General features: G+C 34.9%; 2 protein-coding genes, 2 long non-coding RNA genes and 1 other non-coding gene across 9 annotated transcripts; 4 read left to right on the top strand and 1 right to left on the bottom strand.

Annotated features, from left to right (window-relative positions):
* Positions 1–21090: 21090 nt before the first annotated feature.
* On the top strand, positions 21091–21197 carry LOC125496145 (small nucleolar RNA R71). Its single transcript, XR_007272847.2, has one exon. It is a non-coding gene; the product is annotated as a small nucleolar RNA R71 (small nucleolar RNA).
* A 13483-nt stretch (positions 21198–34680) lies between these two features.
* Positions 34681–44029, top strand: LOC104884213 (uncharacterized). 5 transcript variants are annotated; one of them, XM_019247542.3, is made up of 6 exons: positions 34681–34993; positions 35723–35951; positions 36444–36596; positions 39349–40297; positions 40422–41767; positions 43703–44029. In XM_019247542.3, the coding sequence occupies exons 1-4, from the start codon at positions 34778–34780 to the stop codon at positions 40050–40052; spliced, it is 1302 nt and encodes a 433-aa protein (XP_019103087.2). In that variant the 5' UTR covers positions 34681–34777; the 3' UTR covers positions 40053–40297; positions 40422–41767; positions 43703–44029. The 5 variants fall into 5 exon arrangements, with proteins under 5 accessions (XP_019103087.2, XP_057249697.1, XP_057249696.1 ...); XM_057393714.1 differs by adding an exon at positions 43316–43368 and having other exon boundaries at positions 39349–41741; XM_057393713.1 differs by adding an exon at positions 43316–43368 and having other exon boundaries at positions 39349–41767.
* Positions 44030–47596: 3567 nt separating this feature from the next.
* Positions 47597–49662, bottom strand: LOC125496063 (uncharacterized). The gene is made up of 2 exons (XR_007272747.2): positions 49615–49662; positions 47597–48209 (listed from the first exon to the last, which is right to left on the bottom strand). It is a non-coding gene; the product is annotated as an uncharacterized LOC125496063 (long non-coding RNA).
* A 369-nt stretch (positions 49663–50031) lies between these two features.
* LOC125496062 (uncharacterized) lies at positions 50032–54687 on the top strand. Its single transcript, XR_008968822.1, has 4 exons — positions 50032–50295; positions 51299–51555; positions 53434–53497; positions 54481–54687. It is a non-coding gene; the product is annotated as an uncharacterized LOC125496062 (long non-coding RNA).
* Positions 54688–65905: 11218 nt separating this feature from the next.
* On the top strand, positions 65906–67246 carry LOC125495666 (protein FAR1-RELATED SEQUENCE 5-like). Its single transcript, XM_048640449.1, has one exon. The coding sequence runs from the start codon at positions 65906–65908 to the stop codon at positions 67244–67246; it is 1341 nt and encodes a 446-aa protein (XP_048496406.1).
* Positions 67247–72089: the final 4843 nt, after the last annotated feature.

Here is a 72089-nt window from a genome sequence, read left to right as displayed (position 1 = left end):
GAAAAAAGTCAAAATTGTACAAAAAATCCCCAGAAGATAGAAATAGGAGAATTATTATTAACTGGAAAAGAAAAAACTAGTAAATTGAAGAAGATCTTTAGAGCTAACGTAATAGATAAATTGATAGTCTGAAACTTTAAGTTATGCATTAAAAAACGTAAAAATTAAGATGTTACAAGTGATAAAAAAAAATTGATTCTAATAATTGAAACTTTGGTTGATTCTCTAACTTTAATTTCACCTTTTAATTATTTTAAAATAATCCGAATCTCGGGAGATAGCTTCTCAATAAAATTTGTACTTTATATTTTTTTTGTCACCAATCCGTTTTGAGTCTACTGTATGCAACAAAAATAAGAGTACACATTATTTTGAAAAAGATACCGTTTAAAGTTGGGATTATTCTAAAATAATTAAAAAATAGGATTAAATTTACTAAACAATTAAATTAATTTTTCTAGAAATACTGGAAAAAAAAATATAATTTATCCCATTGTAGGAATTCGGAAGGTTTCAATAAAGAAACTATACTTCCTCCGTTTCAAATTACTCGCTACACTTTGACTTTCAGGTTTGTCGATGCACTACTTTGACTATTAATATCTTTAATTATATATTAGAGTAAAGTATAAAATTTTGATTTTCTGAAAACATACATTGAGACAAATCCAACAACATATTACGGGCCTGTTCTCTTCAGCATAAAACTGTTTAACTGAACTGAACTAATTGGAGCTGAATCGAACTGAGCTGAACTGAACTAACTGAACTGAACTGAATTAAATTGAATTAAATTGAATGCAATAAATATATAAATAATATTTAAACAATAATAATATGAATATTAAATAATAATTATAATGATAAGTAATAATAATGAATAATAATAATAAATAGTATTTTGGATTTTTTTAAATGATAGTTATAAATAAATAATATTCATAATCATAAATGAATAATAATAATTAATGATAATAATGATAATTAATAATAACTACTACCTTCGTTTCCTAAAGATCTTCCTTGTTACTGTTCCTACAGATACTAAGGAGGATCTATTTGTGTGAGGTATGGGGTCGGTAAAGTAGGTGAGAGAAAGGTTAAGATAAATAAACAAATAAAAAGGGGTTAAAGTAGTAGAGACAAAGGGAGTAAAAATGAATTAATAATGTAATGGTGGACTATATGATAGGGACATGAGAGGGTAAAAAAGGAAAAAAAATTCCAAATAAGGAATAAAGTAAAAGAGGGAAGATCTTTTGGAAATGCACTTAAATGGAGAGGGGGAAGATCTTTAGGAAACGAAGGGAGTATTTTATATTATTTCTATTAATATATTAATAGTTGATGATGATATATAATAACAATAATATCTAAGAAGTAAATTAATATTACTATTTTATAATTAGATTTAATAATATAATAATAATATTTAGTAATAAAAATAATGATTGGATTGGACTGCGAAAATTACATCATAAACCGTCTTGACGCGATTTGATTGGTTTATGGGCTAAAAAACGTGGGTTTATTTGTGCTTTGACCTAAACCATGTTCCTCCTAATAATAATAGTAATAATAATGAGTAAGGCTATAATAAACAAAATAATATATAATAATAATAATAATAATAATAATAATAATAATAATAATAATAATACTTAATAGTAATAATATAAAAATAAATAATAATAATAATAATAATAATAATAATAATAATAATAATAATAATAATAATAAGTAAAATAAGTTATACCAACATAATAATAATATTTAACAAAATGGTTATAAAAAAATGGAGCTGAACTAAACTGAACTGATTGGAGCTGAATTGTACTGAACTGAACTAAACTGAACTGATTGGAGATGAACTGAACTGAACTGATTGGAGTTGAACTAAACTGAACTGAAAATAAGCTGGGGAGAACAGGCCATACATTATGACATTTGATTTTATCTAATAGTAAATAATGCATGGTCAAACCTCGTTGATCAATAGTGGAATTTTCAAAATGTAGCGAGTAACTCGAAATGGAGAAAGTACATTAAGACAAAATATCTAATAGCTGACATAATACTTTAAAATTATAGTATTCGAGTATTTGCCCAATTGCAAAATTTGATAGTTGGATTTCCACAAGTCAAGTTGGTGGAACAACGGACAAAAGTGGTGACCCAAGAAATAGAAATGAAAAGAAATAGAGAAACAAGATTGCGGTAAGATGCATGAATGGGAATGATCAATCTTATAGTGGAGCTTTCATTAATAGCCACTAGTCCACTATTTATTAAACCTCGTCATGTATTAGTACTCAATCATTGGAATTCTATTCTTTTTCTACTCGTTTCCTCCGTTACCTCCGTATCTTAATTTGTTTTTCTTTGTCAAAAAAATCCAAGAGATCAATTAGTACCGCACAGTCGTTGAACATTAGATTCTCATATTAGGTTTATTTAGTAATTTTGCAGTACTATAGTTGTTAACTTGTTTATGACAAAAAAAAAGTAGTACTAGTTGAATATTGTATTAACTGTTTCCTGTCCCACTAATTCTGTTGGGAGAAAATACAATAAATCAATAAATAAAAGAAAAAAAATTATGTAGCTTCAACAAAAAAAAGTTGTACGGTTTATATAAAGTTGTGTTATGTATTGACATAAGTGATATTAACATTATGTAGGACACTCTAAATGACGTCTTTATTATTCATATTTTTGGAACATTTAATGTTGTCTTTTCATGATTAGACATCATGCAAAACTTTTTTTTTGAAATAAAATAATTACATAAGTGACAAGATAGTAAATTCATGAACACTTTTATGTTTATTAAAACTAGTATTTTGGCTCGGACGATGTCCCAGGTCAATTATAATTATCAAATATATTATTATTCGTAATATTTCTTAATTAGTTTTATTAGAGTTTCAGAATTTTCTATGTAGTGCAAAATTGGAAATGGACGTTAATTAGGCATGATACGTTATTTTGTGAAAAAAACTTCTAAGGAATTGGGGATAAAAATAACAATTTCAATAGAATTATAAGACTTTATTATGGTTTATTTTGAAACATCAAACATTGAAACTGTAGTAGATTGATGGTTAAACTTTCACATTTCCTTTCAAAAGTGATGGGTTCGATTCTTAGCTACTAACTATTAATATTTTTAATGAGATCATAAACATGTGGCACATACGTTAGATAATGCCATGTGGCACCGTTCCTTTGATATGAACGCCATTTAATATATTTGTATATATTTATTTTTACAGTAATAGGGGATTTTGAATAGAAGAAAACTAAATACTTCTCCCTTCCTTATTGATGTTTCTAGTTTAACTTACACATTTATTAATACACATCATTAACTATAAATATATGTAATTACATATGAGTATAAATTATTAATATTTTTAATGAGATCATAAACATGTGGCACATACGTTGGATAGTGCCATGTGGCACCGTTCCTTTGATATGAACGCCTTTTAATATATTTGTATATATTTATTTTTACAATAGGGGGATTTTGAATCGAAGAAAACTAAATACTTCTCCCTTCCTTGTTGATGTTTCTAGTTTAACTTACACGTTTGTTAATACACATCATTGACTATAAATATATGTAATTACATATGAGTATAAATTATTTCCTCCATTTTCTTTGTTCTTCTTAATTGAAATCTTGACACGATATACATAGAAAAAATCATCTAAATTTTTCTCAATATAGAAGAAAATATAATCAACTTATTTCATACGTCACAATGTGTACTTTAATTTATTAATATTTAACCATTAGAATTTTTACTAATGCAATGAAAGATATTTATAATCAAATAAGTGCATTGACAAACACGCACGTCAAAAACAGGAAGAACAAAATAGAACGGATGGAATAGAAAAAAATTTAATATTATTAAAGTACTTATCGAGATGAATCAAATAAGACCCTAAATGATTATGTTCTTTTCTATATATTGGGAAATAAGTAAAAGATTTTATTTAATTCTAAATGGTGCCAATATTCTAAATAAAAACATCAATAAAAAACGGATTGATAACTTTTTTTTAGGGAGGAACAAAAAAGTAGTAGTACTGCAAATATGTTTTATTTCTAGTTTTTGAATAAAAATTAAATCTCTTTTTTTATTAAATACAAATCTTGAGTTCATGTCCTTTACATACGGGATGGTGTTTCTCTTCATCTGTCTTCATTTATATATTTACTGAGATATGTCTCCACCAAGACCATTTCATAATTGTAATATTGTATCAGGAACTGCACTTTCACAGTTGAAATCCTTCTATGAGGCTCAAGTACTATCATTTATAAGTCACAAATGTTTATATAAGATTGGCCACACCTTGAACAAATGTTGTGGCCAACTAATAAAAAGTCCCAAGCTAGCCGTTATAACGAAGATCAAGCGTTAATCCGTTTTCAACGCGTGTAGGCGTGTTTTTATTTCGGCTAAGTGGGATGAACACGTATTTGATTTGACTACCCCATTATAAAGGTTTTATTGAAAATTGTTTTTTAAGTAGCCAACAAGTCTTAAAAGCAAGACTGATAAACGTAATTGGATAATGAGAAATCGTAAGGACAAATTAGGAACTTATCCAATGTAGATTTTCCAAACCTGACTCCATAGATGGCCAAGGAACCATAGATTGAGTTCGAGGGTGAGGGTACGAACACAATCAGGAACTATGTCGCCAAGTGCACGTTCTCCCCAGCTTAATTTCAGTTCAGTTCAGCTTAGTTCAGTTCAATTAAGTTCAATTCAGTTCAGTTCAGTTTAGTTCAGCTCCATTCTTTTATAACCACTTTGTTAAATATTATTATTATGTTGGTCTAATTTATTTTACTAATTACTCTTATTATTATTATTATTATTTATTTTTATATCATTATTATTAAGTATTATCATTATTATTTCTATATATTATTTTGTTTATTATAGCTTTACTCATTATTATTACTATTATTATTAGAAGGAACATGGTTTAGATCAAAAGCACAAATAAACTCAAGTTTTTTAGCCCATAAACCAATCAAATCACGTTAAAATGGTTTATGATGCAATTTTGTGCGGTCCGACCCAATAATTATTTTTATTACTAAATATTATTATATTATTAAATCTAATTATTAAAATAGTAATATTAATTTACTTCTTATATATTATTGTTATTATATAATCATCATCAAGTATTAATATATTAATATAAATAATATAAAATAATAATTACTAATTGATATTATTATCATTAATTATTATTATTATTAATTTATGATTATTTATTATTTACTCATAACTATCATCTAAAACTATCCAAAATACTATTATTCTTATTCATTATTATAACTTATCATTATAATTATTATTTAATATTCATATTATTATTTTTTAAATATCTTTTATATATTTATTACATTTAATTAAATTCAATTTAGTTTAATTCAATTCAATTCAGTTAAGGTTAATTGAGTTCAGTTCAATTCAATTCAACTCAACTCAGTTCAGTTCAGTTCAGCTGTTTTATGTTGAGAGAACAGGCCCCAAATATCGATTCATGTCATTTCCTATGCAATAGAACGACCAAATAGTTTTTCCATGCACCCTAAAAATATTTAGTCTACTTTGGTTTAGAAAACACATAAAAGACTATATTTTGTGATATGTTATTATGCTATCAATTTACAAGGTACCTAGCAGGTAATTGTCCAAATTAATATGATTAATATTATAACAATTTTTTAGCTCTTGATTAGCAAAACTAACATGTGGGTGATGCATGGAACAATCAGACAAGCATATAATAATATATGAAAATAAATAAAAGAAAAGAAGGATTAGAATGTAAAAAAAGAGCGATTTTTATATTAAAGATTTACTTCATGAAAAAAATAATTAGTAACTTCAATATTAAAAATAATATATTATTCAAGGACCCTCAGGATTATACCGTGGCTTGGGTTTGCGAGATTGATAGCCTTCGGGACGATCAATTATGAAGCCTGAAATTATGAATGTCTGAAAGTATGTAGATAAGAATGTATTTGTGTTTGAATGTATGAGTTTTGAAGGTAGATGTTGTAGAAAAGTTTGTAATATGTACTCCCTCCGTTTCCTAAAGATCTTCCCTCTTTTCATTTAAGTGCGTTTCCAAAAGATCTTCCCTCTTTTACTTTATTCCTTACTTGGAAATTTTTTTCCCTTTTTTCCCTCTCATGTCCTTATCATATGGTACACCATTACATTATTAATTCAATTTTACTGTCTTTCTCTCTCCTACTTTAACCCCTTTTTATTTGTTTATTTATCTTAACCCCTTTCTCTCTCCTACTTTACCCACCCCATACCCCACACAAATGGATTTTCCTTGGTATCTGTAGGAACAGTAACAAGGAAGATCTTTAGGAAACGGAGGTAGTACATTCGTAATGTGAAAGTCGAGTGTTAAATTTGTGGATATAATTATTTGAATACCCTAAGGAAATCAAGAGGCATTTATAGAAAAAAGGAGTGCGCGCTTCACGCCCATTGGTCGACCTGACGCGGCATGACCAATCATCAGTGTCCACATGGCACACGCTTTAAAAAGATAAAATTGGCAGTCTGTGCATGGCATAGAAAAGTGCACTCAGGGCACGAATCTATGTAACACACAGGTCTACGTGGCAGTCATGTGCGCTTGGTGTACCGCCTTGCTTTTGACACGTTTTGACAGCTTTTTTAGAAAACGGGTTTTAATTATTTTCCTTTTATCTTTTTAGTCCTAAAATCTAATTTTACAGGACAAACTCCGATTTTAACTATAAAAATATCTTTAAAAATATTTCATTTATTTGAATAAAATAGTTAATTATTATTAAACAATTAATTTGGTTTTTCAAATGATTGGCCTCAAAATTAATTATCATGAATAATTAATTGGTCTTTAAAATAGGGCTTTATCACTTTTCAAAACAAGTTTTAGGATGGCTTTTCATACTGCTTTCCCCTTGGGTCGGACCAATTAAGATTGTGTTATGTTTCATCATCGGATCCTTAAATTGGGAGACACGATTATGTGTCTACAACGAGTTACTTTTTGTAACAGGAGTTACTTTTATTGAATCGAGGCGTCTTTTTTTAAATGCTAAGGTGTTACTTTTGGTGGAACTAGGGGTTATTTTTTCGAATGGTAAGGGGTTACTTTTACTGAAATTAGGGATTAAATTTTGTAATGTTAAGGAGTTGATTTTATTGCAATTAGGTTCCACATTTGGTAATTATAAGGAGTTACTTTTACTGAAACTATGGATTAATTTTTGTAATGCTAAGGGGTTAATTTTATTGCAATTAAGTGTCACATTTTGTAATTATATAAGGGGTTATGTTTTCTCAAATTTTGAGTTACTTTCAATAGTTACCATATAGATTTAGGATTGAGTTACCTTAGATTTATGTTAAGATAACTTTTTTTCTTCTTTCCCTTTTAATCTTCCATTTTCAACCCCTTTCTCTTCTTCCTTTTCTCTCTCTTTCTCTCCTATTCACTTTATAAATAAATTGAGGAACCGTTGAAATTGAGCTTTGAGAGTAATTTCTTGAAGTCAAAGAAGGAATTAACAAGTATAAAGATTGCAGAGAAGAAGAAGTTGAAAATAGGCTCAAGTACCATCATTTATAAATGACAAACATTTATATAAGGCTGGCCACACCTTGAACAAATGGTGTGGCCAGCTAATAAAAAGTCCAAAGCTAGCCGTCATAACAAAGATCAAGCGTTAATCCGTTTTCAACGTGTGTAGGCATGTTTTTATTTCGGGTAAGTGGGACGAACACGTATTTGATTTGACAACCCCATTATAAAGGTTTTATTGAAAATTGTTTTTTAAGTCGCCAACAAGTCTTTAAAGCAATACTCATAAACGTAATTGGATATTGTGAAATCGTAGTGACAAATTAGGGACTTATCCAAAGTAGATTTTCCGTCCTGACCCCGTAGACGGCCAATGAACAACAAGATGGGGTGAATTGCAGTTGAGGGAAAATTTTCGAATTTATAACGCGAAATAGAAATAACTTTAACACTTAAGAGAAAAGACAAATGAAATTTTACAAGGAAAACTTCCTAGGCCTAATAGGAAGAAAAACCTTGACCCCAAGAGATTTTGATCTCAACTTTCTTTAATAAATAGGCCAAAAGAATCTCTCTATACAACCTAACAAGGACCTTCTCTGTTCCTCTAGTAACTTGTTCCCAGACACTCAGTTCCCTCTGAACTGATGACACTCACTTTGACTACTCTAGAAGTCTTCTCTTTTCTCTCGTTCTTTTTCTCTTTTTATCTCAAGAATACTCTCAGAATTTTCTCTTACCCAAATACTTGGAATATTACAAGTAATAGTGGACGAAGAAAAATACAAAAAAAAAACTTTCTAAATAATAGTTGTCTTTTAGAACTAGAAAGTTATATATTTTCTTCTACAAATCTTCTACTTTTATAGTTGTTGAAGTCGACCGTTCACTTCTGCAATCTTACTTCTCCATGATCTCATAAATGGATGCTTGTAAGATCCTGTGAGTCATGGCCCTAAATTAGTTGTGCATGTCCCACGAGTATATATAGCAATGGTAATGCCAACTCCCACTACCCGTTAGTGGAGCGAAAATCTAGACGGTAGTTGCTTTATGCTTGACCGGTTTGTTATGAAGGTTGGAGAACTTAAAGGAAGTGGTTCCTCCTTTTGCGCGCCACTTCAGCCAACTAAATCATTGAGGACTGGTGTACTCTAATGCACGTTTCAACTGCAATTCAACAATAACAACAACAATATCTAATAACTAAGAATCTTTAATAAATAAGTTAATAGAGCATTAAATATACCTCATAATTTCAAGTGAATAAATGTAATATCTTGAATTAGATTTATAAAATCGTTTCCCTTCAAGATATATAAAATAAAGATGACAATATTTTTGGTGTTTTATAATTTTCGAAAATAACATAATATTTTTACCTAAGTATTTGACATCATCAAAACATGAATACGACAATATTCCCCCCTTTTTGATGATGACAAATATAAGGCATAATATAAAATTAAAAAAATGAAAGCAATAGCAAAAATCAAAAGATTTAAGAGCTACGAGGTTTAATAAAATGAAAAACAAAAACTAACTTACATTAAGTAAAAATGACGCTAAATAAAGTTATGCTAACAACTTAAAACAAACGAGTCTATAAATAGAAATATTTTATGACAAGAGACTAGATACTATTCAAGAATCAGTCACCAAAAATCAGAAGTCATTAGAATGTTATTTTATCCGCCACCGTCTTTTTTCCCCTTTTGTCATCATAAAAAAAAAGAATCAGCAAGATGCATATAAGACTTGATATATACAACAGTATAGCATAGTAGCTCTAACATGATATCTAATAATACTAGCCATGTAAGCAGTTGAATGAGAATAGCAAGATAGGAGAATGCAAAATAACAAAAAAAATGCACAAGATGAGTTCAGGGAGAAAAGGAAATATGAAAAGATAAAAAGAATGTGGCAAATGAAAAAGAAGCAGCAAAAGGTGTGCTCCGTGCAACCATAGGATAAAGAAAAACAAAAATAAGTCACCAACGTTTGATACAACCCAAAAAAAATAAATTGTTTGACGAGATTAAGAGATAGGAAATTGAAAAGGGGATTAGGGTTTGGACGAACAGAAAAAGAAGAGACCACATGGTCAATCTTCTCTCCCACTGCAGCTTCACCATGCTTCACGGCAGCAAGAACCGTCTTCTGTTGTATGTCAAGGCAGGCAACTCGAGATTCCACACCCTGGACTCTAGCATGTAGGAGAGTTAGAGACTCCTGTAGTGAGAGAAGAATCCCAAAAAGATTAGTGGTGGGGAGTAGGGGACGATCAATTGCCTGAGATCCTGAAGGAGCTTTATCCTCCTCCAAATTGATGTGAATCGCACCCTGTCCCTGCTCCCGAGGGGTCTTGATCTCAGCAATCCTTTGACTCTTGCGGACAGACCTAGGACCCTCTGTAATGACCTCCTCCTCCAATTTCCTCTTAGAACCAACTTCTCTTTTCCCCTTTGTCTCTGCTCCCTCAAAGACTAACTTCCCACCTAGTACCTTCAGGGACAACGTAGAAAGGGTATCCTTGGTCAAGTAATTATTAGGTTCAATTTCAAAGGATGTATTCGAGGGGAGTTTGATTTCATTTTTCTTGAGAGTGACAGAAATAAGGTTGGCATGTCCAACCTTAGTATTATGAGAAATACAGTAGGACAGATGGGAGATCATTATTGCAAGGAAATCGATCTTAATGTTTTTAGCAATGCAGAACATCAGGGAGAGATCCATAAGACTCTTTTGAGTCCTTTTGGATGTTCTCGTCAAGATGAACCGCCGGACCAATTGAAAAAGAAATTTGTGATAAGGAGAGAGATCCTTTTGATCAACGGACACATCAGATTCTTTACCCCCAAAATATTTTAAAATGGTTGCATTTGATGCACCATTGACATTTAACTTCGCCCTACCCTTCACATACTCTTAGTACCATTCAAGAGGTACCTCAAACCATTCGCTTAAAGGATTTTTGAAAATTTTCACAATTTTTTCATTTACAACACCGATGCACAGACCATCATTATTCTCAAAACTAGACACAAACTCACCCATTTCCTCTTCATATAAGCCCTCATCGAAACTAAGAATTTTACCCTATTTTTTAAAATTAACTATGTCAAGAAATTGACTCCATTTTATTTTCTTACAACAAGAAAAATCGACAAAAAACCCAATTATGTATCTAGAGGACTTAGATTTCTTACCCCTCTTAGTAGGAACCAACACTTCTTGCTCTATTTCAACCTCCTCCACGAATTCTTCTTTTTTCGGAGAAATTGTTTCCGATTCTCCCGAAAGTTGGTGCGATCCCATAGAATTGGTGTTTGAGTTTGAAGACTCAGTTTTACTTGCATTATAGTCGACCAGTGGAGAGGACTTTTTGGTGGGTAAATTTTGGGTACTTTTAGATGTAGTTTTCTTGAAGGCCATTTTTGAGTGAGGTGAAGAAGATGAGTTTGAGTTTGAGTTTGAGTTTGAGTTTAAGAGGTTTTATGAGAGAGAATAGGGTGATTTTGCAGAGGTAGTAGTTTTGGGATTAATAGCGGTGAAATTTGGTGTGTGAGAATGAATTTATTTGATGGGTTTTTATGTGGGTTAATTTGAGGGAAATTTAATGCGACTTTTCATTTTCCCTTCTCTAAATCCTTTGAATTTATCATTTCTTGGGTTTGTACATGCACGCTGGTGAAGCGTTGCTTGATTTAATTTATGTAAATTTTTGTGGGGGATCAATGAAGAAAGATAATTAATTTTTGAGAGTGTGGATAAAAAAAAGAGAAAAAGAAAATTAAGACTGAAAAAAAAAATTGAGAGTGAAAAAAAATGAAGAAGGTGTGAACTCATGCATGTTACACTTTTAAGCTATATGTACGTTGTCCTAACTATTATATACTCAAGTATATGCATGGATAATAAGGGGAGTATTATGAAGACAAGATGTGACTCCTTTACCATGAAGTGTGATACATAAATATCTTCATAACATAATGCTAGTCACTTATTGAATGTTAATTAGACTAATTAAATAAGGGTTTTATTTTATGTAGCACACTCAATAAATTCTAATCATTCCTAGTTCTATGTGAATTTTCTCAAATTTGTCTCTAGGACGTGTTTTGGTGAAGATGTCGGCAATTTAATTTTCAGTAGGATAAAATTCAACTTTGACAAGACCTTTTTCAACATTGTCTTTAAGAAAATGATGTCTAATGTGTATGTGTTTGACTCTTGAATGATGAATTGGATCCTTGGAAATGCAAATGGCACTTGTATTATCACATTAGATAGGAACACACTTAAACTTAATACCAAAGTCTCTTACTTGTTGCTTGATCCAGAGGACCTAGGAACAACATGCAGCAGCTGCCATAAACTCTGCTTCTGCAGTGGATAGTGCAACTGTGTTACGTTTTGTTGAGCTCCATGAGACCAAGCTTGTTCCTAGATACTGAACAATGTCGGATGTGCTTTTGTGGTTAACTAAGTCTCCAGCATAATCGTCCGCATTCGAATAACTTACAAGATCAAAAACATCACTCGAGGATAGAAAAAACATAAGTCATCACTTCCTTTCAAATATCTAAGAATTCGCTTAACTGTCGTTAAGTGAGATTCTATGGGATTTGATTGGAATCTTGCACATAAACCAACACTAAAACCAATATCAGGTCTACTTGCAGTTAAGTAGAGTAAAGAACCAATCATACCTCTGTATTGCTTCTCATTTCACACTTATCATTTGTGTCTTCATCTAAACTTGTTCCTGTTCCTATGGGAGCGTGGTTGGTTTTTTATTATTCCAGTGCATATTTCTTCAATAGTTCCTTGACATAATTATCATTGTTCCTCTTTCAGATTACTTGATTTGCAATCCCTGAAAGAAGTTCAATTCTCCCATCATCCTCATTTCAAACTCACTACTAACTCACTACTCATAAGATCAGCAAAACTCTTTACATAGAAGATCATTAGTAGTACCGAATATTATACCATCCACATAAATCTGAACTACTAGTATGTCTGTTCCTTTTGATCTAAGGAACATTGTTCTATCAACCTTGCTTCTAATGAAATCATGAGAAAGTAAGAATTTTGACAACCTTTCACACCAAGATCTAGGAGCTTGTTTCAACCCATAAAGAGCCTTGTCAAGCTTATAGACATGATTTGGAAGGTCTGGTTTTTCAAACCTAGGACGTTGTTACACATAGACGTCTTCAAGTAAGAATCGATTTAAATTTGCACATTTTACGTCCATTTGGTACAACTTGAATCCCATGAATGCAACAAATGCAATTAAGATTCTTATAGATTCTATTCCAGCAACAAGAACAAAGGTTTCATCGAAATCAATACCTTCTTGCTGGTTATACCCTTTGGCTACAAGTCTAGCCTTGTTCCTTATCATTGTTCCATGCTCATCAAGCTTGTTCCTGAAGACCCATTTAAGTCCAATAACTTTCTAGTCCTTTGGTTTGTTCTCCAGGTTCCAGACCTTGTTTCTCTGGAACTCATTTAGTTCCTCTTGCATGGCATTTATCAAATCAGCTTCCTTGAGTGCTTCCATATGATCTTTAGGTTCTGTCATAGATAAAAAAAAAACATGAAAAGCACAAAAATACTTAATTTTGGGATGTAGTTTGAGTTCCCTTTTCAATCACTTATAATTAATTCTAAGGGGTGAGAATTTAGGTGCTTCCAAGGTTTTGGATCAAATCTCCTTGTTTCTTCTTGAGTTTCTTGAGGTTGTTGATTTATGTGAGTTTCTTAAGGAATGACTGAATTTTCTTGATCTCCTCCTGTTGCTTGTTCCTTTGGTGGATCAGGCACTAAGTTCACTGGATCAGGAACAAGCTTCTTCTCTTTTCCTACATGGGTTAGTTCCTTGTCATAATGGTTCGACTCGCCATGACGAGTTACTCCTATTTTAAAGTCATCGTTATGACTTTGTTCTTGTAAGGAGTTAGTTTCATCAAATGTAATATGAAAACTTTCCTCAACACACATTGTATGCTTATAGTAAACACGATAAGCTTTACTATTTGAGGCATATCCTAGAAATATAGCCTCATCACTTCTAGCATCAAATTTCTTAAATTGTCCATTCTATTATTATGTACAAAGCATTTACATCCAAAGCACAGTCTTGCTTAGATTCCTTTTGAGAACCCAAAACATCCTTTACTTTCCATACCTGTTTTACTTGGTATGCATTTTTCTCTATATGTTCCTTCCTGGTGGAATAGTCAGAAACTATCTTGCTACTAGGCAAATCAACATATTTTTTCTTTTTATTTTCTTGTTATGATTAAATCCTAGTTCTTCCCTTCCTTTATTTTGATACTTTTGTATCCAACTTAGAAGATCAGGTAGTTTATTCCTAGAGAAACCTAGTCCCTTCTTTAGTACCAGATTTTTTACTCAAATCATTTTCATAATAAGACTTCAGTTTTTCAAAATCTGTCCTGGTGCTAGTTAAAGGAACTGATCCTTCAGCAACAAAGAAATTCAACTCTGCCAGTTCCATATTTAAAAAATAATTGTCATTTTTAACCTTTTCGAAAGCTTCTTGTATACTTCGGTTTTTCTCAAAAAGGTCAAAGAATCGTTTTTCAGTATCAATTTTTAAAGAATAAAGCCAATTTGAATGTTTCTTAGTGACTTTTAGGGCATTTTCTAATTAATTCTTTTTAACACACATAGCCTTAAAATCATCTAAGCTTTCGAGAAGTAATTTCACAAGTTGGCTTTATTTGTTAAGTTCTCTAAGCTCTTCGTTTATATTGTTAGGACATACCTTGGTGTTAGATGACTCTCCTTCATCGTTAGTTTTGGCCATCAGACATAGGTGAGTAGTTTCTTCTTCTGCCTGTTCCTAGTTCTCCTCAGAATCAGATTCTCCCCATGCAGCAGCCATGGCTCTTTTCATTTCTATTTTTGAAAAAGGTTTTGGCCGACGATCCTTGTTCCTTTATTTGAATTTGCCTTTACCCTTCTCGGTATCCCATTGAGGACACTCTTTGATGAAGTGGTTGACAGGCTAAAATCGTATCACCTTATCAAAAGTAATCCTAAAGTCCTCTAACAAATAGTAGTCAGGAAAGTAGGGTCGAATCCACAGAGAAACAGTGTTCTTTTCCTAATTGTCAGTCAAATCTAGAGTATAGAAACGAGTGTTTGTGAGTAATTATACTAAACTAGACTATAACTATATCAATAATTATCTCAAGAATAAAAAGTCTAGTGCATAGGTTCACCAATGATCAATATTTCGGGATGAAACACAAAAATCAACAATTTCATATGCATTAAGGTTAATTCGCTCTCTCAAGTCTAAATCAACCATAGAACGAATTAACAGGCTCTCGCAATTTATTAATATCAACTCTACCTATAACTAGCCTTAATATCAAGTTATACCTCTCGGCGCATAACCTAATATTGCAACACTATAACAATCAAATCTGGCCAAATTGGATTGAAAAGACATAAAAACATTCAATAGGAATCAACATGCATCAATAAAAATCAATACTTTATAACCATCCCTTCCTAATTGATCATGGATCCCCTTAAACCCTAGAAATAGACTACCCAATCATAATTGGGGAAAACATATTCATAATTAAATAAGCAAACATGAATTAATAATAAAGGATTGAATAGGAATAAGAAGAGAAGAGAAATAATACCAATTGTAGAACCAAACTTGCAAAAATCAAAGCTTCTATTGAAAAATTCAATGTAATTGGAAAAAAGCAAAACTAGGGTTCTTCAATAATTGAGAGAAAAAAGAGTTCTAATCTTTAATGAATTAATGATGGAAAAAACAAAAAATAGAAAATAAGATAGGAAATAATAATATTCCCTTGAGTCTTTATACCTTTCTATTTCCTAAAACAACTAGAAAAAAGAGTCTAACGTCAAAAGATAAAGCCTTATTCGACTAGGAAACCCGGAAGAACCCGCGGCCGCGGGTTTTCGGCCTGCAAAACAGCGTCAACTTGCAAAGAACATATCTCGCAAACTAGAAGTCGTATCGGGGCGTGTAATATACCGTTGGAAATCTCTTCAAGTCTAGTTTCCAAGCCCACTGGAATCACTGAATTCCGATCTCTGAATAATAAGTTATGATCAAAAGAGTGCACATGACTCAATTTCCATACTTCTTTTAATACGTTTCCGCTATGTTTGAGTTGCAATCCGACTTGAAAATGCCCTTTGGACTTCTCATTTGACTTAGCTCCTTCCTAGATGCTTCTCATGCTTAAGCTTGTCCAATAGTACTCCAATTGTGTTCTCAATTGCTGAAAACTATCAAAAACACCGAAAACACACACAAGTGTAATATCTTCTCAACTTAAGTAACTTTATGCAATTATGGACTAAGAATGCAACTAAATGATCCTAAAATGCAACCTAAATGCATCATGAAATGCCTATATTAATATGACTCATCAAACTCCCCCAAGCTAAACTGTTGCTTGTCCTCAAGCAATCAAACAATAGACACGGGAAGAAAATGATAACCTACAATATGGGACTATAACAGAGTCAAGCACACAATCCAAAACACGAGAGATATCAATCCTACATGAACCAAGCATCGAGTATCAATGAAACAAAGCCGCATAGCACGTCTTGTGACCAATCAACTCGACAATCTTACCACAAACCCTTTCCCCCAAGCTAGACTTAATAAAACTTGACAGACCTCACTATAGGTATGTGAACTAATACTCTCTTGTGTTTAGGGCGAAAATCAATGACACTCAACGATCTCAACCTATATATATCAACTCAGAAGAAGCAGTACTCTTTAACTTTGACCTTTTGACTCACTTTCAACACGAAAAATGTAACACACAAAGATCAAGAGGACTTTCAAGGGTTGTAATGAGGCTAGGGTTAAGGGTATGGATCATATTTTGGGAAATGTGGTGGAAAAGCCAAGAAGGGGAGCAAATATAATGAAAACGGCCTAACAAGGCATTCATCACAACTTCATATAACACCATCATTACCACAATATCACCACAATATCTTTCATGCATAGTAACCCATATATAATCTTTTCACTTCTCTTTCAAAATATGTTCACTTTCTTTGTTCTTTCATTTCTTTTTCTTCACTCTTTTTCATATTGCCAAAATCTCTTTGCACCACATTCAAATTTCGATGATAAAGCTCATTAATAACACTTTCCTTCAACATAACCATGCATTAACTACATCCATGTAATACAGTATGACCAAAACTAACACTTGCTCCCCCAAGCTAGGCTTGGGACAATAATCAAATGAGGTTAAGGATTGTAATATGGGTGTAAGTAGCAAGCAAGGGTCAAGAAAGCTCAGCGGGGCTAGAGACGGGAAATATGTAAACAAATAGAACTCTAGAGCTAAAATCATGAAATGAACGCCTCAATCATATCAAATAGTGTACACAATCAAGTATCAAGGAGTACCAGGTCAAAATCAAGATCAATACATCAACTGAGGAACTAATCACTCATGAAAGAACATAACTGACACAGATTCGTCAGTTTATTAGGCACAGAAGCTCACATGGGTCAATTTTGTCTGCACAGTAAAGTTAAAGCCAGCTAGAGAGATCAAACAGTCTTACCACAACCAATCAATCGTATCACAATTATGCTATGAAGAATCATGAAACCACTGTACAACAAAGCTGAAGAGCTGTAGTAGAGATATCCACAAAGTTCTCGAAGGTGTGCCAACAATAGTCCCATAGATGAAAACTAAAATGAAATGAGCTAGCTAAAATGCAACTATGATGCAACTAAGAAAGCAGTACATTTTTTTGGTTACACGTAAAATCCTATTCTTAATGAACAGGCAAAAGCGTGTAACATCCTATGAAAGCAATGAAATCTACACTAAAAAGCCATAAAAGATAGAATATTCCTCCCCCAAGCTAGAATTTGCAGTGTCCTCACTGCATAAACTAGTTTAGAAAAAGAATCAGAACCAACCCCGACAATCATCCAACACCAAAGTCACCCACTAACAACCATAACACATCACGAAAACCATACACAAACTCCAATAATCTAAAAATTCAATCAATGTGTGCAAAAGATTCTCACAAGAGGGCATTAAAACAAAAATCCAAGCGAAAATTTGGAATAAACATAAACAACAAGTACAAGTGAGAATAAATGCTTACTACCCAATTAATTGGGGAGAAGAGGCAAATATGCGCAAAATCCATGTCGTAATGCTTCACAAAGACGAACTTGAATCTAGTTGGTGCCTACTTGACAAAATCATGTAACCATCATCAATTAAATTATAGAGAAGAGGTAAGAAAATGAGAGAGTAATAAGAAAAGAAAATTAAAAAGAAAGAGAAAAAAAAAGGAAATAAAACAAAAGAAAAAAAAATAAATTAAAGAACAAACTAAGTATCGAAAAGAGATGAGAGAGAAGAAGATAAGGAACATTGGGTTTGCTGGTTGTTGCTGGTGGGAGTTCAACAGGACGGGAAGACTGTCGGCGATGCTGTGCGGGCAGGAGACGCGAGGGAGGGCGAGAGGGGTGGTTGGACAGAATGTGGGGTTCGAACAGCAGATGCGGAGAGGAGGAAGGGACGATGGGTCGCTGTTGGTGGGGGTCGCTCGTTCGGGAGATATCGGTTGTGTGGCCGACGAGATGAAGATTGATGGCGATTTTCCGGCGCTGGGTCAGTGAAGAAGACGACATGAGGCGGGTGAAAGACGGAAGAGGGCGAAGCAAAGAATCAGGGGGGAAAGGAGGCGACGAACAACGCGCAGGTGATGATGCGGCTTAGAAGGGTGGAGCGCAGCGCCGGCAGGTCGGGAGTGGTCGGACTCCCGCCGGTCGACGGTCCAGGAGGCGGGTGAGAGTGGACGGGAGGGTTGGTGGTCGAGAGGGATGGGGTGTGGTTTTTTTTTTTATGTTTTGGTTTGGGGTTGGGCGAATGGTATTTGGACCCTCGAAATCCCGCGGGTGCGGGTTATACCCCGCGGGCGGACAGAGTGCTTGTGATGTGGGGGGAAATTGGTGCTGCGGACGCGGGATTTCGGGTGGGGGAGCGGGCTGTACCCCGCGGGCGCGGGTTTTACCCCGCGGGCTGGCAGAACATTGGTGAGGGAGGGGTTGTGGTTGGCCGCGGACGCGTGTTTTACCCCGCGGGCTGGAGGAAAAAGGGTGATAGTGGAGCCAAATTCCCGCGGGCGCATGTTGGAGCTTGTGCTTTCACCTATGGTCAAAAATTATACACCAAAACCACTAAACAACACTTGTTAGCATGGTTAGTCTAATAAAAAAATGAAGCTTGAATTCAAGTGAATTCAAAAACTAAAAGAAACTACGAAAAGAAACTAACGAAACTAAAAAAAAAAGAAACGAATTCAAGTGAATTCAAAAACACAAAAATAAAAATAAATTGAATTCAAGTAAATTCAATATGCAAACATTTTTGTTCTTTTCTTTTGTTTAGAGAAATGAAGAGTAAAAGGAAAAAAGAAGAGTTAGAGATTCGGGTTGCCTCCCGAATAGCACTGGTTTATGCAGGTCCCGCACGACCATTTACCTCTACATTACACACAGATCGATCGAACCTCTTTACCTGTTGGCATCCATCAAGGTCGAATTCTTCATTTTCTAGCATCTTCTCAATAGCAGCTACCTCATTGCTCCATATACTGCCATCACCTGTGGAAGACTCAAGACAAAGTACCGCCTCCAAGAGGTCTCTATAGAGAGCTTGGGGCATGTTATCATGGCAAATTACATCAACCACATCAATACTCCAACACTTTTCCTCTAGCATAGGACTTTTCAAAGCAGTGCTTAGATTAAAAGTGACCTCATCATCTCCAACAGATAGTGTAAGCTTACCATTTTTCACATCAATGACGGCACCTGCAGTGTGAAGGAATGGCCTACCCAAAATGATTGGAATTTGCCTATCTTCCTCCATATCAAGTACAACAAAGTCCACGGGAATAAAAAATTTACCTACTCTAACAGGTACATCCTCTAAAATACCTAGGGGGTATTTAACAGAACGGTCAGCCATTTGTAGAGTAATATTGGTAACTTTCAAACTTCCCATATTCAATTTGGAGGACACAGACAATGGCATAACACTCACACTAGCCCCCAAATCACATAAAGCTTTGTCAATGAACAAACTACCAATGTGACAAGGTATAAGAAAACCAAGGGTCTTTTAATTTTGGTGGAGATTTATTTTGTATAAATGGCACTACATTCTTCAGTAAAAGCAACTGTCTCCACCTCGTTAAAAGCCCTTTTCCTAGTCAAGATATCTTTCATAAATTTAGCATAAGCAGGCACTTGAGTAATTAATTCCGTGAAAGGAACTGTTACCTGAAGATTCTTGACGACTTCCAAAAACTTACCAAATTGCTTGTCCAGCTTACTCTTGAGGTGACGATTGGGGAAAGGAAGTTTGATAGGAGGAACCTCAATAGCAGGCTTTTTGGCTTCATTGATTCCTTCATGTTCAGTGGCTTGCTGAGAGTTCTCCTTGTCATTTTTAGCTTCAGCTGGGACCTGTTCCTCATCATTTTTCACACTCAAAGTATCATCAATAGGCATGGGTGGTCCATGTAGTGAGAACCACTTCGGAGAGTGATGGCATTTGCCGAATCTGTAGGCTGAACAGGTTGTGCTGGAAGAGCACCTTGTTGTCGAGTAGAGTTCGAAGTAGCCAATTGTGCCAACTGATTCTCCAACATCTTATTGTGAGCAAGAATGGACTCAATTTGTGCCTTGTCAGCTTGTCGATCCTTTTGCATTTGTAGCATCATGTTTCTCATCTCAACCATCATTGGATCGGCAGGAGGTGCTTGTTGAGATGGATTAAAAGGTGGTCTAGAGAAACCAGGAGTGGTGTGGGAAGGTTGTTGGTAGTACCTCTGGTTCAATTGTTGTGCTTGTGGTTGTGGTGCAGGAGGATTAGGACATTAGTGCTCTTGTAAGACAAGTTAGGATGATTTCTCAACCCTGGATTGTATGTGTTGGAGTATGGGTTGTTCGGCTGATATGTTTGAAAAGCATTAACTTGTTCGAGAGAACTCCGACACTCTTGTGCCCAATGTCCAACTGTACCACAATTATCACACAAATCACGGATGTAGTACCCAAAGCAGCAACACTTGCAGGAGAGGAGAGTTGCATATTGTCAAGCTTATTGCTGATTGCATTCATCTGGCAGCTAATAGGATATAGAATCTATCTCATGCTTTCCACCCTTGTTAGCTAGTCCTCGAGGATTACCATATTGAGAGTTGTGGATAGCCATCTCCTGATCAAATCATGTGCAGCATCAATTTCTAGTTTCATGAATCTCCCATTTGCTGAGAGTCAAGGATAAGTCTCGAGTTGTTCCCCAAACCATTGTAGAATCCCGAACTAGGAACCATTTTTGTAGACCATGATGGGGACATTCTCTCTGAAGATCTTTAAATCTTTCCCATGCCTCATGTAAAGACTCATCAGTCCCTTGGGTGAAGTTTGTAATCTGACTACGCAACCTAGCAGTCTTCTCTGGAGGGTAGTACTTTCTGTAGAAAGCTAGAGCCAAGGTATTCCAATCAGTGATCCCAAGAGTGGCTCGATTAATCCCATTGTACCACATCTTTGCCTTGTCTCGAAGTGAAAATGGGAAAAGAATCTCCCGAATCTGATCTTGTGTCACTCCCTGCTGCTTAATGGTAGAGCAATATTGGCAGAAATCTTATAATGAAGATTGGGTCTTCATTAGGTCCACCACCAAATTGTTTTCTTTCGATCATGTTTAGCAATGCAGGTTTGATCTCGAAATTACAGCTTCGATTTCAGGCATTTGATTGCTCTGGGAAGTTCAGCCAAAGAGGGTTGGGAAAATCAGTAAGCCTCCGAGCCATCTCTGATTCTGGTGGAGCAATAGAGACAATGCTGTAGAATCAGAGTCAGAATCCAAAGGATTACTTCCCTTGGATTATCTCGCAACTGTCTGGAAAAGTTCTTCTGTCTATGAAAGGATCTTTCGATTTCAGGATCAAATTGTAGGCAATCTGAACTCAAATCCTGCGCATAGAAGAACTAAAGAACAAACAATTAAGAGATTTTGTCCCAAAGAACAAGTGTTCTCTGAGACGAGAGTATATAATCTAGACTCTAAAACAATTAAAGAAAATGGAACAAAACCGTTTCCCCGGCAACGGCGCCAAATTTTGACAGGCTAAAGTCGTATCACCTTATCAAAAGTAATCCTAAAGTCCTCTAACAAATAGTAGTCAGGGAAGTAAGGGTCGAATCCACAGAGAAACAGTGTTCTTTTCCTAATTGTCAGTCAAATCTAGAGTATATGAACGAGTGTTTGTGAGTAATTATACTAAACTAAACTATAACTATATCAAGAATTATCTAAATAAAAAGTCTAGGGCATAGGTTCACCAATGATCAATATTTCGGGATGAAACACAAAAATCAACAATTAATAATGCAGTTAAATAGATTATTCGCTCTCTCAAGTCTAAATCAAGCATAGAACGTATTAACAGGCTCTCGCAATTTATTAAACCAATCTACCTATTGAAACTAGCCTTAATATCAAGTTTATACCTCTCGGCCATAACCTAATATTGCAACACTATAACAATCAAATCTGGCCAAATTGGATTGAAAGACATAAAAACATTCGCACAATAAATAAATAAAATATACTATTTAAACATCCCTTCCTAATTGATCATGGATCCCCTAAACCCTAGAAATAGACTACTCAATCATAATTGGGAAAACATATTCATAATTAAATAAGCAAACATGAATTAATAATAAAGGATTGAATAGGAATAAGAAGAGAAGAGAAATAATACCAATTGTAGAACCAATCTTGCAAAAATCAAAGCTTCTATTGAAAATTCAATGTAATTGGGAAAAAGCAAAACTAGGGTTCTTCAATAATTGAGAGAAAAAAGAGTTCTAATCTTTAATGAATTAATGATGGAAAAAACAAAAATAGAAAATAAGATAGGAAATAATAATATTCCCTTGAGTCTTTATACCTTTCTATTTCCTAAAACAACTAGAAAAATAGAGTCTAATTCGTCAAAAGATAAAGCCTTATTCGACTAGGAAACCCGGAATAACCGCGGCCGCGGGTTTTCGGCCTGCAAAACAGCGTCAACTTGCAAAGACCATATCTCGCAAACTAGAAGTCGTATCGGGGCGTGTAATATACCGTTGGAAATCTCTTCAAGTATAGTTTCCAACCGCACAGGAATCACTGAATTCCGATCTCTGGATAATAAGTTATGATCAAAAGAGTGCACATGACTCAATTTTCATACTTCTTTTAATACGTTTCTGCTATGTTTGAGTTGCAATCCGACTTGAAAAGCCCTTTGGACTTCTCATTTGACTTAGCTCCTTCCTAGATGCTTCTCATGCTTAAGCTTGTCCAATAGTACTCCAATTGTGTTCTCAATTGCTGAAAACTATCAAAAACACCGAAAACACACACAAGAGTAATATCTTCTCAACTTAAGTAACTATATGCAATTATGGACTAAGAATGCAACTAAATGATCCTAAAATGCAACCTAAATGCATCATGAAATGCCTATATTAATATGACTCATCAGTAGTATGGACTTCCACACTTGTGACAACTTAATTTTGTAGGCTTCCTTGTGACCTTACCTTTATAGTTCTTGCTAAAGAACGTCTTGAATCTTCGTACTACCATAACAGCTTCTTCTCATCTGTCTCTGACTCCTCTTGATCATCTATTTTGAGAGCCAGAGCCTTTGGTCTCACAATATCTGGTTCATGAGTTCCTAGATGGAATTCATGGGTCATCAAGGAGCTTGCCAACTACTCTACATTGAATGTAGTGAAATCTTTGGATTCTAATAAAGCAGTTACTTTAGCAATCCACTTCTCATCTTGGAGAAGACTCTTAGAACGTTTCGAAGTTGTTCCTTTGGAGTAATGGTTTTTCCAAGAGACTCAAGTTCATTTATGATGTTCGAGAAACGAGTTAACATATCTTGAACAAGCTCTTTTTGTTTCATTTGAAACAATTCATACTTATGCATAAGCATGTCGATATTTGATCTTTTCACCTTGGTTGTTCCTTCATGCGTAACTTGAAGGAGTTCCCACATCTGCTTCGCAGTCTTGTACCCCATGATTATGTTGTGTTCATGAGGACCAAGGTCATAGTGGATTAGCTTTTTAGCTAAGTTCTTCATCTCCATTTTGTCGAAATCTTCTTTATCGAATTCTTCTTTATCGAATTCTTCTAGGGTTTTGGGATCAGCTCCCCTGTATCATTCTTCTTAGTAACTTCAAAGTCACCAATCTCAATTACTTTCCATACTTGATAATTTTCTACTTTTATAAAAATCTCCATACAATTGAATATGGGAGGACTGTGAGTAGAATATCCTTCATCCAGCTTTTCCGGTAGTGTTCATGAGGCCAGGTACTAGCTCCTGAGGGTTAACTGATTTTTGTAGGTATTAGGCTCTGATACCAATCGTTGTTCTAGTATGAACACTAAGCCAACTATAAGAGGGGGGGTGATCGAATTGTAGTTGAGGGAAAATTTTGGAATTTATAACGCGGAATAGAAATAACTTTAACACTTAATAGAAAAGACACACAAAATTTTACAAGGAAAACTTCCTAGGCCAAATAGGAAGAAAAACCTCGACCCCAAGGGATTTTAATCTCAACTTTCTTTAATGAAATAGGCCAAAAGAATCTCTCTTTACAACCTAACAAGGACCTTCTCTGTTCCTCTCGAAACTTGTTCCCAGTCACTCAGTTCCCCTTGAACTGATGACACTCACTTTGACATCTCTAGAAGTCTTCTCTTTTCTCTCGTTCTTTTTCTCTTTCTCTTTTTATCTCAAGGATATTCTCTGATATTTTCTCTCATCCAAACACTTAGAATATTACAAGGAACAGTGGAAGAAGAAAAAAAACAGAAAAAACGTTCTAAGTAATAATTGTCTTTTAGAGTTAGAAAGTTATATATTTTCTTCGACAAATCTTCTTCTTTTATAGTTGTTGAAGTCGACCGTTCACTTCCATAATCTTACTTCTCCATTCTCTCCTAAATGTATGCTTGTAAGATCGTGCGAGTCATGGCCCTAAATTAGACGCGCATGTCCCACGAGTATAGCAACGGTAATGGCAGCTCCCAGTACCCGTTAGTGGAGCGAAAATCTAGCTGGTAGTTACTTTGTGCTTGGCCGGTCCGTTATGAAGGTTGGCGAACTTAAAGGAAGTGGTTCCTCCTTTTGCACGCCACTTCAGCCAACTAAATCATTAAGGATCGGTGTACTCCGATGCACGTTTCAACTGCATTTCAACAATAACAACAACAATATCTAATAACTAAGAATTTTTAATAAAAAGATTCTAAGTTAATAGAACATTAAATATACCTCATTTTTTCAAGGGAATAAAAGTAATATTTTGCCTTAGATTTATAAAATCTTTTCCCTTCAAGCTATATAAAATAAAGATGACAATATTTTTGGTGTTTTATAATTTTCAAAAATAACATAATATTTTCACCTAAGTATTTGGCATCATCAAAACATGGAATACAACAGATGGAGTTCGAGGGGGAGGGTATTAATATAATCAGGAAACATGTCGCCTATTGTTGGCCTCTACTAAATATCGATCCATGTAAATTTCTATGCAGTAGAATGACGAAATAGTATTTTCATGCACCCTAAAAATATTTAGTATATTTTGGTTCTGAAAAGACATAAAAGACTAATTTTTTGACATATTATTATGCAATCAATTTAAAAGGTACCTAGTAGATAATTATCCAAACTAATCTGATTAATATTAAAACAGTTCTTTAGGTTTTAATAAGCAAAAATAACATGTGGGCAATGAAAACATTAAATCATGCATAGAACAATCAGGGAATCATATAATAATATATGAAAATAAATAAAAGAAAAGAAGGATTAGAATGTACAAAAGGGCGATCTTTATATTGAAGATCTACATCATAAAGGAAACAATTAGTAACTTCAATATGAAAATAATATATTATTTAAGGACCCTGAAAATAAAGACATCAAAGGCAATGTACCTCGGCAACAAGTTGAGACATGTAGCCTACATGTCCAGACAATGCGCCCCCCAAGCCTTTTATGTAGGATTCAGGGTATTATTTGAAAAGCTCATGCTTGAGCTTCTCTCGTTCATGCTTGGCAAAGGCGGTAGAAGACTCATCATCTGAGTCCACTAGCAGAGCAGCTGAAGCTAAAGTAGATCCTTTGTTTTTAATTGAAAGGGGGGGAGTCAGTTCTCTTGATGGGGAAGACTACTGCAAGTTTGTTGGACAAACTCATTGAACGTACACCAACCTGCAGCTTCTGAACTCTGTTGGGGCAGTATGATTCACCCGAAGATAAAGACGCAGATCTAACAGATAATTGGATTTAAGCCACCAGTTGAGCGATCGTCCCACTAAAGGCCAATCCATATTTAACAGTCGCGCCCGGCTGATCCTCCATTACAATAGTTGTGTTCATCTGGACCTCTGTCTGATGAGTCGCGTCCAAATGATCAATAGGAAGAGAATTGGAAGACAAGCCTTTTCTCCCCCATGGCAGAAACATCGGTGGACGACTTGTTCACCTTCATAGGTTTTTCTCTAGTCCCCTAGCGTGCCGGAGTAGTCTTGGGAACGGAAGGCCACTCATTTTTCTTTTAGGCCACAAATCCCTTGGACATTTTGGCCGAGGGCTGATCACCAGCCGTTGCATGCCTCTTCTTCGACGAAGAAGACTTCCCGGGTGGAGTCTTGTTCGTCGGGTCATTCTTCTATGCAAACAAAAAATGCAAGTTATAAAATATGCTCGCCGAAAAGCAAATGGACATTTCAACAATCTCAGTCCTTGGTTGCTTGCTCAAGGAAGCTGTCCAAGACTAGCAGCTCTCTTTCTATGACGGACTCTAGTCCAAGATTTGGTATCAGATCTTGAACGTAGACCACTCGCAGAAGGAAGCCGGCCAATGTTAGCCACTTTCCATCTTCAAAGGACCCTCATCCAAGATTTGGTATCAGATCTCGGATGAAGACAACTCACCGAAGTAAAACGGCCAACGATAGTCACTCTTCTTCTACAAAGGATATCCGTCCAGAATCCAGTATATCAAGGACGGCCAACGTCTTCAACCAGACGTTTTCCTTCCGTGAGCGACCCTCGTGCGAGGTAATGAAAACGTCTAAGCTCTTTAGACGAAGGAAAAAAAACATATTTAATTTTACCTGAGTATCAGACCTCTTCTCGGCTCCAGTCCTCGAAAACTCTTTCCACAGATTGTCGGTGAACTTGGGCATACTAATGTCGCCCGTCCAAGACTTCCTTCAATGTGCTCTGGCCACGTCTGTAAACATAATCAAAGGATTAGTGAGATATATGTGTTCGATAGTGTGGTTTACTTTAGAGTTTTTGAAGTATACCTCTTTCCTTGGCCAACCGCAAGCCAGTGGCAGCCATGAAGTTATCATAAAAAAATATCTCTCTTTAAAAGGAATCTTGTAATAGCCCGCTCTTCCGAGCTGCTAGTAGAACACACTCGACATCCATAAACTAGAATTTAACTCTTAAATAGATTATTTCGCAGCGGAAAAACATCCTTAAATACATCAATAGCTCTACTAAATTCCCAAATATTATACACAATGAAATATCGATAACCATTATCGAATCAACTATCTAAAGTACAAACTCAATCCTTAATCCACAAGACATCTTTATCTTGCTCCACTTCCAATTCCGAGCTCACAACACTAAACCTACAAATTCAGGGGAGAAAGACAAAACAAACAACATTCCAAAATGAGTGGAAAACTCGTAACCTTTACTTTATCCCGTTATCAACACTTTATTTGTCAAGTCATTTCTTTCCGTTACAACACTAACATGGCTCATTCTCTTAAACAAATCAGTGGCAAGTACAGGATTTGGACAAACGCTGCCTCCAACGTTTGTTTTGGAGCCCAGCAATACTACCCCCAAGGTTCGTTATGAGGCGTAGCCAACCATATCAGGTCAAAAGAGTAACCATCCTCCACCCGTACCTTGCCCACTTTCTATTTTCAATTCACAAACTAAGCCACTAAAATAATTGCGTATTTATAATCAATCAATGACATGTCATCATCACATTCATATCTATGGCAATAATACGAACTTAATTATCAAAAACAGAACAGAGAGATCCACACACAGAAGGGCATGAGTAAAATGATTTTACTGAACATAAAAGTTACCTGAACTGCAATTCAGATTCCACCTACATAATTTCCTTCATTAATCTTATCTCCAAATGGAACTCAACTCCAGAATCGTTCTCCAACAATTTACCTCACAATAATAAGAATAATTAATAATTAATCTAAAATAGAAATAATAATCATAATTACTTTCCAATTTATAAATTATCAACCTTTAACATCCCAATTTCAAAATCTTCAAATCATAATCGTAATTCTAGATTATAGAACTAAACTAACTAACTTAACTTCAAATATGACGACTCCAACTACAATAATAATCAGAAGGATGGTGCAAGCCGCTGCACTAGAAGCTGTCATTTACTTCATTTGACAGGCTAGAAATCAGGCTCTTTAGGAAGGGAAAGTCAGTTGTATAGAATATACTGTAAAGAGAATACAAAACAATGTGAAATATAGATGCCTTAGTGTTATTCCTAAGAAGATAAGTCATAGAGCTAAATGTTGGTTGGAAGCTTTGTAACTAGTTTTGTTTGTGGTCCTTAGTATAGCTTGGCTATTCTAGGAAAATTAAGGTGTAAATTGTCTTGTTTTGATAATCACAACTCATACTTACCTATAAAAAAAAACTATAATAATAACACCAGCAGTAACAATAACAACGCTACAGCCACACTAACAATTATAACAGCACAGAATAACAGCAACAACCCAACAACAATTCAATAACCCATTAACAATAAACCACCACAACTCCTCTCATTTAAACTAATACTCCATAATCAATTAACTAATTATAACCAAATCTTGAACTGAAACAAAAATCCAATTCTAAGTAAACTCACTAAAATCTTATTTAGGTCCAACTTAAACAACCTAACAAGGGTAATTAAACTTCTTCTTAATCAGAACTTCAGGAGGGACACACAAAGAGGTAAATTTACCTCTGCTCTACTAGGATCAGCGGAGAAGAGGGGAACATAGAGGTGTCGAAGCTTCGGCTAGGCTGGCTGCAGGTCTGGTGGTTGGACACGCTCGGCGAGGTGATGGCAGCAGACGCATGAAAGTGGCGACAAGACCTGGGTAGTAAACATCAGCTGTCGATGCAGCAGCGACCAGCAAGAACCACGAACTAGAGGAGGGAGATCGAAGAACAAAGAAGCACGGTTAGGTAGCCGCACGAGGCCGCAAGACAGAGGAGGAAGGAAGCTCTGGTGAGCTTCGAGAACGCCGGCAAGAAGGCAGGCGAATGTGAGTGAGAGAGATTGTGAGAAGTTGGGGTTTGACCAGGCCAGGTTTGGAGTTTTGAGAGAGATGGGGAGAGAGAAGGAAGGGTTGAGGTTTCTTTGAGTTTTATTTGCTTAGTTGACGGACACATAAGGAGGAGTATTGGGGTTTATTTTTGGGTTTTGGCTTCCAATTGAGGAAATGGCAAGGATAAGACCAAACAAAATGAAACCGACTTTATTTTGTCAAATACCTATCTACTAATTTCTTAAAGAAAAACCAAAATATAAAATAATAATAACTTCATGAACTTTTAAATAAATAAAATATATATTACAACCACAACAAAAACAAATATTATTCATACTCTAATTCATATAAATTAAGGATATTCGAAATATAATTAACTTAATAATTATAATTAGCTTTTAAATAAATGCTCTTAAAAAATAGGGCTATTACAAATCTAGTTAGCTGGTGCTTTAAAGGTCATATGGTTTGCCCGGGAATATTCCTTCACTTTGAAATATTCCACCACCTCATCGTCATATTTGTCTTCTATCTCCAAGAAGACGGCCTCCGTCCAATATTCGTCGATGCACGGCTATCGACGCAGTAATTCTCGGCCATGTAATCATTAGCGGCTCGTAAGAAGATAAAATCAGCTTTCTATTCGTGCATCTTTGAAGGCTTATCTCAAGCGGTGAGAAATCTAGTACGATTACAGACACTGAACCAAGTGTCGTCCACCGTCTTCAGAACCTTAGGTACATAGTGTATTAGAGTAAAGGCTAGTAGAGAAGGGACTAGGCCGCGTAGCTCGCAAATGGCTATAAAAGTAAGGATGTCGTGCTAGGCATTTGACACCAGTTGATTATGGCCGATGTGATAAAACCTTAGCACTTGCTTAATGAAATCATGGAGTGGAAATCGCAACCCTGCTTCTAGCACTAGCTTATAGACGGCGAAGTGGTTCTTGGGAGGACTTAAAATGGTAGCCTCCTTGTCTACAATGAGAAAGTAGTACCCCGACATGGGAATGACAGAAGACAATAAGAATGGTTGGCCAAAAAATTTTCTAACCACCTACGGTTGGCCAAAATAATCGCCGAGTCAGATAGGGGACCTAAACGTCTTATAATTTCAGACGAAATAGTGGAAGGGTTATCCGATTCCTCATTAGTACTGGAATCACCCTCATGATCGCTTTCGACTTTCTCCTCCATCTCCACCTCCATACCAGACGGACTTGCCTCGAGACTTGCGTCGAAGTTTCCTTCTCTAATATGGATGAGGGAAGAAGTCCCGGCCAAGGCTGAGAGCTATGAGTTTCTCTCATGTCTTCTGGAACTCGTCTAGTAGATTCCTCCATTTCAGAGCTATAAGAAGGGAGAATTATTTTTCGTCTGAGACGGGTCGTTTGCTTGACACGCGCGCCAGATTACCAGACTGGGTCGTCTGACTTTGTAGGCCTAAACCATAAAAATATACTTAACCGGCCAGAATAGGCCCAACCCTAGAATGTGTCGAAGAAGAAATATTATCAGTTCTAGTTTCAAAACAAACTCTTGAGGCCAGAATTATTTGACGAATAATCCATTTTATTGATCTTTTAAGAAAAAATAAAGAATGAAGGAGAAAAAAGAAGAAAGAAGGGATACTTGACGAGCGCTTGGACATTTGGTGAAGAAACCGAAAGCTGGACGAACTCACTCTCTCTAAAATATCAGAATAATGCAGAGTCTCTTTCTCTAAAAAAATTCTCACAAGATGTAAAATGATTTCTGAAAGGACAAATAACGCATATATATATATATATATATATATATATATATATATATATATTATATATATATATATATATATATATATATATATATATATATATATATACATATATATATATATATAGGGGGTGAAAAACCTCCTAAACCGGTTAAGAGTGACCGGTGATTCCTATGTTGTCAAAGGTAACCGGTAAAACCCCAGAAAATGGCACATCTTTGCCTATTTTTGAAAATGAGGTAACTTCCTTCGATGAAAGAGTATTAACTGTATAGGGGCTAATCGTAAAATACCCTTTTAGGGTAAAATATTGTAGTCTAAATAAATCAAAAGCTCTCTAGGAGACACATATGTGATTGGCTGCTGTTTACCATCCAATCATTGTCTGCCACGTGTCGATGTAAAATTGCCTAACCAATCAGCTGCTCCTATTTTAGGGTGACGTTAAATGGCAGCATTCAAGACCCCAACACTATAAATAGCCCCTAAAAATCAGGAGAAAGGTAACTATTTTTGAAAAGTGTGCCCATACTCTGCAGAAACTCTTTCTCACTTTCTTTCTCTACTTTTCCTTTACACTCCTGATACCTAACTTCAGCTTCGGAGGGGGAACCACCACCGAAAACTCTCGGGTTGGTCCCTTCTTTTCCTGGTTTGAGAACATAGATCAGGTTCGGGTAACAAGATTCGGACATCGTTGCACAAGTCTCCATTGAAGAACATCGTGAAGAATAGGAGCTTACTTGCCGGTCAAGTAGCACTAAACATATATTTTAATGATTTATGGAGTACTTATATAAATAATCAAATATGATTTTTCAGAGGTACGCTATAAATCTGCCTTAAGTTTTATTTTTTTAGTATATACGTGATGATAAGGAATGTATACTAAATTGGGTGCTATGTCTCTATTATATAAGCAAAAGGGGTGTTATGGTGTCCCCTTATGAAAATAATTATATACCCCTAATTTAAAACATAAAAAAAACTATTCAAAATTTCCCATTCATTTCTTGAATTACAATTATGCATAATAAGAAAATTTGTATAAGAAAAAAAAAACTAACATAAAAATGTTTAACATTGCCATTAAAAGATTACTTACGATGAGGAAACTAATATAACAAAGAAATTTTTCAACAATTGTAAAGCCAAAAATGCAAAGTTTTCTTTCACATAAATATTCAATAACAATTAAAAATAACATAAATTAAAAGTTCAAAAAATTTATCGAGAAAAAGTTATTTCTTAACTTTTTATTTTTCGATTTCATAATTATCGTAGTCAAGATGTTATTCAAGCGAAACAGTTAAACCTGATGAGAAAAAGTAAGCATAGACCAACTTCTCTTATCTTCATTTCAATCCTATTGTTTTGTAAAAATAAATTATAAGTACGAAGTACATATTTATTTTTCGCATTAATATTACTGTTTTTTACGATTCCGAATATTAGTATTAATACTAATATGTCGTCGCACGTATCATGTGCGTACGAAGCTAGTTGAAGTAAAATTTATTGTTATAGAAATTATAATATTTTGAATTGCATATCCTAGTTATAGTTTCTTTGTACTTCTGTTCTTCTGTTGCAACATTTCACATATTAGGAAGTTTTATATTGCTTCCAACATTGACATTTTTGGCAATATATTCTCATCATTATGTCTTCGCACATGGGGTTTTCTCTCTTTATGTCGTGGCTCCAATAATAAAAGTAAAAGAACGAGAGTTGTATAATATGATAATCTCAAACTCCAATTTTTTTATTATCTAATACTCTCATTTTAATACTTTTTTATTTTAAATTATTCCTCTACTTTTTAGATGAAATGAAAGCTTTTTCACACAAACATAACCAAAAAGCTAATTACATGACCATCTAATTAACAAAGCTAATTTCATCAAAACCAATAAATGAATAAAGTTAGTTACATGGCCAAGTCGCCACCGGCCAACTGAGCCAAGCCACCAAACCACCACCACTGCAACCACCGAAGTAATCCCCAGTCTAAATACAACCTGAAACTTCAGAATGGGAAATCAATAAAGGTTGGTGTTGGAGGCTTGATGGCGACATCGATTGTGGTGAAGAAATTTGAGGTTGGGATTGTGGGGGACTGATTAGCAAGGTTGTTCGGGGGAAGGGGTGAAGTGAGAAAGTGAACACAAGAAGGGTGAGTCCGGCTAGCCGCCCAATAATTTGATTCTCTTAGTGGACTCAAACGGGGGCGATTTGGTCATTTCATGTGCAAAGAAAGGAAGTAAAAGTTGGAAGATTACACGCGCGTGTGGGATGTGAAGCAACAAGAAATGATACCTCTCTTTATCTATCTATCTCTCTATCTCTCTCTCCTTTCACATCATGCTTTTAACTTTCTCTCAGTTCCCTTAAATCTCTATCTCCCTTCATCTTCTCTGTCAAACAAAAACTCCATCTTTCTTAAAGGTTTGTTAGGATTTACACTGATTGATGTGATGATACCCATTTTGCAATTTACACTGATGCTAGCTGATGTCCATTTTGTAATTTATGCAGAAATTTCGAATGTGATTTGTTTATTTGATATGTTGCTCATATTTTGTGTTTGATTTGGTAATACATTTCAAGCTCAATATCATGATTCAAATATGTCTTTATTTTGAGTTTTGCTATTAGATTTTGAGAAGCTGATTTTAATTTTACTCTAAAAAATAGGGTCAGGGTTGGGCCGGGTTAGTCTAGTCTTTGACCCGATCCGACACGTTAACAACGACTTTAGACCCGACCCGACCCTTATACAACATGGCCCGATTTGGCCCGACCCAACCCGTTGAACAGGTCCTTTTATATAATTTTTTACATTGAACAATGTATTTCTTATTGTATCTTTTAAATATACTTTGTCGATTTTTTATGTAAATTTGTAAGTAATTCATTTGGTTAGAATGTAAAAATGAAATAAAAATATGTTTAGTCATGTTACTTTTTGAATTTAGTTTATAATTATACAAGATCTGTCAATAGTTTTATTAAATGTTAAATATGAAATTTTTTTGGTCGGTTTAATATTGTGTTTGGTTTATTTTTAATTTGTCCTAGGTCGAGCTCGAGCCAAGACAAGCCAAACCGAGCTGAAGCTCTGAGAGAAGTTCACTAGCTCGAGTCGAGCTTCACTTATCAAGCTCTTAAAGCTCACAAGACGAGGCGAACCGAGCTAAAAGATAAACAAGTCGAGTTGAGCCTAGTACAATTCGAGCTCGTCTTGTGCAATAAGCACCCTTATTCAACCCCCCATCTGAACTTAGCCCAGTCAGAATCTAACTTGAACATGATGTAATCCAAACCAAACCCGAGTAATATTAACCGCCAACCTGAATTGACGTGATCTAAACTCAACTTTACTTAAACTCGAAATGATACTAACCCGAGTAAAACCAAATCGAAATTGACTTGAACTAACATACTAGGATCTGAACCGCCCGCGTCCGACTCAAATCGCCAAAATCCAATCCAGACCCTAGTAATTTTAATTTTTAATGCCAACTCGAATTGACATGATCCAAACTCAACTTTACTTAAACTCGAAAGGATACTAACCCGAGTAAAACCAAATCGAAATTGACTTGAACCAACACCCTAGGATGCGATCCTCCCACGTCCTACTCAAACCGCCAAAATTGACAGCTCAACCCTCATCATGGTAATTTTGCCGTGAGTATTAACGAAACTTCAGTTTAAGCATAAAAGGTTTTATTTAACTTGGGTTTTAGGGACAAGTAGCCGTAGCAAGTAGCAAGTAGCAAGTAGCAAGCAAGCAGCAAGTGTAAAATTTCAAAGGTTGATTCCTGATGTGGCAATGGCGGATGGGCAGTTCAAGGTCGAAATCAACGGTGCGTAGGTTATCATCATCAATCAGAACAAAACTTGAAGATGAAGGTTCTTGGTTTTATTCCCCTGAATGGTGGGGCCCAGATATCGAACACCATTCTCACTCCATCTTCCAAGCTACCTCCGTTCATGGGAACGGCGTCGTTTCAGTCTTCGCTTACCCTTCTTCTACGCCCGTTAGTCTCTCTCGTCCTTTACTTAGCTTGTTTATTTTCTTCTTTTCGTTCTTTAATTAATTTGGTTTTGTTCGTAATAGTATATTAGTATGTATAACTGTTAGAGGATACTAAATTTGGGTTCTGAGTTTAGTAACTTTTACTATGCTCACTTAAAAAATGCATTAATTGTTTTCTACATTGCTGCGTTGTTGGGTAGTTCAAGATTCAAGAGTAATTGGTCAAGAAATGCTTGAAAAAGTTCATTGAGTTTTAATGTAATGTGCAACCTCAAATTTCCTATAGCATACTGTTAATGCGATTCGTATGCGAAAGGAGGAGCGTGCTCGTGCTGTGTTGCCTCGGATCATTTTTCCCATAGATTATAGAGAGACTCTGATTTGAAGCTTTTTTAATTGGTTGTTTGAATGGGTTGCACTGACTTTGTCCATTTAGGCTTTCTCCTCGTAGACTTTGTCTGATTCAATAGACAAAACATGTTCTCAAAGGATTAGAGATCCTCATGCTTAGGTTAGGCTGATAAGTAGTTGGATTAATAAATTTAGACTTGTATCTTTGGCTGTTGTGTATCTTATCAAGAAAAACCCATAAAAGTTTGCTAATACCCTGTGTACAATTATGTAAGAATAATCCTTTTAAGCTCAAAATCGATTAAATGCAGATTTCATTTTGTAAATATGATGTTTGAAAAAGTTGATTGACTAGATACTATCCTTGGACCTCTGACAGACTGCAAATCAATGGTGGAGAACAGAAAACTGGCTTCAGAAAAGATATGCTGAAGTACGTTCAGATACTAAACATGAGCAACACTTTAAAGTACTTGGGTACCAGTGGCGTGTGCTTCGCTTCAACGAATTTACACGGCAGAGTGCTGTAAAAGTTATGGCAGCTTTTGAAGTGTCGGATCCTAGTTCAGTATACTACATGCAGCAACCACACGTTTTGGCTGTTCCTTGTAAGTGTTGTTGAGCTTAAAAGTATTGATACATTAACTCATTTGGCAAAGCCTAAATGTTTGTGGATTTAGACTTGGTTCTAATTTTTATGACCTTGATAGGAGATTTTAATTTCAAGTAGCCAATAAACATTACAAAACATTGGAGTTTTAACTCATTTGTGCTGCTTGTCTTTAATTTTCAAGTATGCTGCTGAAGTTTCTCAAAAAGAGAACAAATACCCTTAAAAACTAAATGAATTAATACTTGATAATTCTAAACTAAGGAATACACCAACTTTTTCTTTGTGTGCTCTTAGCTGTTGACCGATGTTTCAGTTGAATGTTCCAATTTATTGTATTTGTTAACTGTTGTCAATTTTCGAGATACTCTATGCAGTTTGCATGCTTGTAGTATTAGTCTATAACATGTTTTTATGTGGCATTTGGTGTTTCATATTCATGTCATATTGCTAGTGTATAGTCTTGGTTTAATCTTGAACTTCCTTGCAGATACAAGAAGCATGGTATCAGCTGGATTAACTACTCTATCATCTACTAGTTATGATCTTGTGAGTGCAGTGAATGGAAAGAACAAAATGCGGATATTATGTGTTGGTCATGGCGGAGGAAGTTTACCATTATTTTTAGCTTCTAAAATTCAAGGTAGCAGGAATATTTCTGTCCTATCTTTGTCCTTGGAATATATTTTGGATTTTTTTTTCTTGAAATGTTCAGACCACTATGCATTAATATCATATGCACCTATGCATCGACGCCTATAGTGAAGTCTGTGTTTACCTACATGCAAAAGCTGGAATTTGTTGTATTGTATGAGTCATTGTTGCTGGTGAAAAAGTCTTTCTTTGTTCCTATCGCTCGAAAGCTACATTCGTATTTCCCTACAAGCGAAAGCTGGGTTTTGTTGTATTTTATAAGTCATTGGTGCTGGGCGAAAAGGTATATCAATGTTCTTACGTAATGAGCTCATATTGCTCTGGCACATTGAAGAAGAAGATTAAGAACTAAAACTCATATTGGATTGATAATGTGGAAATTGACAGTAAAAATAGAGATAGTAACAAGCTTGTGAGAGGCTTGTTTCTCATCCAAAACTAAACCACTAAACTCTCCAATATTTTCTTCATAATTCTTCTCTCCTAATCTCCTCTACTTATAGTAGACCTCTCTACTATCTCCTCTAACTAACTGGCTGCCTTCCTCCCCAAGCTAACAAAATAACTAGGGTATATTACCATAAGTACCCCCTGCCCCCTTAGGTTTAGGCTAGTCTAATACAATATAATTCACAAATATGATCTAGTGTAGCGAGTCCTGGTTTTTCTTTGCATATTCAATAATCTAAATTTTATTATAACTTTGCCTATAACTAGTTTCTTTGTGTTTTTTTCCTTGGTGGCAAATTTCAATCAGGATTTCAGAAATCAGATTTTGGTTTTGGCACATATATTAAGAATAGTTATTAGTGTTGGGATGGGATGAAAAAAGGGTTGATGTTGATAGAGAGAAGAATTAATAGGAATGTGATCTTTTATTTAACAACCTCAAAAAGGCATAGGTGAAGAATATTATGGGTATAATACGAGCCTAGGAGAGAGTGAGTTCTTCTATCTGTGTGGTTAGCCATTTCAATATTTAAATTGTCATTTAATTTTGATGTAGAAGCTCAAACTGAAAGAATTAACAAACACATAGTAGGTGAACTAAGCTAACAGTATTCACTACACATGTTTTAACCATTATTGCACATAAATTGCATGCAAACAGTACGTGTTGCTTGCTAACATGCTGTTTGAACCATTACGTGCATAAATTGCATGCACTCTGTAGATTGCTTTTGTATCCCACTCATGGTGCTTTACTCGTGATTACATTTCTGTGTTCCTGAAGAATAAAAGCAGACCCCTTAGACCACATATCACTCTCAACTCTGAATGTTTTTGTACACAAACATGACAATGGAAGGACAGAATGGCTTGATAATGGAAAGTTTGTTAAAAAGTCAATGAGGCTATGAGCCCAGTATCATGTTCTGCACCTCCCTGCTTACTTTCTGCTTGCTTACTCGTGTTACTGCAGTAGATAAGAGATGACATCTGACATATAAGAATAGTCTACTGGTGTTACTAGGGGTGAAAGTTCGGTGTGCGATTTGGATTAGGGCCTAATCCAATCCGATCCGAATAAAATTTGGATTTCAATTTTTCCATCCGAATCCAAACCAATTAGGGTTTGAATCCAATCCAATCCAATCCGAAATTTCATACTTTAAATTGGATCCGATCCGAAAATCCGATTTTTTTTTTAAACTCTAGTTTTTCGATGAAATAAATTAAGCACAACAGCAACATAGTAAATTTAGGAAATTAGGAATTAAGTACAGTTAGTGTTTTAGGGGAAAGATTGAAGTGCTATGTGTATTGGGCTATGGAGTAGGTTTTTTATAATAAAAAATCAGTTAAGCACTTAAACCCAATCCAGATACATAATACAAAGCATATTACTATTCAGTTATATTGGATTTTTGGATCCAATTACCCTCAATCCAATCCGATCCGAAAATCCAATTTTTCAAAAAATCTAAATCCGAATCCAATCCGAATACAGTTCGAATCCGATCCGAATTACTAATTCGGATTGGATTGGATTGGATTTTGGATTTTATCCGAATAACTTTCAACCCTAGGTGTTACTGCAGTTAGTAGATTTTTGAAAGAGATGACATTTGCCAAATAAGAATAGTCGACAGTTTTCTTTGTTTTCAAAGCTGTTTTTCTTTCTGAATCATGTGACTTTTCCTCTGATAGAAAGTGTATGACTGTAGTTTGACTTATAAGTCAAAAGTAGTTTCTAATTTTTCTTGGAAAGCTGAGCTAAGACATTAGAATTGTTTAGTGACATTTCCAACCCTGAGGGAGAGGCTTGCAGTTGTGCCAGCTAGCTATTATCTAAGCTAGGGCTCTTATGCATGTCTTTGGACTCCAGACACCCAATGATGATGGGATTTCATCATTCCATGTATCCTATTACTGCAATCAGTAAGGCTTTGTTTTCAGACTTGGAAAATGAAATTCATGTATGCAGATTAGATGAGTGTATCTCATCTGAAGTTTACAGTATTTTATCCTGTCTTGGTCAAAAAATATTGTTTTATAGTCAGGAGTTCAATATGCCATCTCTTTTTATTAAATAAACATATCGTGATCATCCAAATTATTCTTCTTTGCTCCGAGAATCTGTTTTTGACCAATGATTTGAGAATGTCTATTTTGTATGTGAATTGTAAATCTGAAAATTCTATGCATATATGTGCCTGTCCAATGTTTATTATGTAGTTTGGTGAAGCACAGCACATACAGAAGTTTCTGGTAACTCTTCTTTTCCTTTGGTTGATTAGGTGCTGTTATTGACATCGTCGAAATAGACCCTCTTGTGATTTCAACTTCCATACAAGCAATGGGTTTTCCATCATACTCAGTTGCAGTTACTCCAGGGTGCCGTGATCTCTCAAGAACCGATACAGTGGATGATGTTCTATGGAAAGGCATCCATGAGAGACTTTTCCTTTATGAGTCGGATGCTGAGAAATTTATCCTCAAAACACAAAACATGTACGACATTATCTTCATTGATGCATACGATGGAGATGATGTTTTTCCTCGCAAGCTTTGGGACCCAGATTCTCCCTTCCTGGTAGCCCTGGCTAACAGACTCAATCCTTATCATGGCACTGTTGTAGTGAATCTTCACTCTGATGATGATGTACAGAGTGCTGATGCATCAGCTGCATCTATACACCAGCCAGTTCTACCTATGGGGAAATATGTTTCTGAAGTCTGCCAAGCATACAAGGATATGTTGGTGTGTAGAAGTTCCTCGTGTGGACAACAACATCCTGGAGTCGGGTTCACTGTTTCAGTTCCTTGGGTATGCAATACTACCCTTGTTGTTTCTAGAGGTTTTGGTATGGCTGCTGAAAGTTTGGACAAGGATTCAGTTTTCAATATCCTCATGTCTAAGTCTGCTTCGGTGGACAAAGATTTAAATATGCCATTTTCATGTTCACAGTATCTGGACAGACGTTTCCGTCTTCTTGGCTGACATTTAAGAATGTATAGGAAATAGTTGTAGTCGCATGGAAGGTTGCAAGTTTTCACAGGTATTCACATCTCCAGAAAGAATTTTCCCTAGAGATTGTAAGAAAGTTGGTTTTGCTGCCTGCAAAAATTATGAGAGAACATGTCACATTTGGCGTACCTTCATATAGGGAATGAACACTTGCTCGGAAGTTTTGATTTCGTCTAATTGTATTATACATTCTGCATGCCTGTATCTGTTCTCGTCAGGTATATTCAATTTGGAACTCGGAGCATTTAGCATTCAAATATTTGAAGACTGGATCATAATTTACCAAGCACCAATAGGTCTTTGTACTCATTGCTATTTCTTCTTTGTTGTGTGATTTTCTAGGTGTGTTAAGGTTTCAACCTTTGAGAAAGACAGCAATGAACACTTGGTGGCTTAAAGTTTCTGAGCCTTGGCGTTGAGCGCCTTCAGTGCTAGAAAGGCTGCAGTTAATTGATGCGTTGTTGAGCCCATGATATGATTTGCATTAATTTCTGTTCTCATCAGCTTTTAATTTGATTTGCATTTTGGTAATGTTGATCTATAATTTTCCTTGTCTGTACTCTGTATTCGTAAGAGGTGAATAAAACAAACAAAAAGCCTCTTAAAACATGGAATCTGAAGTTCAATAATCGATGAATCAATAAAATTCAGCCGAAGATGAATAATAGTATAATATCTTCTAGTATATATATTTTTGTCAGAAAGGACATAATAAAATAAAAGTTTGGTGGAGAATGACCTAATAAAATACTTCCGATTGTGAATAGGAACCACTTTATGAATTTTCGGCCAAATTTACCATTTATCGGCGTTGACCTTTTTTTTTTTTTTACCCCTAGTTGACTTTTTAATGTTTTGTTCCTATTTTAAATCCAAGGAGATGCAAATTCTTTAGATGGGTGGATGACAAGATGACAGAATGGCAACGAATTGTGATTAATGATCTTGTTGATGAGAAGAAGTTTTTGTTGAATGAGTTGAAGGTGGTAAAACAAGAAATGGCTTTGATGAAGGCTAACAAATTGAAAGTTGAAGCATAATTTGAGAAGTTGAAGTTGAAATTAAAGATGAAGGAGAAGGTTAAGCTAACGGGAACATTAAGTTTGGGGATTCAATAGGGATTTGTGTGCTGTAAAATAGAAACAGAACATTAAAGAGTCAACTAGGGGTAAAAAAAAGATCAATGCCGGTAAATGGTAAATTTGGCCGGTAATTCATAAAGTGGTTCATGTTCATAATCGGAAATATTTTATTAGGTCCTTTTAGATAAAAAAAATATTTATTAGGTCTTTCCCCACAAAACTTGTATTTTATTAGGTCCTTTCTGACAAAAGACCCATATATATATATATATATATATATATATATAGGGTTGGGTTCTAGTGAGAACCTCTTTAAGGTGAGAACCACCTTATGGTGAGAACTCTCCCATACTATATAAGAAAGCCCAAAATACTTTCCTTAGAAAAAAAGCCCGAAAATACTGCAAATTCAGCAACAAAGTGAACGCTCATTTTTTCTCTTCTCCCTCATGCAATTCTCATCCTCGCGATTCCTTCGATCTTCCAAGAACACCAAATTAAATTCAAAATTCCACGAACATATAACAAGAAATCAAGGATTTTTCATGAAATTGGCGAACAAATTCTGAATTTTTTGTCGGTAACGCAACTTCTCTGCTTGTTTGCGTAAGAAATTTCAAAACTTTGTGTTTAAATTGTAGATTGTGAATTTCTTTATTTGTTGCTGAATTTATCTTCAAATACTTCAATTTGTTTCTGAACTTGATGTTAAATTGTCGAATTCTCGGATTATTGAACTGAGTTAAACCTAAAGGTACCTTAGCAAATATATATTTTCGGTAGGCAGTAGGCACCTGTTATTGAGGTGTTGTTGGAGTTCTAACTTATTTACAGGTTGAAATCTTTTAGTATGTTTCTCAGTTAATATCTAGAAAAAGTTTTGAACTTGGAGATTTCATGTTGTATTACTTTGAACTATGAATATGATGCTGTGTTTTTTCATGTTAATCTATGGACTTTTTGTTTTGGGTGAAGCATGAATGTTGAAAGTTGCTTATACAATGGTCATTATTTGCTAATTTATAAATCAAATCACTATATTTGTATAGTAATACGACACTTTAGAAATTCAACATATAGAGAAGGAAATCAATAAGACACTTTAGAAATTCAACAACAGTATAGGCCACTTAGTTCCCACTCTTCAATTCTGTAATTGGATTTCTTAGAAGGTCTCCCCATCAAGGCCTCCCAATGTACTACTCACATCCATATAGAATATAATGTTCATAAAGTATGACCTAGTGATTAAAATTTGGCCTCATGACTTCAAGAACAGACAATTATAGGAGAAAACTTCACCCCTATAACTGTATCATGGGAACAAAATTGCAGAACACAATGAATGATAGTTACAGCAAAATTTCTTCAAGAAGTAAGGGAGCAAAAATAACATGCACGTTCACAAAGGAAAAGTTAAGGTGACTGGCAGAAGTCAGTTTCTATTCCCTCTTTGAACTATGAATATGATGTTGTGTTATTTTTTCATGTTAATCTATGGACTTATTATTTTGGGTGAAGCATGAATGTTAAAAGTTGGTTATACAATGGTCATTATTTGCTAATTTATAAATCAAATGACTATATTTGTATAGTAATATTAATTTGGTTGTGGCTTGCGGTACTACTCTATATGCTCTATGATAGGTTTGTTTGGAATATATATATAAGGCCATCGATAATGAAATCAGTATGTGCGGGTTGCCCCATCAAGGGCGGGCTCCACTGAACCTAATATAGAATCACATAAGACAATCTTGCCTTTCACTAATGTATTGTGTAAGGTTCCTAATCTACAAAACTTGCAATATTTAGTATTCATAGTAGTCCATTTATTGATTTAGTGAAGACTTGAACTTCTTATTCTTGTATTTAGAACTTTTACTTTTCCACTCATTACTGTTCAAGAAAATATTGTTTGTCTTCCATGTGTTTGTTCATGTTTTCCCAAACAAATTATGTGGCTGAGTGGCTCTATTCTTGCGAACATGCACTTTCAACAGTACACTAGACTGATTTGGGTTTCATGCTTAATTTGTGTTGAAATTAAGAGACTCTTGGGCTGTTTTTGTGAAACTGGTTAGTGAGTGAGTTAGAGTTACCTTATGTAGTTATCTACACTTCATAACAGAGGGTGTTTGATGCTTTTTTAAGGGTGTGCGATAGCGTGTCGTGGAGATAGATAAGCTAAGAACTACGAGTTTCTGGTATGCTTTTTTAATCTTGACGGTACATTTTTGGGATTGCCATCATCCCTTGCCATGTACCTCTGTTGTGCCTTAATCAAACTGAGCAATCATCTACTTCTTGTATATTGCTCTCTTCAGTTTTATATCCCTTGATCCTGTAAATGTGGAAAAATGCACTATATTTATGCTTTGAGATTTTTTGTTTTGCTGTTCTTTATAGATGCTTCTTTTCATCCTCTGTAAAAGTTACTAATCTATAATTCTTTAACTATAGACCAAACATTTTGTAATTCTTTAAATATATGCAGGATATTACCTTTATAGATAACCTTTTTTTTTTTTTTATGTGCAGGATCCATTTGGAAGTAGATGGCATGAATGAAACACTTTATGAGTTGATGGCTTCTCTAGACCACAACAACGCTGTTAAAGCAGATGTTCTTATAGCACTCTTGCAGCATTAAATTTGGTTGTCATAGTCAAGATATAACTATGAACATTCTACTTTTTATGTAGTCTATATTAATCACATAATGGCTTGTTTTTGCTTGCTGCTATCTTAGTTTATATACTCGTATTTTATTGTGATGCTATGTACTAGTTTTATATTTGAGGCGAGTTATTTTCTCATGTTATCTACTTAAATCTGCAAGAAGTCAATTGCAATTATAGTTTTATATTTTGGGGTGGACATTCAACTTTGTAATAAGTGTTTTTTTGTTAATGAAGTTTTATCTAGTAAAATGAGTTTAAGTTACTAAATGGTTCTGTATTTGTTAGTGTGCCACCAACCATGTTAAAGTAAGGTATAGGCGATACCTTAAATTTAGTATAGGTATCTAAAATCATAAATTTAGATTAACGACCAATTTGAGAGTGGAAATGATAGATAGATTAAGTATCGTATTTTAAGATTTATTCTCTTCCTTGAATACTTCTCATGTTGTATTCATATAATAGCTAACAAGATTTTAGCTCTACCACAAAAATAAAAATATCTTTAGTAATTGGTCATATCTGGGCTTCGGCCCAACCGGATGCATGAGTCTACATTTCATAATGGAGAGTCAATGGAAACATAAGAAATGAGCTTCTCCTAGTCTGCCTATGCATGAAGCAAAGCCAAGTAACAAATGCCATATACGAGTCAATTGGAGTTTGGTTCACATGTTAGATGTTAAATTGAAGTATTTAAGTATATTGGGCTAGTGTTGAGTCGATCATTGAAGCAAAGTGAGCTAGAGAAATCTGGGCCTATATCAAGATCCATGTATTCTTCATTAAGCCTTATCCATGTACTTCTCATATAGCGTAGAGGTACTTCTCGTATATTTTAGAGGTACTTCTCGTGAAGGTTAGAAGTATTTCTTGTATATCTTTAGAAAAATAATAAAAATAAAGTAAAAATAATTTCAATTTTTAAAAAACTTTTCTGGGGGATACCATCACTTGTCATATACTTTAGAGGTACTTCTCGTATAACGTAGAGGTACTTCTCGTATACATAACAGGTACTTCTCCTCTAGCATAGGGGTACTTCTTATATAGCATAGGGATACTTCTTGTATAGCCTAGAGGTACTTCTCGTATAACCTAGAGCTACTTCTCGTATAACGTAGGGGTACTTCTCGTATACATTAGAGGTACTTCTCCTTTAGAGTAGATGTACTTCTTGTATACCTTAGAGGTACTTCTCGTATAGCCTAGAGGTACTTCTTGTATAGCGTAGAGGTACTTCTCGTATAAGCTAGAGGTATTTCTCGTATATCTTTAGAAAAATAATAAAAATAAAAATACTTACAATTTTTAACAAAATTTTCTAAGGGACGCCATCACTTGTCGTATACATTAGAAGTACTTCTCCTTTAGAGTAGAGACTTCTTGTATAGCATAGGGGTACTTCTCGTAGAACCTAGAGGTACTTCTCGTATACATTAGCGGTACTTCTCCTTTAGAGTAGAGGTACTTCTTGTATACCTTAGAGGTACTTCTCGTATAGCCTAGAGGTACTTCTCATATAGCTTAGAGGTACTTCTCGTATAGCCTAGAGGTACTTCTCGTGAAGGCTAGAAGTATTTCTCGTATATCTTTACAAAAAAAATAAAATAAAAATACTTTCAATTTTTAACGAAATTTTATAGGGGACACCATCACTTGTCGTATACATTAGAGGTACTTCTCCTTTAGAATAGGGTACTTCTCGTATAACATAGAGGTAATTCTTGTATAACGTAGAGGTACTTCTCGTATAGGCTAGAGGCACTTCTCCTCTAGAGTAGATGTACTTCTTGTATACCTTAGAGGTACTTCTTGGATTGCCTATAGGTACTTCTCGTATAGCGTAGAGGTACTTCTCGTATAGCCTAGAGGTACTTCTCGTATTACGTAGAGGTACTTCTCATATACATTAGAGGTACTTCTCCTCTAGAGTAGAGGTACTTCTTGTATAGCATAGGGGTACTTCTTGTATACCTTAAAGGTACTTCTCATATAGCCTAGAGGTACCTCTCATATAGCTTAGAGGTACTTCTTGTATAACGTAGAGGTACTTCTCGTATACATTAGAGGTACTTGTCATTTAGAGTAGATGTACTTCTTGTATACCTTAGAGGTACCTCTCCTATAGCCTTGAGGTACTTCTCGTATAGCGTAGAGGTACTTCTCGTATAGCCTAGAGGTACTTCTCGTCAAGGCTAGAGGTATTTCTCGTATATCTTTAGAAAAATAATAAAAATAAAAATACTTACAATTTTTAAGAAAATTTTCTAAGGGACACCATCACTTGTCGTATACATTAGAAGTATTTCTCCTTTAGAGTAAAGGTACTTCTCGTATAACATAGAGGTACTTCTCGTAGAACCTAGAGGTACTTCTCGTATACATTAAAGGTACTTCTCCTTTAGAGTAGAGGTACTTCTTGTATACCTTAGAGGTACTTCTCGTATAGCCTAGAGGTACTTCTCATATAGCGTAGAGGTACTTCTCGTATAGCCTAGAGGTACTTCTCGTGAAGGCTAGAGGTTTTTCTCGTATATCTTTAGAAAAATAATAAAATAATAAAAATAACAATACTTTCAATTTTTAATAAAATTTTATAGGGGACACCATCACTTGTCGTATACATTAGAGGTACTTCTCCTTTAGAGTAGAGGTACTTCTCGTATAGCCTAGAGGTACTTCTCGTGAAGGCTAGAGGTTTTTCTCGTATATCTTTAGAAAAATAATAAAAATAATAAAAATAATAAAAATAACAATACTTTCAATTTTCAACAAAATTTTATAGGGGACACCATCACTTGTCGTATACATTAGAGGTACTTCTTCTTTAGAGTAGGGGTACTTCTCGTAAAACATAGAGGTACTTCTCGTATAGCCTAGAGGTACTTCTTGTATAGGCTAGAGGTATTTCTCCTCTAGAGTAGAGGTACTTCTTGTATAGCATAGAGGTACTTCTTAGATAGCCTAGAGGTACTTCTCGTATAGCTTAGAGGTACTTCTCGTATAGCCTAGATGTACTTCTCGTATAACGTAGAGGTACTTCTCGTATATATTAGAGGTATTTCTTCTGTAGAGTAGAGGTACTTCTTGTATAGCATAGGGGTACATCTTATGTACCTTATAGGTACTTCTCATATAGCCTAGAGGTACTTCTCATATAGCTTAGACGTACTTCTCGTATAGCCTAGAGGTACTTCTCGTGAAGGCTAGAAGTATTTCTTGTATATCTTTAGAAAAAAAATAAAAATAAAAATACTTTCAATTTTTAACGAAATTTTATAGGGGACACCATCACTTGTCGTATACATTAGAGGTACTTCTCCTTTAGAGTAGAGGTACTTCTCGTATAACGTAGAGGTACTTCTCGTATACATTAGAGGTACTTCTCGTAAAGGCTAGAGTTATTTCTTGTATATGTTTAGAAAAATAATAAAAATTTTCTAAGGGACACCATAACTTGTCGTATATATTAGAGGTACTTCTCGTATAGCCTAGAGGTATTATGATATGACTAAAGAATTAAAAATACAGAAACGACAGCCACGAATATTCATCACATTTTGTATTGCTTCAAATGAATTGTCACTATAGGTAAAAAGGGCCTCTAGCATAAAGACTACGCTGCAGCAGCCTTTCTTTGTAAAAACAAAATTAATTGTACCCAATTTTTGACAAAAGACATAAGAGAAGGAAGTGGACCACTCTTCTGCAAAAAAGGAAGAAAACGAAGAAATACTTGTATGCAATATGGAAAGAAAAGGAAACTCAAATTATGCATAAACTTCCTATCTATTGTCAATAAAAACGTTAAAAGATCTAGCTGGTACTCAAAGAAAAAACATAAAAAGAATCCTTGCTTCCTTCGGTCAAATTGGAGAAAGCTTAAACAATGAAGAAAAGCAGAAGTCTAACCGAGGGAGTTTGGTAAGCCAGTCTATGCACTTGCTGTTCTCTTCACAAACCCTGCCACAGCCCACAGGTGGCAACCTCACAAAAACTACAAGCCTCATGGGTAACAGCTATATAGGGTAGATTCTCACCACAAATTTGTGAAAAAAAACATTCAATAATGGTATTTAGAGCTAAACCAGTATTCAGTTAGATATTAGATACAACTATACAAGTAGGTTTCAGAGACTGCACACACAGTGCAGACAAAGATGGCAACCTACTGCACAATGTATAAGCAAACCACAAGAAGGTTCTTAATTAGTCCGAAGCTTCTCATAAGTTCTTTGCTACAAAGCTGAAAGTTCAAGATAATGTGCTGAAACCCAACCAGCAGATTTCTATAAACAAGTACATCAGTCTGAAGCATTCAGAAAGACCCTTTCTTCGCTCCATTATCACATCACAGTTCACTGAAACCAGAAAATCCAATAAAAAGAGCAATTCAGTTATAAGTTGAAATAAAAAAGTACCACCTAGCGACTTCTATCCTAAACATGCAGCCTCAAGCAAACTTCAATCTCAAAGGAACAATCGATAGAGAATCCAAAACTTAGTTAGATAAAATACTGAGAAAAGGAAAGGTGCTTATCCTAGATTTAGTCTGATTTCAGGAAATGTTTAGACAAAAACTTACAATCTGCCAGTCCAGCTACAGACCTTTTGCTGCCTCACTCTCATGATTAACCTTACCCATTGTTCTCACCCTCGTTTGGGATCGCATAAGTCACACGTTGAAATAAAATAACAACCCAGCAGTCCACACAACGTACTGAAAATCTCAGACTAGCATAACAAGGTTTACACATTTTATCAACATAAGTGGCAATTAAGATGAACACATACAGCAATAAGGCATGCATGTCATTTTTTTTTTCTAAGTAGCATCATAGCTCCTTATCAAGTAGATAATAGTCAGCTAACAAGTTGTTGGCATTGGCACATGCAATATTCGAAATATCATAAGATGAGTGACACGAAAAACACAAATATGCTTTCATAACTTGAATAACCAAATCAATGCTTCTCTGCCTAATGTTTTTGACAGAATTCAGGAATTTCATGAAAAAGAAAAAGAAAAAAGAGCATAATACTACAATCTGCACTAGTTTAATGGAAAAATTCAAAGTACTAGCTATTAATTACTTCACTAAACCACTGCCTCCATTTACAAGATTAAAACAAGAAGTACAAAATAATTGAAGTAGAAAAAATTTAAGTACCTGAAAAATTAGTAAACAAAATTCACATTACATTTCACCAACATCACCACAACACTTGTGAGTTGTGACTAAGTGTAGTGATTCTAATAATAAGTTGCTGGTCAAAAAAAGAAGGGTGAATCTTAATGAAGCAACATATATTTCTACTAAATCGGCAAAAATCTTAAACCCTCAGGAAACTCCAAATCCAAAAACAGCAAACACCTACCACACTAATCAACACATGCACACATTGCACTTTAGTAGTAATCCATCTAAATTGCCAATTATAACTTCTCAAACACATGGATAGGATTTGAACCACCACTACTAAGTTTCATTTCGGTCAAGAAAAGAACAGCAAATGCCAATTAAAGTATATTATTAAAGTGTTGCTCATCTCATCCAAAAACTACTGAGTTATTGCCAAATGCCAATCAACATAACAGCAAAAAAACATGCGAAAATCATGCAAAAACTAACACAAGCAAACCCTAATTTAACTTTCCATACGATTAACATTTCAATTTACAATCTCTAACCTTAGATCTCCAGAAAACAACAACAAATGCACAAGATCTAAAGAAAAAATCAAAGAAATTGAGAAGAAGATTACGTATTGCGAAGACCTTAACCGGAGAACGAAGAAGTTACTGCGATGTATCCAATGAACTGCGAAATAGGAGAGAGAAAGTGCGAAATTAACCACAATAATCATCAAAAATCAACTAAGCGAACGAAAGTAGAAGAAATACGAAAACTTACTGTGAATTAGGAGAGAGAAAGTGCGAAATAGGAGAGAGAAAGAGAAATGACAAAAATGGAAAGAAGCTGCACGACCCTAGATTGGAAATTTTTTGTGCGTACAAGTCGAGGTGATCTAACGGTTGTGAGTTACTTCATCTCATTAATCTAACGGTTCATAAGGTGGTTCTCACCCTAAGGTAGTTCTCACCATAAGGGAGGTTCTCATATGAACCCAATTCTATATATATATATATATATATATATATATATATATATGGTGAGAACTCTCCCATATCTATATAAGAAAAGCTCAAAATACTTTCCTTAAAAACAAACCCGAAATACTAGAAATTGATCAACAAAGTCGACGCTCCTTTTTTTCTTCTCCCTTACGCAATTCTCATCCTCGTAATTTCACTCAATCTTCGAAGAAGACCAAATTCAATTCAAAATTCCACGAACATATAAACAAGAAATCAAGGATTTTTCAAGAAGTTGACGAACAAATTCTGAACTTTTAGTCGGTACCGCAACTTCTCTGCTACTTTGCGTAAGAAATTTCAAAACTTTGTGTTTAAATTGTGTATGGTAGATTTTGAATTTCTTTATCCGTTGTTGTGAATGAAAAACCCTAGATACTAGTTCTAAATGCTGTTGAATTCATGTTTCCATCTAATGAATCAAATGTTAAATATGAATCTCAGCTTTTTCTCAAATCAGTGAAAAAACAATGTGATGTAGGCTTCTACACAAGTTCGATTTTTGAAGTTCATGTTAATTGTAATTTTATGTTATTTTGATTTGAAATTTGATTGTTTTTATTTGTTGAATTACTATGTAACAGTTGTTAAAAGTTGATCCGGGTAAAAAATGATCCAAAATCACCTAAAAATAGTGGGTTTTGTACATGAATTTGACGACATTAAATCACAATCAATATGAAAGACATGTACTAGGTATTGTGCTTCAAATTGTACTTGGACTAATTGAAGGGAAGGTTGTAAGTATGATAAGATGCTATTTTAAGCTGTAAGATTGCAAATCCAAGGATGCAAGTTAATTCAACTTGCTAGCATGTGCTTGTATGTATATTGTATCCAACTATCATATTGAAAAGATACTTTCTGCCAACGTTTGCTTGTGATTGTGTTTGCTTCTGCTTTTCATATGTTTAGTAAGCTAAAGCTAGAGCTGCTTTTAAAGGACAAATTTCAATTCACTTTGAGAGAGATGAATTTCATAAAATGGAATCTGTGACAGGAATAGCTAACGCAAGAGTACTATATCAGTAATAAGCTCAAAGTGAATTGAAACATACTACTTGAAAGTGAATAATATTGGAAGATTCAGCTCTATGTTGCAGAAAGGCATAATTCTTTATTACTATTTTCTTTCAATAAGTTTCTCTTTTCTTTCAAAGTTATCTAGTTATGTTTTCATTTCCCACTATGGCCCTTCAATCACGGTCATTTTAGGTATTAGATACTTTGAATCGTATTTGCAGAATTGCAGTTGTTTGCTTGGCTAATTGAGTAATAATGTGTACATTGCAGTTGCTAATGGCACTCGTTTTTGCTAAACTCAATGGATGACTCCACGGAAGTTGATCATATGAAGCAACGTACAACAAATGCGCATAATACTTTTGAATGCCCAACTAGTGGTCCAAGCACTAGTAGAGAACCAACTATTTGCGTCGCACCTGGGACCACCATTTGCGTCGCACCTTGGTCCGACGGCACAAGTCTCGACGTAGATGAGAGAGACAGTATCTGCATCAGACAAGCACACGACGCATATGATTAATCATGTAATCCCCCACATTTTTAAAGAATTTTCATAAATATATTAAAGTATTTATGTAGTTATATTTAAATCCAAATAAGTTTGGAAAATGATTTGACTTTTAAAAAGGGTTGACTATTTTAAAAGTCAACTAAAATATTTTTCATAGCTTAATAAAATTTGTAATATTTTAATTAAGCATGTTTTAATAAGAGTTTTAATTATTAAAAGCATATTTGAAAAGAAAGCTTAATGGAATCGAAAGCCCAAAAGTAATAAAAAGGGAAAGGATTATTTGATGACTAAAGTCCTAATGAGCCCATCTTATTAGTCATCAAAGTTTTATTTATTAAAATCTCTTTTCCTAAGCATAAAAGGAAAAGCCTCTATTTAAATATCCTAAAAACCCAAAATTTTACCCTACACTCTACTTTCTCTCTCATCCCTTGCACGTAATTTCTCTTTCTTTCTCCCTCACCCGGCCTTTCACGTTCTCTCTCCTCTTTGAGCGTGACTTTCATAGTTTTCCCTCAAAAGCTTGTTTCTTCTTCGCTAAGTAACGTTTCTTGTCGAACAAGAAACGTCACAAACCTTTTTTCAAGTGCCGAATCTTGCTGCCGCCGGTCACTTTGATGCTGTATCACAGCTAGGGATGGGCATGGGTCCAGGACCCTACCTAGACCCTGTTGGATCCAACCCTAATTTAAGGGTCTAGGTCCAACTTTTTCAGACCTAAGGGTCCGGGTCCGGGTCTGGGTCCAAGTAAATTTTTTAGGGTCCGGGTCCGGGTCTTAAAATTTTGGACCCAGACCCAACCCTTAGACCCTAAACATATTTAATATATATATTTTAACTCTTTTTAAAAAAACAAACTGATTTTCTAAAAGACTAATAGCTAAACTAAAACACCAAAACACCCATTCTGAACTCTTATGTAAGTTGTGGTTGTTTCGTTTTTTCAGTTTGTATGTTTGTTTTGTTTTTTTTCAGTTTATATGTTTGTGAATTGTGTTTGTTTCGTTTTTTTTCAGTTTATAAGTTTGTGTTTGTTTCTTTTTTTCAATTTATATGTTTGTGTTTGTTTCATGCAAATTCTTGTGTTTTTTTCATGCGATTTTTTGTGTTTGTGTCATGCGAATTTCAGATGATTATTTACATTAATAATGCTGAAAATTTGGCCAATTAAAGAATTTAAGCCTGGACCCTCTAGACCCTTCAGACCCTAAGGGTCTGGGTCTGGGTCCAATTTTTTCAGACCCTTAGGGTCCGGGTCCGGGTCTGGGTCTGCAAAAAAAAATTAGGGTCCGGGTCTAGGGTCCGGCTGGACCCTACCCAGACCCTACCCTTGCCCATCCCTAATCACAGCCGGCGCCCTTCATTTCCTCCTTATTGTGGTTGTTTTCTTTTCTTCTCTTCTAAGATTCCATTAAAGTATTAGTTTTTATATTATTTTATTGTTTATTAGCATGTTTATGATTTAAATTATGGTTTTATATGCGAAATATATTTCGGCTGTCATATATGTAAAAATAATAAATTTCAGATTTATTATTTTCAGTTTTTATTATGAAAGATATAGTTTTTAGGGTTTTTAATCGCTAGAAACTATATTTATAAAGTATAAAGCATGAGATTTGGTTAGTGTATAATTTTATATGTATTAGATATATTTTCAGAAGATTTATAAATTTTTATAAGTGCTGGAATTTCAGAAAGTATGTATTTTAAGGGTTTTTTTTATGATTTTTAATCACTAGAATAGTTGTACTATACTAGGGATTAAAAGTAACGAAAGTTTAATACATAAAAACGATTTTAAAGACGTTTAAAAGGGTTTGGGACGTTTTTAAAGTTGTTGTAAATTTTTAGTTCAAAGTATTTATTTCATTATTTTATTTTCTAGGTGGAGAATTCGTAGTAGGAGACTTTTAGAGCGTAAAAGTGGCCTACAGATTCGTTTATACAAGGTACGTACATAGTCTACGTGCTATATGATTAGAAACATGCTTTAAGGATGTTTTATTATTTAGTATCATGTATAGGACTCTGTTGTTCATATATATGATTTACTGGAATTGTTTTACATGTTATTTGCCTGCGTGCTACATGTAAATTAGTAGTATTTATGAGTATTAATGTTTGTATGGAAGTTTGATGCAAGCAGATAAGTCCAGTTTAAGTATTAATTCGTGAGTGAATTAATGTAAGTAAGATTGAATCATGTGTTACATAGATTCTTGAGTATTGATTATTTATCTTGTAAGAACCGTTGATCTTATTTGGTAAATATGAGTTATACCTATATAAAGGTACAGTTTACTGTTGGCTAGGTTCAACAGGCAAGTTAGTAAAGAATAAAAGAAGTTAAAGGAGTCTTGATTGATAAGTTGTGAACACTTGTTAATTCTAAGATAAAAAGGAGTTTTGTGATGATTATGTGATTATTAGTTATGTGTTATGTGCTTGGTTGGTGTCAACACAAGTATTAAAATGTATACAACGTATAGTGCAACGAGAATAGGTCATAGACTTTAGACTGGTGCACGTCTAGAGTTGGACACTAAGGGTTGGGATACAAGGTGAGCGTGCCATGTATTTTCCTAGGATTGGATTGATCACCTTTCCTTTTTAGTTCAAAGGTTCCTCGATATCGCAGGTCATTTGGAATATGTGGTAGCTCCCATATTTCCTACTTCAGTATAGACAACTCGTCCCATAACTATTCCATTTAAAGAAGAAATAAAAGTTTAGAGTCTAGTTCAGTAAGAGTCGTCTGCAGATTATTATATGTTTTATTATTATTTATTCCTGCAAGTTATATTTTTGTAGTATCATGTTTAGGGTTATGTATGTCTGATATGTAGTACTCAGCTTTGCTGATTACGTGATTGTCTGTGTTTGTGATCATGGCTTTGCCTATTGATCCTGTGGTGATCCTTCGGGGGAGCAGAGTTGAGACGGCATTGACATTACAGGTTCGAAGATGCATATCATTGGGGAATCTGGAATGGAGAGGCTCTTGTATTACTAGAACCATTTAAGTTGTTTTCTAGGAGTTTATGTTTTCAGACATTAGTTTTAAGTTGGTGTGTTTCAGTTTCAAACATTGTTATTGGTTTCTTATTTCATAAGTTCAATAAAGTTGGTTTTTAGTAAATTGTTTTCCGCTGCAAAATTCTGAGTAAGCCGAAACGTTATCACACGGGCGATAATGCCTGGGTAATTCTCTAAGGTTTATTATAAAGTTATTTCTAGAAAAAGAGAATTATCGGGGTGATGATGAGAATTCTAAGACATTATAGGTTTATTTGTTGTAGATCTCTAACAATGTCTGCCAGGCAAGTTAATAGAATTGTCGGGCAAGTTAATAGAGTAGGAAGCTATCATAACCCAATTGTATCGAGTGATGATGAGAATGTTCGATGTCATTAGCCTGGAGGTTATAGTTACACTAGCTTAGAGAGCATTAAGCATTATGTGTTAAAAGTAGGTATCCCTGTTAGCGATATAGGAAGTGATTCAAGAGTTTGATTGTACTAGAGTGCAAACTTGAAAGGACATCTACAATGTTATTTGGAGACTTTATCTGAGCGATGTGAGTGTTTTAGAGATGGATGAAAATGGACATCAATCCAAAAGTATTTGAAGATATACTAGATCTAGGATTCGAGTTATCACTAGGCGAAAAAAACAGAATGGCTGCGCTTTTGATAAAAGCGCAGCCCTATGGTTGAAGGGCTGCGCCTTTTTGGAAAAGCGCAGTCCTACAAATAAGAAGGGCTGCGCTTTTTCAAAAAAGCGCAGCCCTTCAATGGGAAGGGCTGCGCCTTTTAAAAAAGCGCAGCCCTTCCTATGGTGAAGGGCTGCGCTTTTTAAAAGGCGCAACCCTTCTCAAGGTAGGGTTGTGCTTTTTTAAAACTAGCGCAGCCCTTCCTGAAAAATTTTGAAATTTCGATACCGCGGGCTTTGAAATATTGAGCGGGGATTCAGATATATTATCCCTCATTCTCTCTCCTCTCTCACGTCCCTCATTATTCCTTTTCCTCCTTCTCTCACATCCCTCCTCCCTCTCCTCCTTCTCTCTCTCTAATCCTCTCAAAAACTCCCAGAAATGTTGCAACAAAAATGCTGAAATGATTTGCACGAATCATGCCGACGGAGTCCGATTGCCTATTGTGATACTTTTTCGGAAGCAGAACGAGCCAACGAGTCAAACACACAGCTATGCCGTGATGTTTAGGCTTTTTAAGCCATCCGAGTTCGTTTAAGCCTCCAAATAGGCATTTTAAGTTTTTCCGAAATTTTTTTTTCCCTTAAATTATGTATTAGGATTTTGTTTTATGTATTTAAACATTATTAGGTTAATGTTTGGAGGTATTTCTTGTATTTTCAGATCTATAATGTTCTTGTATACTTCTCTTTGTTTATATATTTTGATTAATGTTCTTGTATACTTCTCTTTGTTTATATATTTTGATTAATGTTCTTGTATAATTCTCTTTGTTTTGACTAATGTTCTTGTATACTTCTCTTTGTTTTGATTAATGTTCTTGTATACTTCTCTTTGTTTTGATTAATGTTCTTGTATACTTCTCTTTGTTTATTTTGATTAATGTTCTTGTATACTTCTCTTTGTATATAATTTCTTGTATTTTCATCTTTGTTTTGATTAATGTTCTTGTATACTTTTTGTATACTTCTCTTTGTATATTAGTTTTTGTTCCTTTTTTTCATTTTCGTTTCATTCTTTTTTTTTTTTTTTGGGTTTAGTATTTTCGTTTCGTTTCTCTTCTCTTCTGTTTATTTTTTTTTTTGGTAGGAAGGGTTGCGCTAGTTAGGAAAAAGCGCAATCCTTCTAGCTCAGAAGGGCTGCCCTTTTTCCTAACTAGCGCAGCCCTTCTGAGCTAGAAGGGCTGCGCTTTTTCCTAACTAGCGCAGCCCTTCTAGCTTAAGAGCTGCACTTTTCTAGCGCAGCCCTACTTAAAAAGTAAAGGGCTGCTACTGAAAGGGCTGCTGTCAAAAAGCGCAGCCCTACAGGCCTTTTTCAGCGCAGCCCTTCTTCATTTTTCCACTAGTGTATTATTACTATTACTACTATTATTATAGTGAAGACTATGGAGACTTTGAAGATGAAATGTTTACTCCATATAAAGGAACTAAGGATGAGAATGATGGTGTAATTCCATAGAGTATTTATTTATTGTTTGAGATTAGTTGTTGGAAGGTAGTCAAGCTATAATGGTTTAAATTTCCTTATTCTGATATTATTGAGGAATAAGTTGGTTATTTTGGATTGAGAGAATATTCTTATTATCGATTGAAGAATAAAAGCTATTATTTATTTGAGTGAGTGAGAATTTATTCTGGGTACGTGATGGGAATATTTTTTTATTTTATTATTCTTTTCATCATGTGACTATATTCTTTCTTGCTTGTTTCTACTTGCACGTTGATGTGAATATATTTTACATGAACAATTATGTGATTATTAGAGAACATTTCATATTGGAACGTAGTGGAATTGTATGTTGATGCGATCTTTGATGATCAAATCAAATGTTGCCTTATTAGATGGACATGTAAGTTATGCTGGAACCCAAAGTGAATTACGTTAGATTTCAGTCGCGAAGTAGAGTGTCAAACAACAATGATGCCTTAATTAGCTTTCGCTATTCGCCTATTGGCAGAGATTTCGACTCAAAAGAGTTGAGAGTCCCGATTTTTGATGAGGACATGTTTGAGAAACTAGCTAAGATTAAACCACCGTACCTTAAGGGGTAAGCTGACCCTATCCTCTTAGAGAGTCGGATTAGCGCGTTTTAAAAGATTTTTGGGCTGTGAACTGTCCTGAGAGTGTGAAAGTAGGTCAAGTTATACTATACCTGAAAGATGAGACTGACTTATAGTAGAAAGAGAATGAGACTAGACTCAGTATTATGAAAGAGTTTATTTGGGAATCCTTTATTGCTGCTTTAAGAGAAAAGTTTTACCCTACTTTTATGAGGAAACTAAAAGCCCAGAGTTTATTAACCTTAGGATGAGAAGTATGACTATCTCTGAGTATTATAGAAAGTTCATAGCTAGTTTGCATTTGAGGTAATAGCCACTGAGGAGTTAAAGGCTCAATGATTTGAGCAAGCTTTGATTGAGGAAATTCAATTGGGTTTAGTAGATTTTGAAGTGTTTGATTTGCCTATTAGTATACTACTGGAGATACATAAGGTGTACCAAATTATTTAGAAATTGCCTTTAAAGATAGGAGACTTTGTATTTTCATCTGACCTAATAGAATTCAATTTGGGAGACCTACATGTAATTCTTGGGATGAATTAGTTAAGTCTTTACAAGGCTAACATTGATTGTGAAGTTCAAAAAGGTAGTGTTGAGAAATCCTTTGGGAAAATTGATTGACCTATAAGACGTTTGGGAAACCTAAGAAGTTTGGAGTATTTCTGCATGCAATAGAATTGATGAGAAAGGGGTGTGAGCTATTTTTCTGTAGGTGCAAGATGTGAGTAAGGAAGCTGAGTTAAAACTTGAGGATGTTCCAATAGTGAAGAGTTTATGGAGTATTTCCGAGTGAAATTTCAGGTATGCCGCCTGCAAGAGTCGTTGAGTTTACCATAGACTTAGTTCCTGGAACTGCACCTATATCTAAGGCACCTTATAGAATGGCACCTCCTGAGATGAGTGAGTTAAAGACGCAATTGCAAGAGCTTTTGGATAAAGGTTATATTAGGCATAGTGCGTCGCCTTGGGGAGCTCCTGTTTTGTTCGTGAAGAAAAAGGATGGGAGTATGAGATTATGTATAGACTATAGGGAGTTGAACAATGTTACCATAAAAAAGTACCCTTTTGCCTAGAATAGATGACCTATTCGATCAACTGAATGGAGCTAGAGTGTTCTCGAAGATTGACTTACGTTCAGGATATCATCAATTGAGGGTAGCGATAAGGATGTACCTAAGACTGCCTTTAGAACGCGTTATGGTCACTACGAGTTCACTGTAATGCCATTTGGGTTAACAATGCTCCTGCTATATTTATGGACTTGATGAATAGATCTTTCATGAGTTTTTGATAAGTTCGTAGTGGTTTTCATTGATGACATTTTGATATATTCGAGGAATGAAACCGAGCATGATGAACATTTAGGATTATTTGAGAACTTGAGAAGAACCAACTATATGCCAAGTTCTCTAAGTGTGAGTTTCGTTTGGAGAAAGTAGCATTTTGGGTCATTTTGTGTCTAAGGAAGGAGTCTCTGTAGATCCTGCTAAGATTCAAGCTGTGAGTGAGTGGCCAACTCCAAAGAGTGTGTCTGACATTAGAGTTTCTTGGGTTTAGCTGGCTATTATAGGAGATTTGTGAGAGATTTCTCGAAGATAGCAAGACCTATGACTAATTTGATGAAAAAGGAGTCCAAGTTTGAGTGGAATGAGAAGTGTGAGGAAGCTTTTCAGATCTTGAAGGATCGTTTAACCACTGCACCTGTTTAACCCTACCTGATGGGAATGAGGGATTTGAGGTCTATAGTGATGCTTCGAAAAATGGTTTGGGTTGTGTGTTGCAACAGAATGGTAAGGTAATAGCTTATGCGTCGCGTCAATTGAAACCTTATGAGGCTAATTACCCTACCCATGATCTAGAGTTAGCTGCCATAGTGTTTGCATTGAAGATTTGGAGACATTATCTTTATGGAGCAACTTGCAAGATATTTACAGACCATAAGAGCTTGAAGTACATATTTACCCAAAAAGACTTGAATATGAGGCAAAGAAGATGGCTAGAGTTGATTAAGGATTATGATCTAGAATCCAGTATCATGAGGGGAAAGCAAATGTGGTTGCTGACGCCTTGAGTCGAAAATCGAGTCATAGCTTGAGTGCTTTGATAGTCCCTGAGGAGTTGTGTAGAGATATGCAAAGGTTGAACCTAGAAATTTTAAATCCTGGGGAAAGTGAGGCTAGACTTAGTAATCTTTCTTTGGGAGTGTCAGTTTTCGATGAGATTATTGAGGGTCAAGTCGGGGATGAGCATCTAGAAAGATTAAGAGAAAATGAAGCAAGGTAAGGAAGTAGACTTCAAGATTCATGATGATGGGAGTCTAAGGTTTAAAGGGAGGTGGTGTGTACCACAGAAGTGCAATGACCTTAAGAGACGTCTTATGGAGAGGGGCATAATACTCCATATTCTGTGCACCCTGGGGTGACAAGTTGTATAAACTTAAGGTGATCTATTGGTGGCCGAACATGAAGCGAGAGGTAGCTGAGTATGTGTCTAAGTGTCTAACCTGTCAGAAAGTGAAGATAGACCATAAGAGACCCATGGGGAAAGTCCAACCACTAGAGGTTCCTGGATGGAAGTGGGATTCATTTCTATGGACTTTGTGACTGCCTTACCCAAGTCGAGGAGTGGAAATGATACCATTTGGGTTATAGTGGATAGACTGACCAAGTCCGCTGTTTCATACCTATTAAGGAGACATGGAAGAAGAAGCAACTCGCTACAACCTATATCAAGCATGTAGTGAGATTGCATGGAGTTCCAAAGGACATTATTCGGATCGTGACTCTAGATTTCTATCTAAGTTTTGGAAAAAGGTCCAAATAACCTTGGGACAACATTAAAATGAGTACCGCCTTTCACCCTGCGACCGATGGTCAGACTGAGAGGACTAATCAAACTATGGAGGATATGTTGGAGCTTGTGCAATGATTTTCAAGGAAGTTGGGAGGACCAATTAGATTTGATTGAGTTTTCTTACAAAATAGTTACCATGCGAGTATAAAATGGCACCTTTTGAGGCTTATATGGACGGAAGTGTAGAAGTCCCATTTGCTGGAATGACTTAGTGAGAAATAGTTTGGGGACGAATTTATTGAGGAGACCGTCAAGAATGTTAGATTGATTCAGGCTCGAATTCAAGCTGCGCAAGATAGGCAGAAGAGTTATGCAGATTAAAACGCGGAAGATGAGTTGCTGTAGGTGATAAAGTATTCCTGAAAGTATCACCCACTAAAGGCGTTATGAGATTTGGGAAAAAGGGCAAGCTAGTGCTAAATATGTAGGCCCATATGAGATTTTGGAGCGCATTGGGAAAGTAGCTTATAGATTGGCATTGCCAATGGAGTTTGAAAAGATGCATGATGTATTTCATATATCCCAACTTAAGCGCTATATCCCTGATGAGCGCCATGTGTTAGAGCCTGAAAGAGTTCAGATAGATAGTAGCCTCACTTATGAGGAAAGACCTGTCAAGATTCTCGACAGGAAAGTGCGTAGTACGCGTAACAAGGATGTTCATATTGTCAAAGTTCTTTGGTCTAACCACGAGTCAGAAGAGGCAACGTGGGAAGCCGAAGAGGATATGAAGAAAAAGTATCCAGACCTATTCCTTGAGGTGAGTTACGAGGGCGTAACTCGTTTTCTTTAAGGGGGGTAGAATGCGATAAATTTCGCGCTTTTGTCTATTTTTATGAGATTTTCATGCATATGTATGCCTATGTTGGGCAATTTGCACATGTTAGTGCAAAAGAAGTAGAGTCTCCGCATAAGAAAAGTGTTCATAAGTAACACAAGTGTTTTAAAAATGGGAAAGTGCACGAGAGGCACTACCTTTTCTCCAAAAGTTTTCGAAATGTTAGTTCAAACTTTTGAAAGTACGAGGGTTTTGTGTTAAGTTTCGGGACGAAACTTCTTTTAAGGGGGGTAGACTGTAATCCCCCACATTTTTAAAGGATTTTCATAAATATATTAAAGTATTTATGTAGTTATATTTAAATCCAAATGAGTTTGGAAAATGATTTGACTTTTAAAAAGGGTTGACTATTTTAAAAGTCAACTAAAAATATTTTTCATAGCTTAATAAAATTTTTATATTTTAATTAAGCATGTTTTAATAAGAGTTTAATTATTAAAAGCATATTTGAAAAGAAAGCTTAATGGAATCGAAAGCCCAAAAGTAATAAAAAGGGAAAGGATATTTGATGACTAAAGTCCTAATGCCCATCTTATTAGTCATCAAAGTTTTATTATTAAATCTCTTTTCCTAAGCCCAAAAGGATAGCCTTATTTAAATATCCTAAAAACCCAAATTTTACCCTACACTTTATTTCTCTCTCCTCCTTGCACGTATCTCTTTCTTCTCCTCACTCGCACTTTCTCTTCTCTTTCCTCTTTGAGCGTGATTTCTATTTTTCCTCAAAAGCTGTTTCTTCTTCGCTAAGTAACGTTTCTTGTTGAACAAGAAACGTCACAAACTTTTTCAAGCGAAATCTGCTGCCGCCGTCCCTTGCTGCTGTACCAGCGCGGCCTTCCTTCCTCCTTATTGTGGTTGTTTTCTTTTTTCTCCTCTAGATTCCATTAAAGTATTAAGTTTTTATATTATTTTATTTTTATTAGCATGTTTATGATTTAAATTATTTTTATATGAAAATATATTTCGGTTCATATATGTAAAATAATAAATTTCAGATTTATTATTTTAGTTTTTATATGAAAGATATAGTTTTTAGGGTTTTAATCACTAGAAACTATATTTAAAGTATAAAATGAGATTTGTTAGTGATAATTTTATATGTATTAAATATATTTTCAGAAGTTTATAAATTTTATAATGCTGGAAATTTCAGAAAGTATGTATTTTAAGGTTTTTAATGATTTTTAATCACTAGAATAGTTGTACTATACTAGGGATTAAAAATAACGAAAGTTTAATTAATAAAAACGATTTTAAAGACGTTTAAAAGGGTTTGGGACGTTTTTAAAGTTGCTGTAAATTTTTTAGTTCAAGTATTTATTTATTATTTTATTTTCTAGGCGGAGAATTCTGTAGGAGTTTTAGAGCGTAAAAGTGGCCTACATATTCGTTTATACAAGGTACGTACATAGTCTACGTGCTATATGATTTAGAAACATGCTTAGGGATGTTTTTATTATTAGTATCATGTATAGGACTCTTGTTGTTCATATATTGATTTACTGGAATTGTTTTACATGTTATTTGCCTGGTGCTACATGTAAATAGAAGTATTTATGAGTATTATGTTTGTATGGAAGTTTGATGCAAGCAGATAAGTTCAGTTTGTATTAATTCGTGAGTGAATTAATGTAAGTAAGATTGAATCATGTGTTACATAGATTCTTGAGTATTATTATTTATCTTATAAGAACCGTGGATCTTATTTGGTAATATGAGTTATACCTATATAAAGGTACAGTTTACTGTTGGCTAGGTTCAACAGGCAAGTTAGTAAAGGATAAAAGAAGTTAAAGGAGTCTTGATTGATAAGTTGTGAACACTTGTTAATTCTAAGATAAAAAGGAGTTTTGTGATGATTATGTGATTATTAGTTATGTGTTATGTGCTTGGTTGGTGTCAACACAAGTATTAAAATGTATACAACGTAAAGTGAAACGAGAATAGGTTATAGACTTTAGACTGGTGCACGTCTAGAGTTGGACACTAAGGGTTGGGATACAAGGTGAGCGTGCCATGTATTTTCCTAGGATTGGATTGATCACCTTTCCTTTTAGTTCAAAGGTTCCTCGATATCGCAGGTCATTTGGAATATGTGGTAGCTCACATATTTCCTATTTCAGTATAGACAACTCGTCCCATAACTATTCCATTTAAAGAAGAAATAAAAGTTTAGAGTCTAGTTCAGTAAGAGTCGTCTGCAGATTATTATATGTTTTATTATTATTATTCCTGCAAGTTATATTTTTGTAGTATCATGTTTAGGTTATGTATGTCTGATATGTAGTACTCAGCTTTGCTGATTACGTGCTTGTCTGTGTTTGTGATCATGGCTTTGCCTATTGATCCTATGGTGATCCTTCGGGGGAGCAGAGTTGAGACGACATTGACATTACAGGTTCGAAGATGCATATCATTGGGGAATCTGGAATGGAGAGGCTCTTGTATTACTAGAACCATTTAAGGTTTTTTCTAGGAGTTTATGTTTTCAGACATTAGTTTTAAGTTGGTGTGTTTCAGTTTCAAACATTGTTATTGGTTTCTTATTTCATAAGTTCAATAAAGTTGGTTTTTAGTAAATTGTTTTCCGCTGCAAAATTCTGAGTAAGCCGAAACGTTATCACACGGGCGATAATGCCTGGGTAATTCTCTAAGGTTTATTATTAAGTTATTTCTAGAAAAAGAGAATTATCGGGGTGTTACAAATCATCTGTGTCACACATATCCCAACATACGACGCATATGGGAGATACGCCCATCCAGCACTGCTAGCAACAGTAATTGGCGTCGCACCTAATGCCACATGCAACGCAAATTACTAAGATTTGATTTTTTTTTTTATTTTTGCAAAATTGCACAGTATATACAAAATAAATAATTCCAGATTGCAAATTCAGACATGATTCCAAAAACCAAATAATTCCCACAATGTGACTTAAAATCGCAATCGAATTTTTGCATTAATATGTAAATATTAGATACAAACATATGTAAAACATATATACAATATATACAAAACAAATTACATTGTAAATATGTAAAGAAATTAAAACTGAATCTAATAAAGGAATAATGCAACGACCGACATTTTTCGATGTATTCAAGGGAGACGACTTCGAGAAGAACCAATTCCAGATCTGAAAGTTAAAAAGTAAATTCTAAATCTGAAAATAAACCATAAAAATGCAAGTAAACAAAAAAAATTAGATATAAAAAATAAAAATAAAAAGAAAGGATTAACGTTTATATTTTTCATTTACATGAACTAAATTTTTATTTTTCAAACCTGAAAATGAAAAAACGAATTTTCTGATTTGAAAACGTAAATAGAAAATCAGATCTAAAAATGAAAAAACATATCAGATTTAAAAATTGAAACAAATTCGAACCTGCCAAAGCGAGAGAGAAAACGAAAGATGATGTGATTCGCCGGAAAATAGAAATTCAGATCTAAGATGCGTTGAAGTTGTCCCCTGAATGAAGTCACCAATATGATGTGATTCGTTCGCTGAAGTCGTGCGCTAAAATAGTTCGCTGAAGTCGTTCGCTGAAGTCGAAAATATCAAAGGGAAGATGAGAATTTGAGAAGGAATGTGAGAAGGCTCGACAGAATTTGAGAAGGAATGTGAGAAGGCTCGACAACATTGAGAGGAGAATTTGAGAGTGAGAAGGCTCGACAGAATTTGAGAGGAGAATTTGAGAGGGAGAGTTTGAAAGGAGAATAGAAGGGGCACGGTTGAGAGTTAAGGGGCGTGGTTGAGATTCAAGGGTAAATGTTTGTTGTGCTAGTATTGTGGGCCGAGGATCTGCGTTGGATGAGCCATGAGGTCTGACGCAATTCGGAGAATCATCTGCATCGTACGTGAGGGGGGATGCGACGCAGATTGACTATTTGCGTCACACGTGAGCTTCATGCGACACGCATAGGTCTTATTTTGCGTCGATTCCTAATTGCATGCGACGCAAATTAGTCATCTGCGACGTTTGTCTTGTTGTGCGACGCAGATGGTGAGGCGCAAAATCGTTGTTTTTCTATTAGTGAAGTATAGACACTTGTAAAAACAGATACAAATCTTTTTTTTTATTGTTCATTGATATTAACAATGAGTAATAGTGTACTTAGGCCAATTTTTCCATATTTGAATATCGTTTTACTTGTTATGCTAGATCTATCCACGGCAAGCCCTTCAACACCACATGCAAGTTCTTCTTACTCAAAGGAATGGCATCCTTTTTGTTCATTTGATGTTAAACCACAAGTGGGAATGAAATTCAACATGTTGGGAGAGGGAATTCAACAGATGGAGTGATTACTTCTAAGTATTGTGTGTGCAACAAAGAAGGGTTTAAATAGAATCCTAAAACTGATTTTGAGTGTAAAAGAAAAAGAGCAGTGGTTAGATTTGGGTGTCATGCTAGGGTGAAGTTCACACTTTCCAAAAAAGATAAGTATATGGTTTTTGCATTTCATGAAGGACACACACATGTTTTAGGCACTCCAACCTCCATGCATCATGTTAAACAGTCTAGAAACCTCACACTAGTGTACAAAAAGTTTATCATAGATAATGCTAAGGCTAATTTACGAGTCGTGAAGTCTTATAGAACAATGAAAGATATTGTGGGAGGATACGAAAATGTAGTGGCATCAATGAGTGACTTTAAGAACTTCCAAAGAGATGTGAGGAAACATATAAGAGACTATGATGCACAAATGTTGTTGACACCTTTGAAAGAAAGAAGCAGATTTGTAACTCATTCTATTATGATTATGATGTTGATGAAAGGTCACTTGACCAAAGTCTTTTGGGCAGATCTCACTAGTATCAAGAGTTATGAGGTGTTTGGAGATGTTGTATCATTTGATACTACGTTATCTATGAATGAGTAATCAATGATCTTTGCACCTTTTACTGGAATAGATCATCACAAAAACTCCGTGACATTTGTTGTTGGACTCATAGCTAATGAGACTATAGAGTCCTTTGTTTGGTTGTTTAATGCATTCATGAAGGCAATGGGTAATTATGCACCAAAGATCATAATCACAGATCAAGATCCTTCCATGAAAATAGCCTTCGAGAAAGTGTTTTGTAATGAGGAGACTATTCATAGATTATGCATGTGGCACATCATGGAAAAACTACTAAAGAAGGTTGAGTCTGATTTGGGTGAAGACACAGAATTCTTTACAAAATTTTGCTCTTGTGTTTGGAGCAAAGAAATTGAACCAGAGGAGTTTGACAAGAAGTGGGATTCAATCTTGTCCAAGTATGATTTATCTGAAAATAAATGGCTCCAACACATGTTTACCATTAAAGAAAGTTGGATATCAGCTTACTATAGGGATGTCCCTATGTCTGGAACTATGAGGACAACTTCGAGATCCGAAAGCGAGAACAACTTTATTAATAACTTTACCACTCCTCATCTTACTCTTTTTGAGTTTTGGATGAGATATGAGAGTGCCATTGATGCCCAAAGACACAAGCAAACAAGACTAACATATGACTTAAGAAATTCAATGTCCCAAAGAAAGACTCCTTTGGACTTGAAGATTCATACATCGGAGGAATTTACGCATTCTATTTTCTATGAGTTCCAGACGGAGTTAGTACTAGCTTGTTTCCATTGCAATATCCAGAGCATGACAAATGAAGAAGAGTTCGATAATATATGCATTATTGATCGAAAAAGATTCAACAAGGTTTTCAAAGTACTCTACAACAAACTTGAAAAAAATGCACATTGCCCATGTAAAATGTTACAAAGAGAGGGCATCCCTTGTAGGCATATGTTGTGGGTGATAAAAGAAAAGGTAATGAAATATTTGCCTAAAGGGTTTATAATGAATCGGTGGAGTAAGCTTGCATTGAATAAGCCTCTCATAGATTTAGGAGGCAATGTGATTGAAAACTTCTTGCAAAGGGATGACTTGAAGAAAAAAGTTGGAGATTTGTGGTTTGAAATCTTTAGTTGTGTGAAACTTGTTGAGCAAAAGGAAGAGTACATTGAAGATTTTGCACAAAGAATAAAGAGTTTCAAGGAAGAACTGTTTTCTAAGGATAGTCATGAGAAATCCATAAACAAAGGCAAAGAGATAGAAACACTAATTGGTCGTCCAATTCCAAGTGAAGTCTCCGTCTTTAATCCAAACATATCAAATAACAAAGGAAGACAAAAGAGGACAAAACAGGATAAAAGGAAAGATGGAAGAGGCCATGGAGAAACGTGAGAAGCCTCTTAGACGATGTAGGGCATGTGGGGAACTTTCAAATCACGACAGTCGGAATCGTAAGAACAAAAAGGTTGATTGAAATGGTAAGAATGACCAATTGATATTTTGTAATTCATACATATTAATGTTTCGTGTTGACTGTTGAGTAGTCAATGATAGATATTACCATTTGGAACAAATTATTGCTGCTTAAGTATCTACATTTTATGTTAATGGAAACTTTCCCTTGTAATATTCCAGCAAACCTCTACCCTATACAAGTTAATGGAAACTCATATAAACTCTACCTTCTAATTAACATCCCAAAGGGTAAGCTAACTTCTAATTAACATCCCAAAAGCCAAAAGTAAAATCTCAAATCAATGAAACAATAGCTTGTAGGTGTAAAAAAAGTACATTATCAATAAATCTACTGTGTTAGGAACTTCAGAACTAGCACTAGTCACATGTATGATTTGAATCAATCCTCGAGACAAGTTGAAACATATTAACTGTGGACATCTTCTGTCATACATTGGAAAAATCATCTACAACAAAGAAATAAAGAACAAATTATAGACCCAATTACGTACGACAAAAAAGAAGATGAACAATCATTAATAAAACATCATCTACTTACGAGTTGGACTTCTAAAATATCTAAACATGTTGAAACAAGATATTTTTCTAACAAATTTCCGAAATCTTAAAAATATTCCTCTGACCTATGAGACAAGAGCTTCATAAAGAATAATGAAACACCATTACTAAAAGAACAAACTTTAAAAAGCACAAAAGTAACATAAAGATAAGTATACCATGTTTGGCATTGGAACAAAATATCGAGCAAGAGAGTTTGGATCTCTTTTCCTCTCCCCACAATTCAATATGTGACTCCACAAGTCAATAATTATATTTGAAATCCCTTCATCAGATGATAAAGAAGCCAACTCCGAACGAGTTACTGACATGTATTCATCTTGAGATATAATCTAACTAAGAAAAACATAAGAAGACATATTAACAAGTTAGTTAAATCAAATACAATGAATAAGAATTACAAAGAAAAAGTCATTTAGTTGAGGAATATTACCTTTTGTCAATATCAGAAAACACAAAGTCAGCCAAGTCCCTTTCCATTTGAGTCAAGTCTTTCAAAATGTTCACATGTCTTATGACAAAAGGAGATTTGTTAAGAATCGAAGGAATAATTTCTCTCGTATTCAAAGGATTGTTGTCCATTAATGAAGTGCCAATAATAACACATTCACTATCAACATTCACTAATCTAGGTGAGCGACGAATTGATTGAATAATATCACTAGGATTCCGTTCCTTCATTTTCTTTTGGCAAGGGGACGAGACAATAGGAGGAGAAGGGACATTGAGAGGAGAAGAAGTTTGAGATGAATCAATTCCTAAATCAAAGAAGGACATATCATGGTTTCTAGTTCCCATAGGTCTCTTTGTAAAGGATCTCTCTATCTTCTCAAAAGCATCCCAAAAGATGGAGTCATTAAATAACTCATCATCCTCATCTACAAAAACATTTCCACTTATACTACAATGATCATTTGGTTGAACATTCCCATTACACTCAGTGCTTTTTGTTGGAGTCCTTGTAAACTTCCATCATAGAATGAGCTAAGGTTGATAACTTGCCAATAGCTTCAAAATTTGGAAACTCAAATTTTGCAACTTCAATAGTATTGACAAAAGTGTTAAATGTTATAGCAAGACCATTCGTTGCATCAGCTACAAGTTTAATACAAGCCTATAAAAATAGAACGATATAGTTAAAGAATCATATATGAATAACATATGTGAGTATGATTTGTACATTAAACAAAAAAAAAACCTTTTTAGAATCCTTAGTATCATGCTTATGTCCAAGATTAATATTTCCTTCAGCATTCCTCTCAATAACTAGCCGTGGCTTGACAACTGCGGTCCCAAAGTCACCGGCCATGGTCAATTCGAAGTCTCGTCTATAAAAAATATCTTCTCGTCTCCAACAACTCAATGGAGGAAACTTTCTTTCAATGGATCGACCCATAAAAGAAATGTGATCCATATAACACAACTATAAAAAAAATAATGAAGCTTAGTAAATGACTTGGATCATTCATATTAAAGCAAAAAATAAAAAACAAGCGTTGTGTAGGAATTACCACCAAAGCTATGATAGGGCCCGTGAACATAGAAGAACCAATCCACTCTCTGCTAGAATCGGTTAGACACTCAATACCATATTGACACCAATTGAACTTAGAAATCAAGTCAACATCTCTAACACATTTCAAAATCTTCAAGTGGGGCTTGCCTTTTTTATTACTCCTAAACATAATAGAAACAATCAACATGACAAAGTTCCTTTTAAAATTCTCTCCGCCACTCTTTTGTTCCTTCATTTTATCCACTATGTCTTTAATCCGTAATTCGTTTCTTTACCTAAATGCTCAAGATAATTAATCAACAATTCATCATTATCCCAACTTCCACTTTCAACTATTTTTTCTCCCATTTTAGGCAAGCGAAAAACTAAATAAAAATCTTCAATATCAATAGGTAATTCCTTTTCATAAAAAAACTATAGAGATACTATATGGATTAAAGTGACGTAATAGCCAACGACATAAATCACTAGGTAACTCATTAATTTTAAGATTAAGTAAACCCCAAAGCCAATTGACTCTACGTCACCTTTTTGCTCACAAGAAAAACCACTATCAATAAATTTCATTAAAGAAGAAGGTAACATCTTGGAAAACTGTTTTCTTTTGTAGGGGGGGTTTAGGCTTAGGTTTAATTGCAACAATAGATAAAGATACATTTTTTTCTTGCAATTGCTCGAGCCTTGCTTTTATAAGCATTTCTTCTGTACGAACTCCCTCCATGCTTCTAAGAACCTGTGATGAATGTGTGAATGTAAGTATTAGAAAACTTTGTCAAAACTTGGCAATATACTCAATCTACTTGGGATGAAATTATGTTTACAACAATCAAATGATCACCAATTATGCAAATTGAGACACATCACTATCACACACCCAAAAAAAAGATAAGTGAACATGGAAGCACAAAGTAGCATAAATAAAGAACAACGATCTTAAAGTAAACAAACCATTGAAAGCTCGAAGAAGAAATGAGAGGAGCAAAAATTTCAAAGAAGACAGGAGGAGGATGCACATATAACATAGAAACAATGTTGAAGTAGGAGACGACAGAAGATAGAGGAAATCAGAAGATAGTAGTTCCTTCGGAAATCATAAATTCTCTTTCTTCCTCCCTTCAATCTCTGGTTGAATCTAAAAGACCTAAAAAACAAAGTAAATATAGCAGCCTAAGATTAAGGTTAAGGCTGATGAAGAACCCGAACACATTGTTGTGGTTCATCACTCTATTCCTGGTGGGTTTTCTAGGGATGACCCAGCTCTACTTTAATCTCAGTCAGCAACAATAACACGAGTAACAACAGAAACATCAACAAAAACAACAACATCATCATCAAGACAAACAACAGCAAATACAACAACACGAGTAACATCACAAACAATCAGATTGCTCCTGCAGAATAGGAGCAGCAGGTGGATGGACATGGTTCTTTTTGGAAATAGCTAGATGGTCTTGAATATAGAGCATGCCTGGAATTGAGCTCAGAATGTAGGAAGACAAGTAGGGACATAGCGCGAGACAAAGAAAGGAGCAAGTATGTAATGGTGGTTGTTAGTGGTGGAATCAAAAACGAAAGTAGATAATTTAAGTGGATATGGGCTGAAGTAGGCTTCCGCATGACACTTAGTGATTTATAAATTTTTAATGGTCCTTATATCAAATAACATTAAACCACAGTGACTCAAACTGGGTGATCATTAAAGACTGATTAAGAAGGAACTGCCACCAAGAAGATAAAAGATATTACTAAAAGAACTTTGCTGAACAAAACTACTGCGGTGCAAAGTAGATAACTAAGAATAGTGCAACAAGCATGAAGCAGAGAACATCAAAAAATAAAGTAACTAAACAATGTAAGCTAACAACAAATTCTACCAGGATAGACATGATCAGAACATATCACAGATTCACAGTGGTCATAACCTAGTAACATCAATTATAACATTCATTAGAAATTTTCTCAAACACCCTCATCAAACCACAAATTTATCATCCATTAGCATTTAGCATACTGATATAGATTATACTTCCAAGCATACTTTTCTTTTCTTTATAATAAGCTAAACCCTACTATGTAACAAAGAATACAATGAGTAGAAAGAGACAAAAAAAAGACCAATTTGTAATGCAGGGAATACAAAACCGTTTAGACTTGCACTTGGTGCACCTAATCACTCTTCCCTTGTCACTCTTATGACACTGATGACAAGTGTTCAAATCAATCTTAATCCCCTGGTAATCAAAACAAAAAGGATGAAAATTCTATAAACATGAAATTAGAAAATCCATCAACCTTCATATGCCTCTGCTTGGATAACTCAAATTCATCCACATTTTGCGAACACTTTCGTTGTTTCCATTAAGAAGCTGTTTGGTAAGGATGAATCAAGAAAGGAAAGTTAATCAACTTCACCAATTCCCTTAGTTTGTAATTTGGTTCAATATATTTAATTCTCTTTCCTCTCTTTTCGTTTTCAGTTCCCCCAAGCTCTTCAACTTTGACCCCCCCTGGATTCAACTTTGGTCCGAATTCTAATGGTTCTCAATTTTTCATAACCACGGTAGCAACTCCATGGCTTGATAACAAACATACAATGTTTGGTAGAGTCATCAAAGGAATGGATGTTATATAGGTGTGACTGGACACTCTTGTTCAATGTTCTATTTTGATAGTTTTATGAGCATC

The sequence above is a fragment of the Beta vulgaris genome, chromosome 3, assembly GCF_026745355.1.
Source record: "Beta vulgaris subsp. vulgaris cultivar EL10 chromosome 3, EL10.2, whole genome shotgun sequence".
NCBI classification, from domain to species: domain Eukaryota; kingdom Viridiplantae; phylum Streptophyta; class Magnoliopsida; order Caryophyllales; family Amaranthaceae; genus Beta; species Beta vulgaris.
Note: the sequence above shows the minus strand (reverse complement) of the source record. Positions and strands in the feature narration are given on the sequence as shown.

Coding starts and splice junctions, on each gene's coding strand:
- LOC125495666 (XM_048640449.1), top strand. CDS start 65,906: ATGATCTTTGCACCTTTTACTGGAATAGATCATCACAAAAACTCCGTG.
- LOC104884213 (XM_019247542.3), top strand. CDS start 34,778: ATGTGGCAATGGCGGATGGGCAGTTCAAGGTCGAAATCAACGGTGCGT. Junction 35,952..36,443: donor ACACGTTTTGGCTGTTCCTT/GTAAGTGTTGTT, acceptor ACTTCCTTGCAG/ATACAAGAAGCATGGTATCA. Junction 36,597..39,348: donor TTTAGCTTCTAAAATTCAAG/GTAGCAGGAATA, acceptor TTGGTTGATTAG/GTGCTGTTATTGACATCGTC.